Raw genomic sequence first — 59,828 nt, 5'->3', positions numbered from 1 at the left:
ATTTAGTTCGCAAATCAATGTCGCATCGTCTTAAACATACATTTTAAAATTAATTTCAAGAGATAAATAAAATATAAACCATATAATAAATTTTACTATAATGAGAAAGATTTGGTTAGAGTACAATTTTTGTTAAATGTTTGAATTTATTTAATTATTAGGCTATAGTTTGTATTTTTTTATCAAAGACTAAATTCACTAGGTCAAAAAGAATTGTATAGCCACCATTAGGCATAATAAAATAAATATAATTAACATAATAACTCTTTATTAGTAGTGTGTTTAAAATTATATGCATTAATTTTTATAAAAGAAAATGCATAAAAAATTAATTTAAAATAATATGGAAATATAATACATATCGTTTTAAAAATTAGTTTTCCTGAATATCTCACTAATATACTACTGCTTCTGATTTAATTTAATAAAATTATTTTTATCTCAAAAAAAAAACAGGACGGACATAGTAATTAAAATCATAAATTAGTAAAGTTTAAGGGCCTGTTTGGATCAATTCTAATATAGATTTCACTTCAATTCATTTCATTTCTAAATGAATTCTATATGAAAATTATTTGAAAAATGAATTTTTATATTTGATTTTTCGAATTTTAAATATAAAAATAATATTGAATAAAATAAAATAAATTGAATATTATATTTCAAGTATAAATAAAAATTTAAATTATAAAAATTTATTTGAACCAAACACATATCTTGTAGAAATTCAATTGAATTTCATAAAAATTATAAAATTTAGTTGAACCAAACAGACCCTAAGTAAATCTTACACTTTTCCACCATCCATTTCACTTTAAATGCGACGCATCTAATTTTGTCCACTAAAAAAGAAAACAAAAGAAAAGAAAAAAGCAAAAGAAAATCATAAAAGTTACAACAAGCTTCAAAAAGATAAATAGAAATATAAGAAATAATTTTACGAATCCCCAAAATATCCCTGATATATCCGTCTCATATCTCGCAATTTAATTCAAAGTTTTAATTTAATTTCATTTGCAATTAATAATAATATATATATACTCAGCTCCATCATTTCTCACAATCTGTGCGTCTGTGAGAAGAGAGCGTTTATCCGTTTCACGGAGATGGAGCCACAGAGAAGGCAAACCGAAGATCAAGCTCTCCCTGAACGGAAGGGGCAGAAGCGTAAACTGGAGGAGGAGATCGACGACGAGCAGCGAGAGATCTCAGTGGCGGATGCCGCCGCGGCGGTTCCTTTCGGTGACGCGAGGCAAGCGCTTTTATATGAGGTTGCTTCTCAAGTTAATATTCTCAACTCTACCTTCTCGTGGAACGACGCCGATCGTGCTGCTGCTAAACGCGCCACTCATGTCCTTGCTGAGTTTGCTAAAAACGGTAACATTAATTTTTATTAATTTTTTCGTATTATGAGAAATGAATTAAATATCACTTCATAGTGTTGTATTTGTAATTTTGCATGTTATGATTAAATATTGAGAAGTTTTGTGTTATTTTGTTGTAATTAGAGGAATTAGTGAGTGTAATTGTGGAAGGAGGTGCAGTTCCGGCTCTTGTTAGGCATCTTCAAGCACCGCCTGCATCGAGTGAAGGCGGTGATCGCAATTCGAAGCCGTTTGAGCATGAGGTCGAGAAAGGGAGTGCTTTCGCTCTTGGACTACTTGCTGTTAAGGTCATTTTCGCTAATTTTAACTTTTTTTAGTAAGAAACTTCTCATATAAGGTTGAAATACTAAGGTTGAATTATTTGGCTGAATAAAGAAAATTGTATAGTTACTATTACAGTGCGCCAAATAGTATTTAGTAGTATTATATTATTTGTTTCATTTTTGTAGCTTTGATTGAGTTAATGATAACTTTTACATTATGTCATGTAACTTAATGAGCATAAGCATACATATAAAATTTCAGTTTTAACATGTTTGTTATAATGCTGTCAACAGCCAGAGCATCAGCAACTCATTGTTGACATGGGAGCTTTGTCACATCTAGTGGACCTGCTGAAAAGGCATAAGGACGGTGCTTGTTCTCGGGCAGTTAATAGTGTAATTAGACGGGCGGCTGATGCTATTACCAATCTAGCTCATGAGAACAGCAACATTAAGATACGCGTTAGGTTTGCTCACTTTAGCTTTCATTTCACTTTGGTTTAAGTTTATTGCCTTGTTTTTATGCTTATGGCTATCGAACTTACAGGGTGGAAGGTGGAATTCCACCTCTGGTTGAGTTGCTTGAATTCGTCGATATAAAGGTCCAAAGAGCAGCTGCTGGGGCACTGCGAACCTTGGCTTTTAAAAATGATGAGAACAAAAAACAGGTTATAGATCTTGGTTTGGAAGTTGGATTCTATGAAATAATCTTCAACAGGGGTAGAATGATACAAACTCCTTATTTGTGCAGATTGTTGAATGTAACGCTCTTCCTACACTTATTCTAATGCTACGGTCAGAGGATGCTGCTATTCATTATGAAGCAGTAAGATATTTCAGATTGCCTTGTGGTGTTAGTTTATCTCTGGAATTTCATTTGTTACCTACAATTAACTTAAGTCTGCATGAAATACTATCTTGTTACTGCAGGTTGGTGTTATTGGAAATTTGGTGCACTCATCCAAACACATAAAGAAAGAAGTCCTTACTGCCGGGGCTTTGCAACCTGTTATTGGTCTGCTTAGGTGTGCTTCAGTTAGTTGTGCTTGGCACTCTTGAATGTCTTTCCATTTACTTTGGCAGAGAGTGAACACTGTACCTGCTATTTTGCGTAACTGTTATTTTTCATCTCTTTTCTTTTCTTTTCCCTCTGAATATTTTATTTTGGCAATTTCATATTTATTCTTGGAAACAGCTCCTGCTGCTCTGAGAGCCAAAGAGAAGCTGCTTTATTACTTGGTCAATTTGCCGCTACTGATTCAGATTGCAAGGTAGGCTCGAACTTGGATTTTACTGTGTTTCTCTCTCCTTGAATTGAGACGGTTTCTGTACTTCTATATTTAGTTGATTTAGAGAAGTGATATATTTTAGGTTCATATCGTGCAAAGGGGTGCGGTTCAACCTTTGATAGAGATGCTTCAGTCTACTGATGTACAACTAAGGGAAATGTCAGCATTTGCACTTGGGAGGTTGGCACAGGTCTCTATTTATTCTTCTTGGCTGCAAACTAACAAGTTAAAGTTCAAAAATCCTTTTCACATTTGGAATTATATATCCCTTTAAGTTTATTTAAATTATTCCCTCAGTCCCAAAATGATATGCCATTTGGACAAACACGGTTACTTAAGAAAGATATAGTTAAGTTGGTTAAAATTTGTTATTTTATCTATTTTTTCCAATTTTATCCTTTTACAGTTTTTTAGATATATAAATAATATATTACGGATTAATTTTTTTATTGGTGCATTTTGTATTGATATTAAAAATGGCATTTATTCTATAGTAAATTATGGAGCAATTAATTCATTTGGGAATAACTATGCATATTTAATAGGGGGTAAATTTAATTTTAAAATTGGTTATATAAAATAGAAGGTGGTGTATAATTTGGGACGCCAAAAATAGTAAGGTAACCTATCAATTTGGGTCGGAGGGAGTAGATGTTATTATCATTATTGAAAACTTAAACTATTAGCAAAAGTTAAATATTAATTTAATATTTTATGCTACTTAAAATTGCTAATAAGTATCAATAATCTTATTCCCAAGAAAGCTCTCCAAGTGGGCATACTGTGTACAATTTCATAATTCATGATTGAATAGGCCATATAATTATTGCCATTATTTGTTTTCGACAAACAGTCTGAATGAATTTAGTGGAGGCCTGTTAACCATATTTCTTCTTAGGAATATGTGATTTGCATACATTTCATAGCAGCAGATTGTTTTGAAATATTTTCGAGCAAGTTAAGTATTTGAATTTCAACATAATTTATGCTGGATAGTACTGTTTGATCTCAGGACTCCCACAACCAAGCGGGTATAGCTCACAATGGTGGTTTAGTGCCATTGCTGAAGCTTCTGGATTCAAAAAATGGATCTCTTCAACATAATGCAGCATTTGCTCTATATGGTCTTGCAGATAATGAGGTATCAAGTTTTGAAAGGACTCAAATCTGTATATGTTAATTGTGCTTCTTTTAAAGTTATGCAATCTTAATGTGCTCGCTCATTTTCGTATAGGATAACGTATCCGATTTTATTAGGGTGGGAGGTGTTCAGAAGCTGCAGGATGGAGAGTTTATTATTCAAGTATGCTTATTTTCATTATTGCTTTTGTTATCTATCATTGGTTTTACGTTTTGGGTACTGTGTATGTTAGCTTCATGTTGGAAGAGATACCAGTTCAATGCAGTTTTTTCTGGAGATACCATAATTAAAATGGATTTTGTAAACATAATTGCAGGCAACGAAAGATTGTGTAGCCAAGACTCTAAAAAGATTGGAGGAAAAGATCCATGGACGAGTGAGTTCTCCTGAATCTGAATGCTGTAGTGCTGTTACTCCCTTTCAATTTAAATCTTCAACTGTTGGTTTTGAAATTTTGAACTTTTTATACAGGTTTTACACCATTTATTGTATCTGATGCGGGTGACGGAGAAAACAGTCCAACGGCGTGTTGCTTCAGCTCTTGCACATCTTTGTTCGCCGGATGATCAGAGAACCATATTTATTGAAGATAATGGCATGTCATTTTCTTTGTAATTTTGAGAATTGTAATTTTAAACTTGAGAAGACTTAATTAGTTTGGAAATTATTTTTTAATTTTAGATTATTAGTGTTAATTAATATGCTGATAATTTTTCTAATGCAGGACTAGAGTTACTTCTTGGCCTTCTTGGGTCTTCAAGTTCAAAGCAACAACTTGATGCAGCTGTAGCACTGTACAAGTTGGTAAATAAAGCCACTACTCTTTCTCCAATGGACGCAGCTCCTCCTTCTCCAACTCCACAAGTGAGCTTCCTGACTAAACCTTCTGTTCACTTTGTCACGGTGTGTGACATATATTTGACTTGAGCGGTTTGGAAGTTGTAGTTCAAGAGATCCCTTTCATCTTTAAATATTTCGGAAACTTGTGCTTTTCTTGTTTGAAAAATTCACACGTCTTAAAGATGAAACATCAGAAACTCAGGGAAACAGATGAAACCTCAGAAACTCATGGAAACAGTTGGGATTTGGCATGTCTAAAATTATCACGTCGTCTTCATATTTGAGGTCATCGAGTATTATATGGTGACATGATACTGGGAATTTAATTTTTTGTTTGTATTTACTTTAGAAGTTAAAAATTCTTCCTATTTGATCCTCATCAAGCTGCGTGAGATCTATGCGTCCACCACATTCTACTCTAGAAATTTAACTTGAGCCTATTATGTTTCTTTTCTTAATGCTGAGAAAGATCCAGAAGTTTATGTGTATGATAACACGTCTCTCTCCATGCAGGTATATTTGGGAGAGCAGTATGTTAACAATGCAACTTTATCTGACGTTACATTTTTAGTTGAAGGTTGTGTATAAATTCTGAATAGTTTCATGTCAGGATTATTGGCATGTATCAATTTAATATGAGCAAATTGATTATTGCTGCAGGTAGACGTTTTTATGCCCATAGAATTTGCCTACTCGCTTCCTCAGATGCATTTCGTGCAATGTTTGATGGAGGTTACCGGGTGAGTGCTTGTCGTTTAATTGCCACTCTTTTTATGCCAAACACTCTCTTGTTATATATCAAAGATCTATAAAGTCTAAAATATCTTTTAACCAAAAGAAAGTTATGCTTTGGTTAATTATAAAACTGATTATCTTTATATTTAAATACGAGACTCATTGTTTTATATTTAAACACGAGACTCATTGTTAGTTGATTCTAGAATAGGAAGCAGTAGCAAATAAGGGTGGTTATATAATTCTTCTTTGAATGTCTCACAGGAGAAGGACGCAAGGGACATTGAGATTCCAAATATTAGATGGGAGGTCTTCGAGTTGATGATGAGGTTTGATGACTTGCAAAGTTTATATGTTCCGAGAAAAGCATTTCCAAATCTAATGAGTTGTGTTTTCTACAGATTCGTGTATACTGGATCAGTAGATGTTTCTTTAGATATTGCCCAAGATCTCCTAAGGGCAGCAGATCAGTACCTCTTAGAGGGGCTTAAACGACTTTGTGAATATACCATAGCACAGGTGAGCTATCATTGTTATGCATGCATGCATCTGCGTTTTGCATTTGAAAATGAGAAAATGAATGTGTAATCTGATTCTTATTCTATGCTTTGAAGGATATATCCTTGGAGAATGTTGCAGGCATGTACGAGCTTTCAGAAGCTTTCCATGCAATTTCTCTGAGGCACGCATGCATTTTGTTTATCTTGGAGAAGTTCGATAAGTTGAATGCAAAATCCAGGTAGATTCCCCTATTGGCATACAATATATATTTTTAGGCCAAACCTTTGCAACCAAATCGAAATTTTTGTTGCAATTGTATATCCATTTTCGAATTGGAACTTAATTTTGCTTACTTGACCTACCACATGTTGTCCTAATCTAACAGACTAACACCTTCAAAGACCACATAAGCCGACTGGACCAATAATGTGGCATGCTACGTAAGAAAAAACGAAGTCTATATTAAAAAACGGACATAATTACAACAATCCTTTCGATTTGGGACATAATTGCAAAAATTAAAAGTTGCGGTCGTAATTGATAAAAGAAGCAAAAATCTGACTTTAGAAAGTGGTTTGCCGTTTTTTGATGACTTCGGATGTGATTAAACATTTCTTATGTCGTGTTATTAATAATCCTGTGAGAAACATACAGAAAATGACAATTTTAAGAAAAAGAATCACCTGTTGCCTATCATAATTATTAAATTGCATGTCCTTGTGTCGCATAGTGCACTACTTCTAAGCGGCTCTATGTTGGATGCTTCACTATTGGTGGAAATTCATTTTAGTTGTGGCATTTGCAGGCACGCCAATTTAATTCAGCGTATTATACCCGAGATTCGGAATTACTTTGCCAAAGCACTTACCAAACCTAACCGGCGGCTGTAGAAGCCTGGTATTTGATTCTTGATGTCTAACTGGATAATGTTGTACAGAAAGTGGTAGATCTCCATATTGATGTTGAGCCATTTAAAAGGTCAAAATGGTTCATAATTGTCCCCTATACAAGATTGCCGTTGCATGTTATGTACCGTGGTGGTCGTGTATCTTGCAATTCTATGATAAGTCGGCTTTCAGCGAGTATATTAAGCGTAAGTGAAATCTCTTCTGCAAATATTAGAAGAGCTGGGGCAGAAATTCTGGTCCATAATCTAATCTATTATCCAAGACTTTTAGGTTGCTGAAGGTGTTTCAGCGGGAGAAGCATATCTGTTCATGTAAAGAGACTGGGAAATTATAAAAATTCTTACATTTTGATGGTTCCCTATCCTTGAACAGAACAAGATAGTGAAGGTTCATATTCATTTCTTTTTTTGTTTCAGATTGAACATGTTTGGGAACGGTTAAATTAATCCGGTAACTGAATTTTGCTCACCTACTTCAAACCATCAAGGTTACCTTTGCATAACTTTGATTTATTAAAGTAATTATAGCTAAACTTGCAACTATACGAAATTATTTCAAAACGGAAATAAAAGTTCAGGAAAGTGCCTGAGGACGGGCATTGAACCAGCATGAGGCCCAAAAACATGGCGTATTCAGAAAATTTATTAGGATATAAACCTTATGAGGCCAATTTTTTTATATTAGCGCAGTGAAGTTCAAAATCGAGATTCTCTTTTTATAATAAACTATGGCTCTACCACCAACAAATTATAATTCAAATGGTATAAATACTAGGTAATTTTGTCAAGATCGTGAGTTTTATCCCTTTCTAATTATAAAAAAATAGAACTTACGGCTTCATCTGTGCATATCTCCGCCATTAGTTTCAGTGAGAACATAGAGATACTAATAACAATAGTACTAAATTTATTAATGAGAAATTATTTTATTACGATTTAATCTTTAAAAAAATGTAATCTTTGGTTGACGAAGATTGATTTCCCCCAGCTAAAGTTTAGGATTACTGTCAAATTTCGAGACTATAATGGCCAATAGTTTAGTTCCAATTTTATTTTGTTAGAAAAGGTGTAGCAAGAGTTTGAGGCTACAGTTTTACCTTCCACAAAAAACCTACCCAGTTGGAGTGGAAATTAGTCTAAATGTGAAAGGTTCAAATGTGCCGTTTTATAGGTGGAATCCGCTCAGGACATCTTATGGTAATACAAAAAAAAGGTGTAGCTAGACTAGAGCTTGACTGGGACTATGATGCTCATCCGTGGGGACTATTGAAGTTAAAATTAAACGTAAAAGTAAAATTAAATATTGATTCAAAAAAAGTATAATAATCAAAAGAATTAACTCATTTTAAAGTCCTTAAACTTTACATTTTTAGTTTTATCTGATTATTGAACTTTCATTTAGTCTTATCTGGTCATTGAAATTTACGTTTTTAGTTCATCTAGTCTCCAAACTTCCATTTGGTTTTATTTGGTCCTTACACCTTGATTATTTTTGCTTTCTCGGGTCTCAAAAGGATGAAAGTTTAACTATCAAATAATCTAAAAAATATAAAGTTGAAGAGCCAAATAAGTTCAAATGGAGGTTTAAGGACCAGATAAACTAAAAATGTAAAATTTAGGGACTAGATAATATAAAATGAAAGTTTAAGGATCTGATAAAATAAAAACGTTAAGTTGAGGGACCTTAAAAATGAGTTAATCCAAATGAAAATACACCATCGCCTACTCTCTTCACTGTCCTTCATTTACAGTGGAATCATTTTCCCTCCATACAACACAACCAGTCTCTCTCGCACCTCCTCACTATATAACTTTCTCATTCCCGTTTCCCCTACTTCCTCTCATACTGTAAAAAGTAAAAACACAAACCTAAGCACAGAATCACAGAGCTGCACAGGTAATTTTTCATTCAAAATTTCTAGGGTTTCTTCTTTCTACAGAGTTCAATTTTTTTTAAAATTTTCCCTTTTCAAATGTTTAGATCTGTTAAATTTTATGTTGCTTTGTTGGTTTAATAAATTCAGCTTTCTGATTTTATTTTTTGCTTATCTCATATTTCATTTGCTATACATTTTTGTGTAATTTAATACACTTCATTAGGTATGTCAAAAGGTTTGCTATGGTTTTCTGAGCTATTTCAATTTTTTATTTAGCTGTTTAATTTTTTCTCAGAGCTAGAAGAATTAATCAGGATGTTGAAATTCCTATCGAAAGTGCGAATCGAATTCAATGCCCTAGACCCACGAACAGCGTCATGCATGGAATTCCTTGCCCAATGCAACGCCCGCAAGGCCAAAGAATCAAATCCCGCTTGCCAACTCATTGTCAAGCGTCGAACCGATGATCGTACCCCGCAAATCACTGTGACGTTCGTTAATGGTGTCGAGGAGGTTTTTGACGGCACTAGTGTCTCTGCACAGTCAATTAGGAGTATGATTTTGGAGAAAGGTCAGCATCTTGAAACTGAACAAATGTTTCGCGAAGCTGGTGAAAAATGGCCTGTTCTTATTCCTGAACATGAGCTTCAAATGCCTGCTCCCGGTACCAAAGTTAGTATTTCTTTCTAATTCCTTTTTTACTTTTTCTTTCTTTCTTTTATTCAACATTTATTGCATCAATGGAACTTCGCAAAACAGAGGAAAACATATATGAGTTATAAATGGAAGTCTCAAAATTAGAGTTTTCATGTGCATTATATACTTTAGTTACAATTTTATTAAAATGAAATCACGAAGCTGTTAGTTTTAACACACACTGAGTGAAAATGCCGATTAATCATCTGCCTTAATAATAATAGCTATAACATGTTCGGCAATGCTACCAAAAGAACATAAATAACTTCATCAGTAAATTATGTGAAAACGGGCATGTAACTTTAGTCTTGAACAGGGAATAGGTTTTTCATATTGTTCTAGTTAGCTTCACATATTTAAGCATTCTTATTCGTCTTGGCCTTTGCATTATTTGTATTGGGGATTTCCACGGCCTTGTTGTTTTTATTTAAATAGTCATTTTGATTATTATTTTTGTTCATTTGAAGCCTAAAGCATTATAAAAACAAATCAACTTTAAAGATTCATGTCAAACTAAATTTGGAAAAGAAATGAAAAACAATGAAAAGCATTTGCTGGAAATGCAAGAAATAGGTCAGTGAGTAAAAAGAAAACAAGAAGCTTACATATGTAGGACATTTTTAAAATGTTTATTCTATTTTTCTTTTAGTAAATGCCAGTGGAAACAAACTTCAGAGATGGGATTTTTTTAGGTCTGGAAAATAAGGATAGAATAGTTAGTTTTCCTAGAAATTATACCTAGATCTAAGACTCGATAAAGGCAAATACAAGAAAATGCAATTATTCAATAGTTGTCATGGGAGTTCAATTACGCTAAACTGATTCAATTAAGTAGATTCGACTTGTGTCAAAAAAGAAGTCGACTTGACCATATTAATGGATCCTTCTAATGAGCCTATATAATTGAGAAAACTATTCTTTTTTAGAATTGGTAAGAGTAAAAAACATTTGCATTTTAGCAACACCGAACCTGTTTTTGCTTTCATGTATTGAGGTATATATAGTTGTTTTTTCATGATATACTTCGTACCCCCCCACCATAATAGAGCAATGTGTTTATATCACACAACTTAATATTCAGTGGGACAACCTTGAAATATGTGTTCGTGCTACATATTAATTCCAAAACAGAAATAATTATTTAGTAATTAAGCACCGAAATTACCATCTGTATCAGTTGCATTGTTCTAAAACAGTTCTGTTAGCATACATACAGTGTTGAATTAATTAGTTCAATTCTTCACAAAGGCTGCTGCTCACTGATTGCATTCTTCTAGTCTCTTACATCTTATGCTATTATTTTAATTTGAATATTTTAACATGTCTTTATTTGCCTAATTCTCTATTATTCCTAATGGCTGTTTCTTTTCATCTCCTCTCATAGCCAAGGAAAGCAGATGAGAAGAAGCAATGACGACACTATTGCTGGAGATCACTGGTTTCACATCTGCAACAAAACTAAATTATATCGAATTGTGGTTCATAAATGAGATAGGTCTGTAATTTGAAATCGATCATGGTATTAGTGAATATTTAAAAGCCGTGTTCTAGTGTTGACCTTCTTGTGAAAATCCCCTAAATAAGTTGGGTGTATTTTTGAATGTACCAATTTTGAGACTCTCGTTGTCTTTCAGCCGGTTTGCTTGTGTTTGCCTGCTAATGTTTGTGTTGGCATTTTCTGTTTTCCGTAAAAGCTTGATAAGCTGAATCTTCTTAGTCTAGTCAGTAGAACAAGGTCAGGCTTGGCACTTTTTTCCTGGATCGGAACAAGATGTCTGGCCTGAGCTTTGTTCGTAATCTCGCAAGTTAGACAGTATGAACCCAAATTATGTCTTTAAATGTTGCAATTTGGTATCTATAATAATCTAATCTATTTTTCATGATTTTAGGCTGCTATAGGTGTTTCAGCAGGATAAGCATTTATGTTCATGTAAAAAGACTCCGGAATTATATGAAAATCTTACGTTTTGATGGTTCCCTATCCTTGAGCAGAACAAGATATCGAACGTTTTCGTTCACATTTTTTTGTTTCAGATTGAACATGCTTGCGAACGGTTAAATTTGTGGGTTTTCAAGCATTGTAAAACTCTTCAGTTTTTTTATTATAAAATAACGGTTCAATATATTTTTTATAATTTAAATTTGAAACAGAGATTGGAATTGTATAATTTGAATTATCAAAATAGCTTGGTTCAATTGGTTAATTTGGTTTAATTGATTTTTTTGCTCACCCCTACTTTAAACCATCAAGGTTGCCTTTTGCATATGCCTGATTCAATTTCTTGTTTGATCAATTCAATAACATAACTTTGATTGATTAAAGTAATTATAACTAAACTTGCAATTATAATCCAATCTAGAAATACAAGTTGTAGAAAGAGCCTCGACATTTTCCAAAAACAACTTTTTGATGCTAAATTAGGGAACAACTTTCTTGGATGCCTGATCCAAGTTTTGTATGCAGACGCATATTTGCCCCCGCAAGATGAAATAATTATACAACTCAACAGTTGTGCAACGTGATCCGTGCAACAAATTAATAAGGTATTTGCCATGTGTGAATATTTAATAATAAAAAAATAAGCAATAAATAAAGATTCCCTATCGCGAATATTTATTGACTTGTTGTAAAAATGACGTGGTACATTCGTTGTTTGGGATAAAGACTCCGAAGAGGTTAAAGAAAGGAGGCGTGTTTGAGCCTAGATAAGCTGACTTTTAGGGTTTAAAGAAGCTCTTAATTAGTTAAAAGGATGATTGAATATGACTATCGAGTCGAACGCTATGTATTTAATTCTGAATCTCACGATGATGCTTTGTTCGAAGACTGCTTAGCGTGATCAGAATAATTCTTAAATTTGTCTTTTGTTTTTATAAAAATATCTGCGAATCAGGAATACATGTGTTAACATTGTGTGTTCGCTTCTTGGTAGATCATTAGAAGCACTTGTCAAACTTTCCCGAATATTTTACAGATGTAGTTGTTTCGAATTATTTTTAATAAAATTAGTGGTTTATAAACAAAAATAGAAAGAGCCTGAGAATGGGGTTTACTGGACCAGCATGGGGCCCAAAAACATGGTTTCAGAAGGAGAACATATAGACAAAGACAATGATGATAATAATAATAATTTTAATCTTTAAATATGAGAATAAAATTAAAATATTAAATTTTTAAAAAAGGATCAAAATCAAAATACACCATCGCCTGCTCACTTCACTGTCTTTCATCATTTTCAGTGGAAATTCATTTTCCCTCCATACAACACTATTTTAAGTTTTTTTTTTCCACATCGTAAAAACGCAGACCTAAGCACAGAGTCACAGAGCTTCACAGGTAATTCTTTCCTTTTTTAAAATTTTTAGGGTTTGTTTTTTTATACAGAATTCGAGTTTTGTATTGTTTTTTTTTAATTTGTTTTTTCAAATGTTTAGATCTGTTACATTTTGCGTTCCTTAGTTCATTAGGTTTAAAATATTTCATTAGGTTTATCTGCTCTCTGATTTTAGTTTTGTTCGTTTCATTTTTCATTTGCTATATATTCTTGTGTTGATTTATGTTATAACTGGTATACTGTGATTATTTAGCTGTGTAAACGACGAAGCGATTCTAATTGGTAGTTCTAGCAAAAATTCAATGATTAGAATGACTTGAGAATTGCACAAGGTTAGGGTTTAATGTGTGTATAACTGTATATGTAGCTTACATAAGGCTTGCCTGTGGAGAGTTTTCACAGCTGTTTCGATGTTTTGTTGAGAATTTGTCAAAAATGCTCCGTTTTTGAAAATATTTGCAAAAAATACTCCGGGTTTGAAATTTTATAAAAGTACTTCGTTTTTTTAGAAACTGTTTTAGAAACGGTTTTTTAAAATGGTTGCAAGTTGTGTATTTAGAAACCGTTTAAAACCATTTGAAATTGTTTAAGAAACTGTTTCTAAAACGGTTTCAAATTGTGTTTTTTAGAAACTGTTTGAGTAAAAAAGTAAATATTTAGACGTGCTGAGGTAGGACTAAGAATTTGCAGTTTAGGGGTTATATTTTGCAAATATATTTTTTTAGGTATTTTTGTAAAGATCCATTTTTTTTCTTTCCCATTTGGTTTTGTTTGAGAAAAAGAATGATTAAGATGAATTGCAAGTGGTAATGTATGTGTAGCCCTTATTAACAGGTTCTTTCGCAATGGATGCTGCAACCCTGAAGTCACAACGGCCATTCTCTATTAAACTTTGGCCGCCTAGCCAAAACACAAGGCATATGCTTTTGGTGCGCATTACTGACAATCTCACTAGCAAGTCAATTTTCACTCAGAAGTACGGCAGTTTGAGCAAAGAGGAAGCTGAGGATAATGCAAAAAGAATTGAAGATGTTGCTTTTATTGCTGCCAACAAACATTATGAAAATGAGCCAGATGGTGACGGAGGTTCGGCTGTTCAGTTTTATGCAAAAGAATGCAGCAAGTTAATTTTGGAGATTCTCAAAAAAGGCCCTGCACCAAGGGAGGATGGAGAAGTCCTGGCATCTGAGGAAGTTCCTGCATCCTGTAACATTTTTGACATATCCAAAGGTCCACGAGCCTTTATTGAGGCAATTGAGGCTGAGGAAATACTCAGTCCATTAAAGGATCCTGGAAATTCATACACTAAGATATGTTTCAGCAATAGAAGCTTTGGTCTAGAAGCTGCTCGTGTTGCTGAGCCGATTTTAGTTTCTATCAAGGATCAGTTAAAGGAAGTTGACTTGTCAGATTTCATTGCCGGAAGACCAGAGGCTGAAGCTCTTGAAGTTATGAACATATTTTCTTCTGCCCTTGAAGGTAGCATTCTGAAATCCTTGGACCTGTCAAACAATGCTTTGGGTGAGAAGGGTGTGAGGGCCTTTGAGGCCCTCCTACGGTCACAAAGCTGCTTGGAGGAGCTTTATTTGATGAATGATGGTATTTCGGAGGAAGCCGCACGAGCAGTTTGTGAATTGATTCCTTCCACAGAGAAGCTTAGGATTCTTCATTTCCATAACAATATGACGGGTGATCAAGGGGCACTTGCCATTGCTGAGGTTCTAAAACGTTCTCCGTTGCTGGAAGATTTTAGATGCTCCTCAACAAGAGTAGGCGCAGAAGGAGGAATAGCCCTGTCGGAAGCGCTTGACAATTGTTCTCATTTGAAGAAACTTGACCTCCGAGACAACGTGTTTGGTGTAGAAGCTGGAGTTGCTCTGAGTAAATCTCTTTCTAAGCACGCAGGTCTCACCGAGGTTTATTTAAGTTATCTGAATTTGGAAGATGAGGGTACCATTGCCATAGCCAATGCTCTCAAGGAATCAGCCTGTGCACTTGAAGTGTTGGATATCGCTGGAAATGACATAACAGCTGAATCTGTCGCAGCATTGTCAGCTTGTGTAGCAGCAAAGCAGAATCTTACAAAGTTGAACTTGGCCGAAAATGAACTGAAGGATGAAGGTGCAATCCAGATTATCAAGGCCATGGAAGAAGGCCATATCAAACTGAAAGAAGTCGACATGAGTACCAATTCCATCGGAAGAGTTGGGGGTCGGTTGTTGGCACAAGTTGTGGTGCAGAAGCCAGAGTTCAAATTGCTGAATATCAACGAGAACATTCTCTCCGACGAAGGTATTGATGAGGTGAAGGAGATTTTCAAGAAATCCCCTGATATGCTGGGGCCGTTGGATGAGAATAATCCTGAAGGCTTTGATGATGAAGAATCTGGAGAGGGTGACGATAATGAGCACGACTTGGAATCAAAACTGAAGAACCTTGAAGTTAAAGGAGAAGAAGACTAGAGTTTCTTTCCATTGTTTCGGAGTAGCTTTCACTTTTTTTATTGCAGTAGCAACCACTGAAACATAATTGTATGCAGGAGCTATCCACAGCATTTTTGGCTTATTATTCAATTCTGCTAGAGCATGGACTGCGAAATTGAGCATAAAAGATTTACAGTCAGCATGACAGGTTTAATGAAAAAATTTCCTTATCTTGGAGCATTTTTTTTTCTCATTTTAGTCAGTGGGATAATGTAGTATTTAACTAAATAACTTCGATGCTTTTTCTTAAAAAGAAGCTATATAAATGTTTTTCTTAATTTGCTTATTGTTGCTCTCATGTATGTTTTAGGTGACTTTTTTTTCTCTCTAGTGTACAACCAAATCCCTACGTTTTCATATAGCGGGCATTCACTTTTCATTGCTGTAATTAGGCAAATTAAATTGAACAATCGAATAAAAATTTCAGTAATCAACTGAATTTTTGTTATGAATTTTTTTCAAGTTCTTAAAATTGCAGTTTAACATCTTGCAGAAGGCAAGATTTTAGTTTGATTTGCCTCATACTAAATGCACATGCCTAGTTGCAAGACTTTCTATTCCATATTATGCAAAAGTTTCAAAATGGATACTAAACATTTTTTTTGTTATAAAATGGATACGAAACTTAGGGCATGTGCCTGAAAGTCCTTTCGTAGTGCCCATTTTGTAACAGAAAATTATTCGATACCCATTTTGCAGTTTCCGGATAGTTCAATACCCTTCCAATTTTAATAGGCTAGGATTCTATATAAATCAGCACAATAAAAGAGCAAAAGATATCTATTGATTTCTAAGATGTCAAATACTACCAATAGAAGTTGTTAATAGCTTTGCATACCCCTGAGCATCTAAATCAGTCCATACAGGAAAGCCGGTCAAAATAAAACAGGGCGAATTTTATGAATTTCGATAATGATACACAGGCAGCTAGCTGATACGCACGAGGCGAGCTGCAAAAAATGCTATATCGGAATGTAGTGTGCATGATAATCCAGTAACCAGTTGAGGTAACTTCACAGGCCGCCAGCCACAACTTCATTGAAACCTTGCGCCAAACATCAGCAAAAAATTTAATAAGGTGGCAGGGGATCATAAATCTTTCTGTTGGTCGATAACATCACACCCAACGATTTCCTCTTCCGTTAGAGTTCTGGCCTTTAGAATCAGATGATGAACTCTGAAGAGGATGGCTAGATCTTTTCTTCTTATGAGCATTCCACATAAATATGTGCCCATTCCAATTGCTTCCTCTAACAGCTTGATTTTCAGATTTTTCTACACTCTGATATTTAAATGTTTCAGCTAAAACTCCATCAGGCTTAAATCGCTTTGTGTCGGAACCAATCGTATCTTCTTCGCTTGTTCCCTCGCTCGCAGCAGGCATTGTTTCATTCTTTATTTCCGAATCCTTTATTTCTGTTCCACCACTGTTATTATACGAATCGTTTCCATCCAGTGGAGGAAGTTCTTCTGGTCTTCTTCCCTTAGTTGAAAACTTCGATATGTCCTGTCCGCTTTCTACGGCTTTCATCCATTGTAAATCACTTAACGTATCAGCATAAGTGACCTCCTTTCTTCTGCGTTTTCCCAAAACTGCCGTATTATTTGGATCAAAACCTTTTTTTTCCTTATCAGGAGTTTTATAAGCCCATTCTGGTACCTCGCGTTCTTCCATGAGACGCGATTTATAATTCTCTTTCTTCCGTCTCTCTCTATCCATCTTTTCAAAGATCTCAAACTCTTCCTTTGACCGGGCAGCAAGGCGGTTAATTTCTCTCTCGCTTGGCACATCATTTCCAAGAGAACTTGATCCTTTGCGCATGATCTCCTCTAACAATTCTCTTCTGTCCTTAGCTGCAAATGCAATGACATTGCCTAAATTTAGTAATCAATTTTTCTGGTAAAGAGATAAATACTTACGCAGGGATTCAGTGTCATCTCATTATCCCAAGCATGCAGTAGATGAAAAGAGTATCATCAAGAACATCTTTACTATTTAACTATGAAACACGGAAAATTTGAAAAAGCTGCGTTTTTTATTTCGAAAATATTTTGGAAATCGAAACTCTTGGAAACTCATACGAACATTCAGGCAGTTTTGGTAATTAACAACAATTAAACACCCATATCCTATTAAAAATCCTAAAAAATTAACCACAAATAAAATAAATCTAATCAATTACCCACAAACTTAATCATTCAAATTATCCGCAATAACCTTTGCTTCCCAGTGACTGTTACAAGTCGTTTTCATTTCCTATTTCCATGCTACTTAGCTTTTTAAAAAGGCACCGAGTGATGAATATTTGTGACAGATAAACAAAATTAGCATACCTGTGGAAGTTGTGTTAAACAGTCCAGCCTGGATAACCTTTGCGTCAATGCCCTTCTTCTGTTTTGCACGCTCCAAAATTACCTCCTCTATTGATCCAACGCTAACCAACACGAATACCTTAACTTCCTTCTTTTGTCCAATACGATGTGCGCGATCCTCTGCTTGTTGGTCCATCTGAGGGTTCCAATCACTATCAAATATTATTACAGTATCAGCCGTTTGTAAATTCAAGCCAAGTCCTCCAGCACGCGTGCTCAATAGAAACATGAAATAAGGAGAGTCTGGAGCATTGAATTGCTTTAGTAACGTCCCTCTTTCCTCCGTTTTGGTCGAGCCATCGAGTCTCAGATACTTATAATCATGTAGTTGCAAGTAAATTTCGAGAATGTCCATTAGACGGGTCATTTGTGAGAAAAGCAGAACTCTATGATTTGTTGCTCGAAGTTTTGGGAGTAAACGATCAAGAAGTTCAAACTTTCCTGCTGCTCTAATGATTTCATCTCTCCGCCACATATTGTAGTCTCCGACAAAAAGGTATGGGTGGTTGCAACACTTTCTGAGCTGCATCGTCAGATTCTGTAGACTTTTTGATTTCCCAGAGCCTGCAAATTGTTGTTAAAATAGGAGTTTGAGCAAGTAAAATTCGATTTATCGGCAAGCACATAAAGCTTAAATGCTAGGTCAAATATGTATAAAATTTAAATAAAAGTGAAATGCAAATAATTGCCCAACATTTGAGCAACTTATAAGTTTAGGCAAATTTATCACTAACCTTGTAGTTTTTGCAATTCAATGCATAAAACAAGTCGGCGGTGAAATTATGCCGAGGTGGCACGCTGGAATTCTTCTAAACGACAACGTTTTACAGCACAATTTCACCGTCCATTTGTTTTATGCATTGAATTGATAAAATTACAAAGGTTGGCGTTAAATTTGCCAAAATCTAGAAGTCGCGATTAAAACGCTAAAAGAACTAAACGTGGAGCATTTATTTGCAATTAACCCTTTAAATAAAGCCAAATCAAACAAATTAAAATGTAAGCATCAAAAGCTAATTTCAGAAATAGCTGATATCGACTCACTCTAAATGTCACTCATTCAATGAATTTAAACTACTTATAAGTTATAATGCTTTGGCTGCAGGGACAACATAGTAAAAATGCTTCCGCTAGTTCAATAATTAAGCCGCGTCCACATTGCCGCGTAAACAATATAGTAAAACTTCATATTCTGATTATATGCATTTGGAATATAAGTTTTAAGTGATCTCAAAAAGAAGACGGACAAATAGCATGAAGGAGCAAAAGCAACAAACCTAATCCAACTCTGCCTATCTCTGTAACTTGTTGGTAATAAACTTTCTGCCATGCTGACATGTCACACTTCAGTATGACCTGAGATTTCCCAGGAAGGAATTTCTCCACCTCATTTTTTTTCCTTCTCAAAATAAATGGCCTGACAACCTGAGAATAAAACATGTAGATATAACTCCGCCTTAACTAAATTCACTAATCTTTTTTTCAAAAAGTCAGCAAAACACTACTTGATGCAAACGTCGAATTATCAGCATTTCTTCTTCACCACTAAGAGCAACCTTGTCTGCAAAAGGAGCATTGAACCAGTCCCCGAAGTTATCGACCGAATTGAAAATATTTGGAAGGAGAAAGTTGAGTAGCGACCAAAGTTCATGTAAGCTGTTCTGTATTGGAGTTCCAGTTAGTAGAAGTCTCCGTTCAATCTGGTAGCTTCTGCAACAAGTTAAAAATTCAGTAAGAAAGTCTTGCTCATATCAATGTGAAAACCTACTTTGGCCTAAGACCAGGCAAACCTGATTTATTGACATAAAGGGGGTTGAGTCTGGTTTTGATAAAGTACATACAATCATCCAAGACAATATACAGCTATAAGCAAAGATAGGACATAAAATAGCTCACAGCGAACCAAAGAAGGTGGACAAATTATTCAACCAATTACAGCTTTAAACTGCATAAATGCAAGAATCAAAGCATGCTTCTACAAGTGAAGAAATATACCCAGACTCGAGAATTTTTGAAAGTGCACAGTCATGATTTTTCAATCGATGCCCTTCATCAACAATCATGTAGCGCCACATAATCTTTTTCAGAAATTTTCTATCTCTCATGATTAGGTCATAGTGTGTGATAACCACATCAAAGTTGTTGTATTTTGACAACTGTTCTCTTAAAGCCTTTCTCTCCTCTTGACGTCCATCATAAAGAACTGCTTTAATCCTGGACAAGGAAGAAAAATTGTGAGAAATTGCACGGCTACACTGCATTTATTTGTGAACGAGACACAAACATCGCCCTGATAATGATAAAAAGTAATATCAAGAGATGCTTTCTACATACTCATCCTCAGAAATCCATGTTGAGAACTCATTAATCCAATTGGGTAGTACAGCCTTTGGAGCGACTATCAAGTGTGGTCCACGGATACCTTTTTTCTCCTTCAGATACGCTATCAACGAAATCGTTTGTATTGTTTTCCCCAACCCCATCTCATCAGCTAAAATTCCATTTAAATTGTTGTTGAACAAAGATAACATCCATTGAAGCCCTTCTAACTGATACGGTCTTAAAGTCCCACCTTGAAGCATGGCAGGCTGCTCAGTTACCTGTTTTACAATATTAATTTGATTATATACTCCCATATCCAGTAACCAACAAGATAAATGCAGTTTGAAAGTGCTTATTGCAACATATAAAAGAGTATTATTCAAAACATTGATAATTTGCTGAAGAACTTTGTTATTCTCCAACCATACTCAAAGATCCGAATTACATACTAGTCCACAAAATTGAGGAATGAGGACCCACATCACATATGCGAACATCAATCAGCACTCAACAAGTTGAATTTATTTCCTGTGTCATATAATTGCAAACTGCTGCTTATTTGGTAAATAAACAAGTTGATTGAAAAAATCATATAACTGACTGGTCAAGACATAGGCTTAGAGCAAATGACTGGAGGCAACTGTCAATAATGGGATTAACCCATAAAGCTTCAAAGTCCAATTTATTATTTCGAATTCCCATGATTGTTGTGTGCTAACAAGCAGCTTAATAATTGCATAAAGTACCAAATATTAAATCTTAAACCATAAAAATCAACTCCATAGGCCTAAACAGAAGGTTTGAAAATAAACAAATTAGAGAACAGAACTATAAAGTTCACCTTCTCCTCAATTGAATGAATGGCCGAGTTATATTGTCGCTGCCCTTTAAGTAAATCATTACTGTCATCATTACGATCAGAATCGATGATGTCTGCATCGTCCTCGGTGGGTGTATCCCCTAAGCTTTCTGATACAGCTTCCGGGATTTCTAAGGGTTCAATGCCATCTGAATACTTTGCATCTTTCTGACGCTGAACAGCAGCCCCCAAATTAACAAGAAGTTTATTTGTTTCTTCAAGAAGTGTTGTAAGTCGTTCATTCTTGCTCTCCTTCACCAATCTCAAATAATCTTCGTCATTGTCATTCCTCAGGGCTTGGATCCTCAGTTTTTCAGCCCGAGTAGCACGCTGTCTTTGCCTTCCATGCCAATGCTAAAAAATACATTGGAAAGTCTAGTTATTGTATACTATGCAAAAAACACCAAAAGAATCTATAAGAGCATATGTGCTTCTTATTGATTCATCAAAATTACTCATTGGTTTTGTTTGAGTTTATACTAAAGTTCAGATAGAGCATTCTCTCACAAAGACGCAGGTGTAACACAAAATCAAATATAAAGGACACAGAGAAAGGCAACAAAATATACCTGGATCCAATCATTCCTTTGCTTCCTTCGTTTAAGAGAAGCCTGAGCTTGCAGTTGGAACTCCCGGAGTGTATTAATTATCTCTGCAAAGAACTTTCTTTTCTTACTCTCTATACGGTTTCTTTCTTCTTCTTCTAACCTTGACAGCCTCTGCATCAATATTATTACTACATCAGCATCACACAATATATAAGATGTTGGCATCAAGTCCATAATCAACATCTACCAAGTTAACGATGTTATTGATCTATCTAGAATGCCAGATATGCATAGCAGAACCAATTAATTATATGAGCAGAAATCTACAGACACTATTTACAATCTAGAAGGCTCAGTTTCATTAACACAGCCTTTTAATAATGGGTAAAAGTTGGAAAGACATGTATGCATAACGAAAGAAATGAAGCAAAGGAGAAAGAACAGATAACCTCTGCATCCCGTTTTTTTCTGAACTGATCATCAGCTTCTGAGGCAAAAGCGTCTCCTACACCATATGAAGGACGGCGCAGTCTCATCATACCCCAATCAAACAACTGCTTATCAGGAGATGCACAATTTAGGCGAAGCCAATACTCTGAACTCACTTCTGTCCGCACTTTACTCTGCAACTCCGCTAGCTGCCAAAAACAAGTACTTGCCCAAAAGGACAGGACATATGTCATTCTCAACTCTTAATAAAGGGAGAAAAAGAGGGTATCTACTAAATATCAACCAAGAAGCTTCTTTCGCTGTGAACCTAGTAAAACGCTAAGGAAGAGTGAAATCATTTCTTACAATAAGCAAAAATGGCCATAGAACTTCTGAAAAGAGAAGAAAACAAGATTCTAATTTTAAAAATTCAAAACTGTTCCTCACCCAACCAAACAACAAGTAAACATCCATCAGTCAACAGTAAAAGAACCAAATGTATCATTAATTCAGATGACAGGGTTTAATCAAAAAGAAAATAATAGGCAATCACAAACTTGATGCACATATAACTCCAACAAAATGAAATTTACCTTCAGTCCATATAGCTCAAGTAAGCACTTCGTCTGAAGGTCCTCACCTCTGGTTGAAGGAAGTTCTGATAGAAAACACTAAAATCTAAGTAACCCTTTCCCAAGATTGCATATACCATAACCTAAATCACATTAAACAAGAACTAAAAAAAATCTCATTTAATCATCTATGGACATAAAACAAAAACAAAAAATTCTAAAAAGACAACAACCTTCGAGTTCATTTAAGCGATGCTTAGTATGGCCTTGATATCGTTTTTCCCTCGATTCACAAAGTAAAGAACCCGACATGCAACTACTCCTTTGCTTCGCCAACGCCTCCTCAAATTCACTCATTAAATCCCCTACAATGGGGATTCCACTTTCATCTCGCTACACCGATACAAAAACAAAAATCCAAATCAGGTAGAGAATAACTTATTGATTCAAAAATGTCAAAAAGATACAAGCTTTATACAGAACTAAAGCACATTATGCAACAGTCCATCTGCATAGCAAACTAATACACAATTACAAACCACAATAAAAATCCAATCAAAGCATACTCTCAATTAACAAGAACTCATAACCTAACCACAAAATTCCATAACAAACCCACAAAACCAAGAAACTAAAACAACAATTCCACAAAAGAGTATCACAATCACACCTCAAAACCCTCGAAAAACGTAAAAGTACGAAAAGGGTAGATAAAAAAAGACGTACCAATCCATTAGAACCGTTATGAGGGGCAATTTGGGGATCAGAATAGATGGAGAAGACGGAGTTAAATAACTGAGGAGGGAGCGGGAGGTCACGAGAGACCAAACTAAGCGCTGAGATTAAAGACTGAGTGTTTTGAATGTCAACAGCCTCTGAAGAAGGCGGCTGATGATGATGGTCTTGCTGCTGAGCCACCATGGCGGGAATGATTCGGTTATTTTAGATGTTTATAACGGTTTAATTTGGGGTTTGAATAGGAAGAGAGTAAGAATTATAAGAATTAAATTGGCGCTCTCTCTAATTTTTTTCTTCGGCGTTTTGGGTTTAGGTTTGAGTTTGAGAGAGAGAAATATATGAGAGCTGAGCCGGTCGGTTTTATTGTCTGGCTTTTTTAATTAAACACGTCTCTATTTATATGTATTGACAATAACACCCTTGTTCTTTTTTTTCTTGTATTGTTACGGAAATATGAGTCATATGACACGTCATCTCTGGGTGCCAACATGTCAGCCTAATGTTACCAGCGCAGTAATCTGAATATGCCATGTTTCATATGAAACAAGTCACCTGCCTCTTGTGAATGACATGGCAAAAAATACGTCAAATAAAAATATTTAATCAATTACTCTTAAATATGTCTCATTTTATCTTTTTATTTTTTTGAGTTATATTATATATGTATAATATTTATAAAACTTTTAAATATTAATTTTATTTATAATTAATTTTTTTATAAGCTTGAATTTGATTATAAATAAATAATTTTATTTATTAATTGTCATACATATGTAAAGGAAATTAACATATATAATATTTTATGATATTGAATTTTGATAAATAAATTATTTTAATTTTATTATTTACAGTTTTTCTCACATTTTTCTATCCTTTGTTTTTTTTTCAAATATTATTTTCCAGTGTTTATTTCTTGTCACCAAATGTATGTATGTGGCACTAAACACATCATCAATATGGCCTGCACATGGACTATTTTAATAGAGTATACATGTGGCATAGGGGTGGATCTAGGGTCCGACCCTCCTCACCAGGAAAAAAAATATAAAAATAAAAAAATTAAGATATTTTTCTTATAGAGGCGGTTATAACTGCCCCTAATAGTTTAAGGCGGTTTTATTTTCATGTAGAGGTGGTTAAAACCGCCCCGAAAAGTATTTGTTACAGCATTTACCATTGTTTAATATTTTTAAATATGCGAACGTAAAAATTTCGATCATTCTGAGTTTGTGTCATGGTTCCGCCCGTGCATATGATGGATCATTTCGGCCAAGTATTATATGCCAAGTGTCCATATACCAATAGCAACATATCCATATGTCTGCGTGGCTAATAACTGTAGCACACAGTTGACATGTTCCAATATCTAGGTGTCACCCTTTCTCCTCGTCCATACAACAGAATGCCATGTCACAAGCTGCATATGACACGCCATTCCTAGCCAAGTGGGATATTCAGCTCGCTGCTGCTGACATGTACTAATAACATCATCAAGTGTCCACGTCAATTAAGAAATACCCCGTCATCTTAGTTTTGTTAAAAGGCTTAAATGCTCCAAAAATCACGAACTATCGCGTGTTCTTAGTATTTAACACGAACTTTTAATTTTGTCATAAAAATAAATGAAATATCAAATTTTTGCAATAATAACATCGGCACCATTTTGGACGTAAAACGGCATTGTTTTAAAAAAAACATAAACATGGTCTTATACGCAAAAATTAGATACTTCATGTACTTTTATGTCAAAACTAAAAGTTCATGTTAAATGTCCAAAACACGCGACAGTTGGTGATTTTTGGTGCATCTAAACCTCGTTAAAATGAAGGGAAAACATATTGTTAAGTTCTTGAATTATTTTGTTTTTTTAGTCTATGCAACTTAATTGTTTCAATAGTTATAAAAGAAATTAAAACATGTATTTACACTTGAACCCCGTAATTTCTCAAAATAATCAATTGCCATATTACATTAGAAATTCAAGATTAGTCAAAATTATATTACGGCTGATAATAACAACAATATTGGCATAGGAAATTTTTAAATAACACAACATGATATGGTACGATTTTAAAAAAAATAAAAATATCCTACCAATTTTAAATAATCCTTGTGAAATTTATACTTTCAAAATTTAATTTCAGTTATGTCTACAAAGAAATTCCTTGGAAAATCCGCAAACTTCTAGCTCAACCTAAGCTAAATAATGTATTACCAAATATTCTAAGACCATCTTCCTGTGCTAACCTTAAGATCTTCGCAAGGCTCCATTTATCGGTTCTTGGAAATATTGAAGTGATATGAATATTGCTTCCTGTAATCAACACACATTTAGATTATAATCTCTCTGTTGCAGATTCATATGAAATAGTAAATTGACTAATTAAAATATGACCTCAGTTCGAATTGTTCGACTTCCTTGATGAGGGCAGGTGTTCAAGTATGAATCAAAAACCTCTCGAACATTTGTACCCTTCAAGAAGAAGAAGAAGAAGAAGAAACATCAAATTAAATAAGAATTTAGATTATGCAGATTCATGCATAAAAGAGAACATGTTACAAGCAAACGGATTCAGCAAGATGATACCTTTAATTTACTGTCTTCTTCAATACACTCTTCCAGTCCCGCAAGCCCCCCAAAAGCAATCATCAAATGCCTAAGAAGATATACACATCGGAACAATAAAGTTGAACAATTAGGCACTTGCATAAATGTAATATTTGCTACTTCGCACCAAATAAAATTAGTTTAGATTAGAGCAAATGGATTTTGACTCCTAAAGGCTAGACAGACAAGGAACGCCAAAAAAAAGCCACAATAAAGATGCACTATCGGCCTAAGCTTGGAACATGGGGACCAGTGAAGCTCCTTGCCAGAGTAAACGAGTCACTGCCTATAGTAAGTTACATTTTGAGCCTACCATGGAACAATTTGAGCCTACCACGGAATAAATTAGTTACATTTTGAGCCTACCACGGAACAAAAAAATTACATTTTGAGCCTACCACAGAACAAAAAATATACCTGAAACTCGGCAAGGAGAGCTCTGATGAGTTAATAATCTGACCATGCTCTGAGGTACCAATTACATGATCATAGCCACCCTACTTTCAACACAATCAAATCTCATGAAGTTCTTGTGTAAATTATAAAGAGAACTAAATATGAAACTTAAAAAGGGAATTACTGAAAAATAAGATCAAAATATCAATACCTGGTATGGGGAATCATTAAGCATTGAACTAATACTAGAAGCATATCGCACTCTGTATCCCCAATACATTCCAGCTTCCTCTCTGGGCTTTGACAATGAGACAACCTGGCGTGGTAAATCTAGATAAATGGAATTGAAAATCATGAATGGTAATGAATTTTTCTGCATGCATAATGCTTCAATAAAAATGATTTAAGAACATGAAAATGCATCAAAGGACATACGCACCCAGGAAAAATAGAAAAGGGGGAAAAAATTTGGCCTGAAGGGGAAGTTTTAAAATTGAACAGGGAGACTATATACTTTAAGTTTAACTATTTAGCTTATATTTTGAGAAAATCAGTTGTCTCCAATAATATCAGGGAAAAAAATTACACTCGCTGAAAGATTGGCAGACAAATCAGGCAAGGTTCAAAATATTATAACAAAGACAAGGTATACAAAATTCTTACCAGCATCCAAATTGCGATCAGCGCCCATTGCCACAGTTACTCTTATGCCAGGTTCAAGTACTTGATCAATAAGAACATTCTGCATGAATTAGCTTCAAAATGTAAAATTATACATTCAATACAAACTTGAGGCCAATCTAGACTTCTAAGTTAAAATCATCAACCGAAGTTCAAAAAAATTGCCGCCAAGCATATATAAGTAGCGGTTATGATATTTGGGAAATAAGGAAAAAAGAAATAAGCATTCTGATAAAATTAGGCTGTTGATGCCATGCTAAAAAGAATTATGAAGTTAAATTCAAGTCTGAGAATTACTGTCATAGATTATAAAGTTCATACTTGAGAGGCATCTACAAAAAACGGCTAACTCGGAATTCAAATCAGCTTAAAAGTTAGGGGGTCAAAAGAAAAGAGGCATCTTTGATTGAAAAGTGAGGAAACTATGCTTATGGAAGGAATTGCTGCAAGATATTATTCAACTCTAACTATCTTTCCATGAGTAAAAATCAGCAGACAAAAGAATACCAAATTAGTAAATAGTTTTTCAACTACCTATAACCTATGCCACACATGAAATAAAAGAGACATCAAAACATATAGTGGAAAATAAAGGAGGTAAAACCTAAATTAGTAACAAAGTGAATTAGATTGTTACCTTACTCAGACCCACATCAACTAGTGTTCCTACAGAGTTTGGAGCTTTTTCATTTAGTGTGACACCTGCAAGTTTTTAATAAAAGTCATCAAATGATTGACCAAAAAGGAAGGACAAACAAAAAACAAATACAGCATAATCAATGCTAGAAAAAAGAACTGCAAATGTGCACTAGAATCGACAATGTTCCGTCATTCAGTAATAACAACAGTTCTAACCAGTGACCGGAAAAAAATGTGCCAAAGTTTCAAACTTTTGAGAAAGGCTTACCTTCGCGATATGGAACCCACTCATGCTTACGCACATGGTGTGGAGCATCAAGTGGAGGCAATAGACCCTGTGAAAAAACACTACAGAGTGAGATTATAATAACAATATATCACAACACGAACAATCGACAAAACAAACAAATTAAGTAAAAAAAGAGGTAATAAACCAACTGGTCAGCTCACCACAAATCTCAAGCTATTAAGCCTAGGAAAGAGAGCTTTTCTTAGATACTGTGGCGTCTCAAGATACCGCAATATCCTTATGAGAAATGCAGCACCACTTTCATTTTCATCCGAGTTGTTAACTGTAGGATCCTCTTTCACCGAGCTACTCCCATTATCAAACACCACTATCTAATCACACACAAACACCACTAGCAAATTAAAATTGTTACACTAAGCAAGGATTCAGCTGCAATTAGCTTTTCGCAAAACTAAATTTTATTTCAATCAAAATAGCTTCTAAAATTACAAAACTAGGTCTAATTCAGAGTTCAACAAAACAAACAATGTGTAACTCCAATTAAATTCATTAATTAATGAAAAACAGCAACAAAAAGCTAAACACAGCTACCTCATCAATACGAAAAATTGTGGCGGCACGCGCAATTTGTCCGGCCAGCTGAAAAAAATAAGAAAACATTAAAATTATTAGCTGAAACAAAAATGTTGAGAATAAAAAAAACAGATTAATTAAAATATTGTCGAGATGAATAGAATGAAGAAGAGCAATACTCGAGTAGCTAGCTCGAGAGATTGAGTGTTGTCGATGATTGAACCAGGTAAAGCTACGCTTACTGTAGGCTTTTCCTTCCCTTCTATTTCATTAGGTTTTTCCTTCTTCTTTTTCTTCTTTATTTTCTTACCGGAATCACCGTCGCCGTTGACGGCGTCTGGTGTTTGGTGGCGGTTTGGTTCTGTATCAGGTTCAGGTTCTGATTCTGCTCTCTTCTTCTTCTTCCCCATTTGTTTGTTGGCTGGTTTTATTAACGTTCAGGGAAGGGTTTTATTTATCACTTCACTTGATAAACGGCTTTAGTAATGGCGATTTTTTTATTTGACCCGTAAACTTTAGTCACTGTCCAGGTAGCATGGACACTTGATTCAATTGACGTTCGGAAACATTTCGGATATTTGATATTTTAGACATAAAAAACCTTAAAATAACACGTCGTGTCCAAGTGTCCTATTTCCCCGTGTTCGTATCCATGGCCATGCTATCCAGGTCACTGTTATTTTATTTTTTGGGTCTTTTCCTTTTTAGAATATTTATGAAGTCTCACTTTCGAGCGTCAGTGGTTCTACTGGTTTAAGTCCGATTTAAAAATTAAAAATTTGACTATGAACCATTAACTCCTAACGTAATTAAGTTTTATTTTCATAAAAAAATATAAGCGAAATCCATGTCCGTCAAACATTTTTAATTCAAGTAATTAAGATACATTGAACATTAAATCAAACTACCTCAGGGGAAACAAGAGTTTCACCTATATTTCGGTAATGTATCGATTTATAATTAATGTGTATATTTATCAACTTTTAAAAATGTGATTAAACTATAAAAATGTATAAAATAAATAAATTTATGTGTAATAACTCTAAATGAAAAAACATCCTCGGTCATAAGCTTTTTGCAATTTCTGTCTCGAACTATTATGCTTTTGCATTCACAAAAATCCATATAAACCCTAATCCCCAACATTTGTATTATTACCTAAAATATTTCCTGTAGTATCATTCAATCTATAATTCCCCTCCATCCTGCATTCATTTCAAGCTTTCAATCAAGCCTCCACCGCAGTCTTTAGGCAGCATCCAAATTCCCGACGAGAAAAACAAACCTCTTTGAAACACATCTCAGCGATGATGCTTCCTTTTCATGGGCTCCAGCAAGCAGAAAACTAATACCGACGACAATGGGAAACTTAAAAGAAGTTCAAAAGCAAAAGGATAATTATAATTTGTACACTAAATACTCATAATTTATATTAGGATACAACTTTACAAGAAGATATTCTTGATTTTATGCCAAAATCCAAGAAAATTATGGAGGTGTTATCCTTTGTCCGCATTGTTCTAGCCTCACTCAGTAAAAAATTAGCAATCTTCTCTGTAGGATTATCCCCGTCTGTCGAGTACCTCTCCCTCGTCTGTTGTACACCAACAAATCCAGTTGTTACTAAATTGTCATGAAAATAGAAATCGAACAAAGGGTCATCACATAAACTTGTGAGTTGGGGTCAATTAACTCACAGTTAGCCATTTTAATCAATTGGGGACAATACTCTCTAACTTTAGGTCAAATAACCCTCTAATTGGGTCACTGCGGCCCTTCAACGCGCTCATTTTGTACAATTTGGGGGTTATTTGACCTAAATTTAGAGAATATTTTCCGTAATTGATTGAAATGACGAAGTGTGATGCACAAGTTCAGGGCACATGATGACACTTTTCTCAATAGAAATCTCATTTAACAAGAAAATATATGAATTTTTCTTTAAAAAAAGAGAGAAAACCACCTGAAGTACAAGTTGAACTGCCTTCTTAGCACCAATAACATCCCAAAAGCCATCACTGCCAGTGTTTCATTGTCCAAATCAATACTCTCAACAGAACTACTTATAAAACCGACTCGAAAACAGAAAAACACATTCAAAGGATGTAATTTTGACAATCCAAAGACAATGATCAGGGCCCATCACAAATATAAGCCACAAGATATAGAACAGCCAGTAAAAAGTGAAAATGCCACTTACTGCTGAAGCAAGGGCATTAGTATATAAATTTGAGGGGAAAAAATCACCTTGCCAAAAGTGCAAAGGCATTACTTGTGCGATCTATATGCACAGCTTTACTTATGTAGGGATCTGAACTGAAACGAGCATCTTGCTGTTTCAAAAATTTGTCTCCAAGCATCCGAGCAAGGTTCAATCCTAAATCAAGAGAGGAAAGGAAAAAAATGATTTATTAAATGAATAACATAGATCAAAAGTCTGTCAGAATAATCAGTTATGAATCAATAAACTTTTTTCTTACCACAAAGACGCGTCTCTCCATCTTTCAGAGGTTGTCCCAATTCGTTTATTCGCTGTCGTTCAGTATCGCTAACTACTCTGTGGTCTTCCGTCATCTTAATTTGCTTCCCATCAACACTGAAAATCACATCCAGCTATAAATATCATTTTTAAGACCTAGTTATGAATTATGACGGAAGATTTTTCATTTCAGACGAAGCAATACCATAGTAGCTAATAGAAATACTAGTAGTTTTAGCCATATTTTTAAAGCATCAATTGTTATTTAATATTGCATACGGCATAGCTTACAACTAACAGCCGATCTTTACTTTCTATAAAACTAATAATGCTGCACACTTTCATAGCTATAACAATGTGGAAGGGCATCATTTTGAGCATCCTCCTTTTTGTTTCCTTTGTATCCATACTATTTAAAGAGGGGGCTCTTAAAGTTAGATGCTTTACTAGAAAACATAGTAGCATATCGTCAACAACGATATTCGTATGAAAAACTAGCTGCCTCAGTGTTTATAAACTAGTGTATGTCGAAAGTCATGTTATATTATAGTTACCCAAACAACATGATGAAATGGAATTTGAGAGTAAAGCATACTTCATAACACAAGCTGAATCCCCAAGATTGGCACATTGAGCAAAGAAATTTTTGTCATCATCAGCCCAAACCAGAAGCACAGTTGCTGTACAACCCTGCAGGTGATAAGAAGTATCAAAATGAGCAAGGGCCAGATGTTACATAGATATAGTGGTGATCTGAAGTGTTTGTCAGATCGAAGAAATAGAAGAAAAAGAGTCGATGGAGTACCTCATAGTAGTAATTCAATGAAGCTTCTGTTTGAGAAAATGCAACTCTGAGAACTTCTGAAGCATCACATTGTGATAAAACCCTCTCCCTTGTTAGTGAATCCGACAAAATCTTTGCAACCTTCTCAGGAAGCATTCTGGAGCAAGTAAAAAGGTCAGACATTACTACTAAACCATGCATCAAGGCATAAGGAGGTAATTAGCATTGATGAGGATAATTGAAACTGGGCCTTCATTTGAAAAGGAAAACACTGATGCATAAGCATTCAATGCACAACATCAATCATAGCTAAGTAAAACTTCATGAATTCATATACAAATAGGGAAGTGTCTCTGACTGCAGAAGGAACAGTATATAAGAATATTGCAGGGTATCATGCACAAAAGGCAATTGCTGTTCTTTGGGAGCCTTACAAGACAGGAAAAAAATGCAAAATGCTTCAAATTTTGCATTTTTTGTCAAAGAAATAACAGATTTCATTCGATAAACGTGAGATGTTAAGGCTGAAGTAGGAATACTAACTTGCTGGCAGTATTAGCAGCTGCTGCTCCACCATGCCCATCACAAATTCCAAACATTCCAAACTGCACGATTGGGATTTAAGTTGCTTAGCGTTTCCAAGAAAGCACAATACATCCTTGCTAGGCAAACTAATGAATCATCATACCTGTTCAATGCCCGGAAGGGGCCAGTGATAATAGCACACATCTTCCATAGGAAGTTTCTTTCCTCCTCGACGCATAGCCATGGGATCTGATGCCATGCCTACACAAAAAGGCATCTCATTCTCAGCTTTAAATGTGATGTGAACCTGCCAGAAAGAAAAATAGAGAATGGTAAACACACCACTATGCACAACAGTGAAACACTAAAGATTTTTTGAAAGAGGGAAAGAAACGTATAGCTCCTAAAGCAGCAGCCAACTATGTTTCAAATATTTTCTCTAAGTGGAAAAAGGTTATATACAGATATCTTAAAAAATAACAATCCTGCAAGGAATAGGCTAATACATTTTACCAGATAAAAAGCCATCAAAATATAAACACATATATTCACAGTATATTAAACACGGAAGATTGACTTACACGTATGTTTGAGGTTGTTCCGAGAGTTATTATGTCTCCATTTGACAAATCAGCCGGATTACCCCAGTGCCTACTTCCAGAATCATGATGATTAATTGGTCGTGAATTGAGGTGCGTTCCATTTAGACTACCCATGTCAACAAGCTCCCATCTTTTCTTCTAAAATGATAAAATAGCTTTTTTTAGCTAATGCATGATAAACAGAAAGACTGATAAACAAAAATAAAGTGGTATAGAACCTACATCCACATTCCAGTTGATCATTGCATGCTTCCCCGACACTTCTGAGTCCTTCAACAACATATCACTTGATACCCTTCCAAGGATAAATGGAACTCCTGAAGCACTTGTGGACCATTTAGAACATCGGAGGCCACGAGAAGGACCAGAGATGACCTCCAGAGAGAGGCAGCTTCCTGCACTTCTAACAGAAACATAGGATAACATGTTTTTCACTTTAAACAAACAAAAGTACCAGAATTAGCTTCTTCCACACAAGTGAAAGACAAGAAATTACTTTGATCGGCAATAATGCAGGGCGCAAAATCCTGAATGCTATCATTTTCCCGATGAGGACTCTGATCTGTCTGTCCAGTATGTTGCTGAACTTCAGCTAGGTGTTCTGTCAGAAATGTGCGCTTGAGGGTTTGACCAACCGAAATATCCTCAGTGGGTTCCGAAGTTACATCTAAAATCAAGCTATCTCCTGGGACAAAATAAAATTTTAAAAATGAAACAAAAGCAAGCAAAAAAAAAAAATCTTCCCCTGACCACTAAATGAAAAAATAAGGCATACTTGGACACAGAAGGAATTCAAGATATAAATTAACACCTTGGTTCAACTGGGGCGATGCAGATGGAAGCCTCTGTTTATGAATAAGCCCATGGGATCGAGGCAACCGCAGCGGCCCTTCATTTTGATAACACGCTCCCTCTAGGTCATAATTCCTTGCTAAATCATTGTTTTCCACGTCATCTGAAACAAGCGGTCGCTCTAATTCACCAACCTAAATAGTGAAATGTATGAGGCACAAAAAATAGAACACTCGTTTGGCAGAAACACAAGCATATATCTACTTATCATGTAGCTAACAGCACTTAAAGAATAAACCTATAGTCCATTCCTAACATTAAGCTTAACACATGAGAAAATTCCTGTAAATATTCAGACTCCTAGCAATATATTAATCAAAGGAGCTGCCATCAATTAAAAAAACTAGTCTAATAGCAATTTATAATAAATTAAATTAAGCATAATACCAAATCCTAGATGCACATTAATCATCACCTAATTAGCACCTGAGATGCAATTAAGCAAAATTAGAAGCATGAGAACTCTGAAGATCATCAATTAAAATTTAAAACTGAATTTTGCAGTTAATATATCAGAATCAATCATCAAACCTGCAATTCTTTACCTCTAATGTCATTAAATTAATGAAGATCAATCACAATCAGAGTTAAAATTTCAAAATTAACGCGATAAATAATTAGTTAGCTGAATGCAATCACTTCGGCTTGTTTTTAATTCAAATTCAAAGCAATGGCAAACATCGCATTACATCGGAAAAATAAAAAATTAAGGGAAAAAAAAAAGATCAAAACAATTTAATGCTAAATTAATTAGAGAAGACGAATGGATAATTAAATAAAATTAGTAATCAAAGGCATACCTTAAGAGGACGAGAAGGAGAAGAATTAAAAAAGAGACGCCATGGTTTACAGGCGAAAAAAATAAAGAGGATAAACAAAAGAAGCATAAGTACACCGCCGATAATGCTTTCTACCACCGCCAGCATCATCGCCGCCACCACCGCCACCGCCACCGTCGCTCTCTCTCTCCGATTTAGTCGCTTTGAAATGGTCGCATTTCTCTCAATTCTATTCTATCTTTCCTTTTATTTTTTTCAATTATTTCATTGATTTTGCCTAATTTAAACATTAATTTCCCCTTATATCATATCACATGTTGCATACCAACATTTTATTTTTTATAGTATAGTTTTTCATTATATATTATAGTTCAGTTTATGAAAAAAATAAAAATACAATTTTGTGCCTTTAATGATCCTTTTTGAAGATAGGATCCAAAAAAAATTAAAAAAATTAATTGTGTATTTTTCTGTTTATGGAAGAGTATATAGTCATTGTTAGAAATATTTAGCAATGATTGTACTTTGGACTGCTTATATGAAAAGCATGTATGCTATGATTAGATATGATTATTCATTTATTTGATTTTATAAACAATTATAATCTAAACTTCTTCTATTAGTATGATTTTAGAATGAATAATTACTCAATAATAACGAATAAATCATTTTAAGATCAAAATATTTATAAAATTGGTTATTATTAATAGAGTTTTTTTAGCTATCAAATAGATAACCCAGTTACATTCATATTAGATGATTGATATTTATTTTTAAAGTGTCGAGAAACTATGCTAAAAATATTTATCACTCTAATGATATGATCACCATAAAAAATAGCAATTGTTAAATAATAATTCTTCCATCAATAGCTAAAGTCCTTGTGTTTTTATAAAGAAACAATTTCAAACTGTAACCAAAATAAGAGTGGTTTTCTCATATAAACGTTGCGCCATTTCTATAACAAGTCAGTGATCATTTGCAATAAAAAAATTGTAATTATTATTATTTTTTATCATTTAATTTTTTTAGGGTTAAAACTTTATTAGTTTGTTGTACGATTGACATAAGGCAACAACTGTATTGTGTAATTTTTTCCAAAATAAAATTATCATGTCATTAGTGGTTATTTTATTTTTATAAATTATTTTATTTATTGAACTCTATCAATGATATGATGAATTTCTATAAAATGGTAATTAGATAAAATAGGTTAAAATAAAATAACGATAGAGAAGACATTAAATGTATTCTAGTTTAAATAAAAAAACTATAATTTCATCAAGTAGGCTTGGACTTACTGGGCTAATGGGCTTCGAGTCATACGGGATAAGTGGGTGAGATCGGTTGGTGCTATGAAAAGTCCACGACTAAGATCCCTTGGGCTAGGGTATTAGTAGATTAATGGACTCAAAATGTTTTCGGGCTGGATTTCTATTCCAGCAGGAGCAAGTCTATAATGTTTGCAATTTCTGGGCCTATTGGGCTGGTCTCTGCAGCTCATGAACCGGTTAGGAATGGAATAAAAGCAAGAAGGATTTACATCCTACATATTTTTTATTTTATTAAAAAAATATTTTCATAAAAATATATAATTTTTAATTTTTATATACATAAACATGCTTTTATTTTTATTTTTACTAAAACTCTAGCAAAAGAACTACTAATATTCTACTCCAAAACTGCTAAAAACGTATTTTTGAAAAGAAAATGAAAAAGACATGTTTTTATAAAAGAATATCTGATATATAATATGAAAGTACTCTCACAAAAATATCTATTTTTGTAAAAAAAATCTTGAAACAATAACATTCATGATTTGGTTAAAATAAACAGGTTTTAGATATTTAGTATAAAAGCATATAAAACTAAATCAAATCGAAAAATAAAACTAGAAAAATTTGATTCAGTTAATCTTTTATTTTCAAGTTTTTTAATTCGATTGATTAATGATGATAAATTTTAATTAAGTTTTCGTGCAAACTGAACTAAAAAATGAAACCCGCACAATTTGTTCAATTAGACTTTAAATATTTTACATCTTTTATAAATTTGGTTAGGTTTGATTTTGATTCAATTATTAATTCAATTTGATTGGGTCGAACAGACACGCCTATAATTTAACACTCAATAAAATCCTAAAGGACATTAAATTGGCAGATTGGCCTAAATATATTAGACAAATCTCAAATGCAAATCACAAGCTTAACGCTTAAACAATTTATAAATTATTTAGCCATTAAGTTAAGCAGGCAACCGATTTAATAATAATATGAATTTTTTTTAGATTGGAATAGTAGGAACTTTTAGCTAACTAGGCAATGGATTAAGTCTACATAAGTCACTAATTTCCAGCTCACAAAATTTAGGGTCCCTCTAATTCTTAAACTTTTCTATATGCAGTTCTTACATTCTTATCAAACCAAATTAGTCCAAATTAGGCATGCAAAAGCAATGTAAAAAAAGTGACTACAACAACAATTCAAATACAAAGAGAATTCTTATGTCATACCAAAGTTTTTGTGCATAAATTCCGATCTTCTTCAGCCATTGCTCCTAAACTGAAAAGAAAATATTTTTAACAGAGAGAGACAGAATAATCATACGTATCTGTAAGAGAAAATGAAGTGAAAGATTGAAATGTTCAAATCTCAGCTTAGCCGTTTTAAACAAGAATTAAGTATTGGTTGGTTAATTTTATTAAAGAAGCTAGATTTGTTTGGATTCTTATATCCATATATGTAATAAAAACGTAATTTTATTTTAATAAGTAGTTTTATAATAGTATATTTTTGAATTCAGATTTACTTAGTCAGATGTCTGTGATCTCTGTGATATTTTTATGTGATTATTTATTACGAGCTATATGTACAATCTTTAAAGGATATGAAGTCTATTTGTGAAGTTTAAATCAAACTTTATAGTTTGAATGAATGATATCCTTAATATGTAGCTACACAATTGATCTTAAGTACTAGCTATTCTATGGTTTGATTATGCTATAAAATTTATTTTATTTACATAAGAATGTATTTTATAATTAGTTGATATGATATGATTAATTCTATAATTCTTTTCAGAAAATACACTAAACACAATTCTATGCATAAGACTTTATAGAATTTGTAATAAAATAATATTTTTATGAAATTAGGCTCATATTTGGTCTGTAATATATGATGTTGAGGCTGTAAGAAAGATTTCAAGATTTTAAAACTGAGATTGCAGCCCGATAAGCCCAATTGTTGATTAAACGGAAAATTAGTGAGCCCATTTAAGTTTCTAACATGACCAAATAAGTGCCCATCTTATGACCATTTAGTTCAACACTTTCAAAGTACACGTGCCAATAAAACTTTTTATTTAACTTTTTTTATATTCCTTATTCTTTTTATATTTATAAAAAGTTAATTTTTAGAAAAAATAACAAAATGCTAAATAAAACACATATTCTAAATTTTAAGTACAATACAAAATGCTAAATTAAGTGACAAAATTGTAATGTTGTAACTGATTTTTCAATGCAACAAACATAAATTATTTCTTAATAATATAGCTATAAATTTAATATTTAAATATCATTAATATTATTTTTATGTTATTTATTAAATATCTGTAATATTATTTTTAATAGTAATTATCTATTTATAAATAGTTTTTTTTTGTAAAAATCAATTAATTTGAATAGTAATTTTTTTATCATCTGATTTATATTAAACAATACAAATAAATTATTACAGTTATAGTTAAATAATTACATAAATATTTTTAAATAAATTTAATTAATTTAAAATAAATTTTTTGGTATGGTTATACAAAAGGCCTAATGTTTAAAAAACCCTGACCTTTTATCCATTTTTCAATCCTACCCTGACGTTGCAAATCAGTCAATTTTACTCTATTTTGTATTTTTTTTTCATTTCAATTGTACCCTAAAGCATAAAATTGACCTTTTAATATTAAGCAAATTTTTTTTAAATTGATCATTTTTACATTAGATTAACTTTTTATATTAAATTGACCATTTTTGAAAAATTATTTTGAATTTTTGTCAAATAAATAAATGTCAATTTTATGTTTTAGGGTACAATTGGAATGGAAAAATGCAAAATGGGATAAAATTGACAAATTTCAACGTCGGGTAGGATTAAAAAGGGATGAAACATCGGGATTTTCTAAGGCATTAAGCCTATACAAAATTGTTAATAATGACAATTTAATAATATTTAGATGCATGTAGGATATAGCATATATTATATTTGGAGCTAAATTTGACACCAAAGCATATGATTTATCATTGCAAAGGAGATGTGTATATTATTTTAAATGCTAAATTTTATAATTGTCACTACTAGAAAACACTGTTTTTGCGACGGATTTTAGCGACGGATTTTAACAGTAAAACAGCGACGGAATTAGAGACGGATCCAGAAAGTGTCGCGAATTTGGTTAAATTTATGGCGGGGTTGCTCCCGCCAAAGTAGCGACGGATTATCCGTCGCTAATCCGTCGCTATTTTGGCGGGTGTTTGGAGGGAATATGTGGCGCCCTTTTTTAGCCCAAAATTAGCGACGGATTAATAAATTCCGTCGCTAATTTGGAGTTAAATGAAACTCACTGTTTCATTTAACTATTTGGCGACGGATTCTACTCGTCCGTCGCAAAATTAGCGACGGATGACTAGAATCCGTCGCCAAGGAGTTAAATGAAACGGTGAGTTTCATTTAACTCCAAATTAGCGACGGAATTTATTAATCCGTCGCTAATTTTGGGGTTAAATGAAACGAGCAGCAGCTTCCCCTTCATTCTCCCTTTTATTTCTGAAACAAAAAACCGCCGCCCCTCTCTGCAACTCTCCACCACTCCGTCCGGCGACCCCTATTTGCTGCCAACACCGCCGCCTTTCTTCCTCTTTTCGATTAATAGGTTGGTTAATGCTAGGTTTTGTGTTGTTTTTGGTGTGTATTTAATTTTTTTTGTTTTCCAGAAAAACCGCTGCCGTCTCCTCCTTTGCTGCCGTCGCCGCCACTGTTTCCGCCTCCACTGCTGCCGTCGCCGCCACTGTTGCCGCCTGTACCATTGTCGCCGATCTCAATTTGTAAAGGTTAGTTATTGTTAAACTATATTAATTAGTTGGTTAATTAGATTGTTTGATTTATATCCATTAGATTAAAGTAGGTTAAATTAGGGTATTAGTTAGGTGATTTTAATTTAGGTTATGTAATTTTTTATTATTAGATTACTTCTTAGGTTAATTATTTTTGTAAATTGTTGATTAATTGTTTGAATTTAGGTTAATAGTTTATATTTAGGTATAATTGCTAGTGTATTAATTAGGTGATTTTTAATAGTTTATATTTAGGTACAATCCGTCGCTAATTATCGTGATAAATGAAATTAGTAATTGTTATTAATTTTATTAGTTTAGTTAATTAGTTTAATAAATAGGTTTATTATTGAAAAAATAGATTAGTTTAGGTTTAATTAGATTCGTTATGCTTAATTTTCAGTTTTAGGGTTAGTGTAATGATTTTAATTTTCTGTTTTAGATTAATTTTTTGTTAATTTAATGTAAACTATTGTAATACCCCAAAATAATTAATTAGCTAATTGGACCACGTGTCCAGTTTTGAGTCGCAGAAGTGACAATATCGGAAAGTTTTCCGATAAATAAGTTTTAGCAGGTCGGTTTTAGAAAGGATTATTACGGAGAAAACTTATATTATATTTCAATTCTAAAGTTAGAATTGGAATTAAATGGAAAAATGGCGAGAAAAGTTCAAAAATAGGTATAGGGACCAAACCGGTAATTTAGCCACTTTGTGTCGAAAATAGAAATATTGGATTTTGACGGAAAAGTGTTATTATCGGGCTTTGTATTATTTATAGGATATAAATAATACGTATAAGTCGTAATAAAAGAGTTTAACGATTTAGCTATGGACTAAATCGTACGATTGAAAAGTTTAAAAGATAAATGATAAGAAACAAAAAGAACAAGGACCAAAGTGAACCTTTAACCAAGAAATATAAGAAACCAAATTCAAAGAAGAAGATCAGAGAAGGATCGAGAGAAAACAGAAGCCATCGCCGATTTCCGTCGTTTCGTCGCCGTTTCTCCGTTCGACGTCCGATTCGAGCGATTCAATCGGCGATTTCTTCAGAACCGAAAGCTCTATCACCTCCGGCCATCAAATTAAGGTAAGAGGTCGGGTTTTGGCATGAAAACGATGGTTTTGTGGGCTGTTTTCATGAGATTAGGATTTTGAATTGAATTTGACGTTTTTGGGTTTATTATGGCGTTTTTGAAGAAACCGAGATATGGGTATTGAGTGTGAGTATGCTTAGCACGTCGGGGTTGTGGCGAAACCCCGGAAAATCTGATTTCCGGGGCTGTGCACGTGGTACACGACCGTGTACCACGGGTGCACGAACGTGTACTGATGTACACGAACGTGCACCTAGCGAGGTACACGATCGTGTACTGAAGTACACGAACGTGTACTTCTCATGGTACACGAACGTGTACAATGAGTACACGAACGTGTACCCCTGAGGTGCACGAACATGTATTCAGTTGCACGATCGTGCACCCGTCAAAATGCACAATGTACACCCTAACTCGCCCCCACGCGTATACAAACTATAATTGACCTAAGTGTTTGACGTTTAGGGTAATTGGACGTGGAAAGACGGATTTCGGACTTTGAGAATCATTAATCTCGAGATTAGCTCGACGTTTTAGGTAAATTATAAAATGGAGAACGTCAAGGACGTTAAGCGATTCTCAATTATGAGAAATAGTATTCGCTAAGTCGTTTATACGACTAGAGATATTGAATACGTAAATAAGTATAAAACGAAACTAAATCATAAAACTTAAAAGTATTATACGTATAGGAATATGAGAATCACGTCTAACTATTAACGATTTATCAGACGTGTCAGCAAGTAGTGGAGTCAATAGAGGCGGACTAGCGAGAGCGTATTATCAGATCGATCATATCATTTCTGGGATTGCGGTCACTGTGAGTTGTACTTTTACTTTCATGTATTAAAACTATTTTATATATATACTGTTTACACGCATCGCATTATATATAATTGATTGAATGTTATACGTTTATTAATTTCTATATATGAGAACTAGTATGCGATCCGAAGAAACTAGCTACCTATTGGGTGTCAATAGGCTGTGTGATCACCAGTATCGAGTCAATTTAGTATGTTTGCATTGAGAAATGACTTGACACCGCTGGGAGCTGTTGATGAATATGAAACTTACGATTGGGTATATGATTTCGATACGCAGAGTGAACTCGGCTACGGTGTAGCCTGGAAGTCCCTGTATCGAGTGGCTGGGCCACCAGCGAGTTGGACTCGCAATTGATTCTTACGATTGGGTTGAATGATATATGATTATTTGAGAGATGTGTCGCATGCTAGGATATTAGTTTCGTACGGATCAAATACATGGTTATATGTTTTATATTAACATTTTTTTGAGATGCGATGCTATGTTTTTATATTAATACTGTTAGTAAATGTCAACTCACTCAGTATTTCCCCAAATACTGACCCCTCACCTTTGATGTCTTTCAGGTGCTTAGCTTGTGGACTTAGCTAGAGACCAATTTTGAAGTCCAGAAGTCAGCTGTATATGTTAGTTTCTGACTTCTGTGAGTGCTGCAGTAGTGGTCCTGTGTCAACAGAATAGTAGCCTAGTCAGCAGTTTATTTTGATTGTATATATCAACTGCTGTATTTGTCTATATGCTTTTTGATAGACTACGTACGTTGTATGTGATCCACGGCCCCAGATGCCAGTGGGATGTTTGAAACACTAACTGATGTATATAGTACCGCGAGGCCAGTTCGTACAGGGTACGGTAACTAGAGCCCGCGAGGTTTTGAAACAGTTAGTGTACATATTCGGTTATATGTTATATATATGTATATATTTGCTTCCGTTGTTTGTTGTTATTTGTTTATATTATATTTGCGAAAAATAAATTGTGATTTTAGGCTTGCTACGGGTTCCGGAGCTACCACTCCCGTTCCCTAGCGCCGGTTGCGGCTCAATAAATTTTGGGTCGTGACAACTATATTAGTTTTGTGGTTATTTTTTATATTTTAGGTTAAATTAGATTACTTTATTGTTAATTTTCAGTTTTAGGGTTAATTTAATGATTTCAATTTTCTGTTTTAGGTTTAAATTAGATTAATTTTCTGATTTTGGTTAATTTTTTGTTAAATTAATGTAAATTCTATTAGTTTTTAGGTTAATTTTCTATTTTAGGTTAAATTAATTTATATTAATTTTATGTTTTGTAATTTATATTCAAATTAGGTTAAATTATTTCGGTTTTAGACCGCCTCCTCCACTCGCTGTCGTCGCCTCCCTCCCGCTACCACTGCTTTCATCCCGCTGCCATAGTGAGGTTTTCATTATTTACTTTAATTTTGTTTAATTAAGTATTATAATTTATATATTTTGGTTAGTTAATGTGTTAATTTAATATTAATTGTTAGATTTAGGTAATTATATTATAAAAGTATGTATATTAATTAAATTGGTAATTTAAGTTAATAATTCAATTGTAGTTTAATTAAAATATAAATTGGTTAATTGTGTGATTAATTTATTTAATATTATAATTAATTATAATGTTATAATTGGTGTTGGTATTGTTGGTTGTGATTGATCAATTAGTAATTATTTTTGAAAATGTATTGTGATTTGCTTGCAGGACTTCCCTGAAAAATGGGTGATGCTCATTTTTAGGGGAAGTGCTGCCGAATTTTTATTAGATTTTTTATTATTATAATAATACGTGTTTTTTAAATGTGATAGGTTTGTATTCTCTGACACTCGCTGCGCATAGTGGTTCCGACTTATCTGGGCTTTTCATCTTCTCTTTGCGGTTCTGCCCTTCAACAAGTAGGTTTTATTGCTTATTTTGATTTATTTTAGTTGGAATAGATTTTATTTACAACATTCAACCTATAAATAAATCTCGATTTTATTCCCACCGAATAAAATCGCAAACCTAGCCTTAGAGTTCCCATCCCGTGTGTTCAAGAGATTGAACGTCACGGGATTGTACAGTTTGTACAGTTTGCAAAACTGGTCCTCCCGTAACTCGGTCACGAAAACCATATATATATGTCTAGTAGCGGTAGAAAAATATTTGGTTGTTTTCCAGCGTTTGTTCTCCGGGCGGATGTATAGTATATGTTTTGTAACGCTTATTCCTCGCGGAATATATAATAAGCGTTACAGCGCATATACTAAATATCGCACTGAAGGAGAACGACGCCGGAAGGCTGCCGAATATTTTTCTCCGTTGCTAGGCATATATCGTGGCCGAGTTAAGGGGAGCCAGTTTTGCGAATGGGATAGGTCCACACCTTTAAAGCAGTCAATTACATTGACTTTGCTATTCTCGAGCGAAAACCCTCCTAATTATCCGTGCTACAGAAATGGATACAGACCGAAGTTGGATGTATAGGCGGCTTCAGGGCGGGTTGCTGTACCCTGGTTTTGAGGAGCGCGTCCAAGAGTTTGTAAATTTCGCTTTACGCCATCCAGCGTGTATGAGCGGGCCCGATATTAAATGCCCTTGCCCTAGGGTGGGATGTAAAAATACGAGTTACCGAGATGTCGAAACAGTGAAGCTCCACATTTTGCAGAAAGGGTTTGTTAAAGATTATCAAGTTTGGGTTTTTCATGGGGAGGGAAATGTTTTAAATCCCCGTCCTGTTACACAACTGTCGGAGTATGACGTTGACATGGAATATGAGGGGGGTGACGAGTTCAGCTCAGTTCAAAGAATGGTTATTGATGCTGCGGGTCCAGAAGTAGTGTTCACGGAGGAGGAGCCGAATAATGAAGCTAAACATTTTTATGATATGATGCGTGCGGCCGAAGAACCTGTATGCCCCGGTAATAGCAAACATTCTCCCTTGTCTGCAGCTGCTAAAATGTTGGACATCAAATGTCGACATAGTGGGTCAGTAGCTTTAGTAGATGATGTGACCGAATTTATACAAGAGCTGCTCCCAGAGGACAACAAGATGCCAAAGAACTTTGCTGAAATAAAGAAGATAGTCAGAGGTCTTGGGTTGCCGGTTGAAGTTATCGATTGTTGTTTCCGCAATTGCATGATTTATTGGGGTCAGACGCGGAGTTAACGCGATGCAAAATTTGCGATCACGAACGGTGGAAACCGCCCCCTAAAGGAAATTCTGTGAAAAGACGAGTTAACGTCCCTTATAGGAAAATGTTTTATTTTCCTATAACTCCGAGACTGCAGAGGTTGTACGCTTCTAAAGCCACCGCCAAGCATATGACGTGGCACGCAGAACACGAAATGGTTTTCTGCGAGCAGCAGGTACGCCGGGCCAAGCAGCAGGGTGCAGCGAGGCAGCTCTTCTAGGACGTCGCAGCAGGCAGACGAGGAGGTCGAGCGCCGTGTGCAGGCCGGCATTCAGGAGGGTCTGCGACTGGCTCGGGAACAGCAGGCTGCGAACATGGCCCAGATGATACGCGAGGAGATTGCCAGGATGATTCCTAACCTTCCGGCAGAGTATCGGCCACAGCGCCCACCTACCCCACCAGACGATGACGACACACCAGCTTTGTAGTGTCGTGTTAGTTTATTTTATTACAAACATGTAATACAGTTTTTTTAATATTCTGACGTTTATATGTATACTCTTATATTTATTTATATATATATATATATATATATATATATATATATATATATATATATATATATATATATATATATATATATATATTTATTTGTCAGTTTTAATTGATTGTAATTCATAATTGAATTGTTTTACTGTATTTAAAACGACAGGGAAAACGGCAAAAAAATAGCATAAAACGGCAGAAAAATGCAGAAAAAAAATGAAATTAGCGACGGAATTTGGTATTTGCGACGGATTTTTCCGTCGCCAATTCATCAGCTTTTGGAGACAAAAGCTGATGAGTTGGCGACGGATGTTGTGGCTTTTGCGACGGACGTTGCGACGGACGTTGTGGCTTTTGCGACGGACGTTTCCGTCGCAAAATTAGCCACGGACACGTTTTTGGTCGCAAATTTTGTTTGCGACCAAAAATGTTGCGACGGATACGATCCGTCGCAAATCCGTCGCAAAGGCTGTTTTGCGACGGAAATGAGGGCTTTAGCGACGGAATTTTCCGTCGCTAAAGCCCTGTTTTCTTGTAGTGTGTGAGAACGATTTAACACATCAATGAAAATATTCCAAGTAATCACGAATTTCAAACATTTATATATGCATGAGGACAATGCCATCTATGCATAGGTAGACTTATCATCCTTCCAGACACGTTCTTTATTGGTCGAATTGGACAATAACTTTAATTTCAAGTACTAACTCGTAATGAGTTTGAATTTTATGAACGGATTTGAGCTTTTATTTTTGTACAGATTTTTATATAAATAAAAAAAATCAAACTCAACCTCACGTTAATATAGTAGAAATATGAGGCTCAATTGGGATTAGACGCTTGAACTTGAATTAAAAATTATAAAATCATATTGGACTATATATGAATCATTCGGTTATATATTATTCAAATTTAATTTTAATTTAGATTATGTATTTTTTCAAATTTAGTTTACCAATGAACTTATGAAGATTCAAGAGTTTTTTCATATCTAGATACCAATTTAATTAAAATAAAAATTGAATAAACACGAACTCAATGCTTGATATATACAATAAAATAGAATAATAAAGAAGTAATTATATATTTATTTATTTTTGTAGATAAATTTGTCAATTTTTGCTATATTACTTATGTGTCATTTATATGGATAAGGAATTACAAATCAGCACACTGTAGTTTATGAAATAAACTCTTCTAATTTATCATATTCTGAAACTTAATCAGCAAGTTTTCATTAACATTCATTTAACTTTCATAAAGTTTTTATAAACTTAATTAATCCATTAAATATTTATATTCCCTTTGCTTACATACTCAACTTTGGGAATTGATAGTACTAATACTATTATTCCTCAATAGGATGATCACTCAAAATGTCACTTTAGATAAAGAAATCAATTTTTAATTTACAAGACATGCACTTACGGATACCTAAATTAAATTCTAGATGGAGAAACTTTCAACATCAGCCATCAAAATCGTATAGATTTCATGTTTCCAAATATATTTTTAAAATCAAAATTATTTGGAAACCCTCTAACCTATTTTAGAAACTTTTGTTATTTTCTATATATATTTTTCAAGAAAGTTTAATCGTAAGGATAAAAAGTTAGTTAGTTTATTTGATTTATTTATTTCCTATTTAAATAAATATTTTATCTACTTGTTGATGCTATTTTATATTTCCTAAGAGTTCTTTATTTTTTCTCATATTTTTATATTGTTCTTTGCAAAAAATAGTTAAGGAATTAATATTTTATATATTATAATTATTAATTAAAGATATTGGTGTAATTTTATATTAATCAGAATATCATTTTTTCTATATGTTTAACAAATTTTGTTTTTATTCTACGTACGTATATTCCATTTTAATTTCCACTTATTTGCTTATTAGATAAGTAGTATCGAATACCAATTAAAGAGGCTCGCGAGTTTAATCAAACCTCCTATATTCAAACTAATGATTTTTTTATTTTTTTTATTATATTGGTCTTTTGTTCCTCTTAACTTAGTATGTTATAATATTTGGTCGAACTACGTTTTTAAAGTAACAAAATTAAATATAACACACTCAAATTTAATATAACTCGAGCTATTATCAGCCAGTTGAGAGTCCATGTGTGCAAATTACGTAACCTTCAACAATAACGTTAACTAGTTGACATTTATAAAGTACGTTGTATTGCTAAACGCTTTGCTAACATAAACTCCGTTCACAGTTAGATTTTATCTTTTGCAAAAGATCTATTCCATTTGAATAGGAATTAATCTAAATATAAACAATTTAAAATTATCGTTATAGTACTATTGAAATTCATTTTTGACACCTCATGCATATTTACCAAAACAAATGTTTAGTAGCTGTCCTCTTAAAGTATTTTAACGGGCTCGACAATTATCACTTTATCAACCATAATTACCTTTTAAGTTAAAAGAAGAACAAATTATAATCGATGATAAAAAGAATCATAATCAATAATTACCTTCTCATCAGCAATAAGAATGGCCATTAGGTACATGCCAAGTTTGCATGGATATATTACGTAGGGTTAGGGTTTACCATTATTAAATTGCAGAAGTACATTTTTAAAAAAAATATGAGAAATTAATGACACAATAATTCACATTTAAGTGTGTAAATTAATTTAAAAGGGAAAAGTATGACTAAAAATGGTCAAAAAGAATGCTTGTGTAAGCCATGAACTGGATTCTGTTGTCTTTCCTTACAAAGTATGAATTTAAAAAAGTATTATATGATGGTGAAATATCAATCAAAAGGGCCAACTTTTAGGGTTTCACTTACTAAGGCCAAATTGGAAGATGACGTATTCTTAATTAAAGATCCTTTTTAATTACTTAATACATAATCAAACAAAAGTTGATGGATTCTGATGCAAAATTTTCATTATTTCTCTAGTGGGTTTGTGTAGGGTTAAACAAAAATGAAAGGAACACACTTGTCCTAGTCATTAATTAAAAATATAATTTGATAATCAATTTATTACGTTTTAAAATGTAATAATCAAACTGTAAAATTTAAAAAGTACAATGATCCCAAATATAATTATCCATGTTATTTGTGAAGATAGTACTTATTTAATGACAACGGAATAATTCAATTAATTAAATTTTGTATACGTGCATAATATAGTCAAATATTATTTATTATGTCCATAAATGATAAATTGGACAAAATCTATATATTAAAAAATAAATGATAATTTTGATGCTGCTTTCTCTCAACGTTGGCACATGCAAATATAAAATTAAATTGTTCGAGTGATAAAAGAAGCTTTTTTTTATGTACTATGAAAGATTTGATAAGAATGATCGTTAGAATTGCCAAAGGTTACCTATTTATATTTCTTTATTTTGAGTAATAGGCTCATACGTACTTTAGGAATTAGGACCACATTCTGTCTCAATTATTCTTAATTGATTAATTAAATTATATTATTATCTATATATCGAATGTCAACTTATAATTCAAAGGCTTTCCAACTTAATTGTTTTCCCCATATTTTCATATAGTACAGGCAAATTAATAACATCTTAAATTTAGAATTTAAGATATTTAAAAAAAGTTTGATCATCAAAAAATATGATTTATTCTTTTGACTTTTTTATTTATATTTTAATCTTTTAAACTCGATAGTTTTATTTTATAATTTTTTATTGTACGCATTTTCTTTTAATTTGGAGTTTTCTACTTAGAAAATCTTCAAATATGTATGTCATATCTGTCATAGTCTCCTTTTAATACTTTTTAAAATATTAAATGCTTATTCACGTTATGTACGAATTTGAAAAATGAATACAATTAAAACTGAAAATTAAGAAATTAGAAAAAATTGACGATTTTAAAAATTTAAATTAAAAAATTCAAAAAATAGAATATTTGCAAATTATTAGGCCAGAAAAGAATTATGTTTTTTTTTTTTTGAGAATCAATAGATAACGCTTTATTAATGATTAGAAACGGTTACAAGTTCATTAACCGGATACGGCAAACGACCATCAAAGACGCAATTCCTACCGAAAAAAATACCCCATTTGGCTAATGCATGAGCCATTTGGTTACAAGAACGGTTTGCATACTGAAAACTCACTTCACGACCTTCAGCTTCAGCCACACAGTCTTCCACCACAACCTGGATATAGTCAGCAGCATCACTAGGTTTGCTAAGCCTATTTGCAACATTCAACGCATCCATTTCACACACAACCCTACCGAAGGTCAGCTCCTTTGACAAGCAAAGTCCAAAATGGACAGCTTTAATTTCGGCTACCTCTGCATTAACACAACCAGGTAATACGGACACACCACTGCGTAACACCGCACCTTCTGAATCCCTACAAACAGCACTCAGCACAGCTAACTTCCTATCCACCGAAATCGCTGCATCAGAATTGATTTTTAGTACTGACACCGGTGGGGGAATCCAATCATGAACTTCTCTGGTACTCTCCGACTGTGTATGCTTCACACTATTTCCAGTTTCCAACATAGAGGGGATGCCTCTAAATAATAATGCCAACGGGAGTCTGTTATTCTCAAAGACGATGTTATTACGATCATTCCAGATCGTCCATAAAGACATGATAAACAGCTGCAACTCATCACCCTTCAGCGAATTGCACATGATCAGAATCCATTCTACCAACGATTCACACTGATACCTATCAACTCTCAGGCTAAGTGGCGAACAGAGCCATATACCTCTCACCACCTCACAGTCCTTTAGACAGTGAATATCCGTTTCCACCTCGCCAAGGCATCGAGGGCATAAATCTGACAACGGAATCTGTTTCTTTACCAAGTTCGCATTGCAAGCCAGCGTGTTGTGAGAGATCCGCCACAAGAAATGTTTTACTTTTGGAGGAATAGAGACTTTCCAAATGTGTTTCCATATATCTGAATTATCAACCCCTCTTGAAGAGCCCGCTTCATCCCTTCTACCCATTTTAGCCGCAATATAGTAAGCAGACTTAACATTAAAGCACCCCGTTTTAGTATGAGGCCAAAACAATTTGTCCGGCGGCAGTCGATAGCTTATAGGAATCTGCAAAATATTATGAGCATCATCCTCTGAGAAAGCTTGCCTCACCCTATTCACATCCCAACTCCTACTTCCAGCGTCAATGAACGAACTAACTCGACACTCATCAGAAACATTCACAGCTCCAATCGGTTTCATAAAGCAAGAATTAGTAATCCATTTGTCATTTTTAACCAACACAGAATGGCCATTTCCTATACGCCAGGCGAGCCCCTCCATCAGCACCTTCCTTCCTTCAACAAAACTCTGCCAAACAAAACTTGCTCTCCGAGAAACCGGCGAATGGAGCACATCCACATTAGGATAATACTTGGCTTTAAAAACTTTCCCACATAACGAATCAGGAAATTGAAACAAACGCCATACTTGCTTAGCTAACATAGCTAGGTTGAAATCTCGAAGATTTCTGAAACCCAATCCCCCGTGTTTTTTAGCTTTACAGATCTTGTTCCAGCTCACCCACGAAATCTTCCTTTTATCCTCCACACCACTCCAATAAAATCTCGCAGTAGAACTTTGCAAATCATTGCAAACCGAAATTGGTAAAGCAAAACAACTCATCATGTACGTAGGAATAGATTGAATAACCGACTTAATTAACACTTCACGCCCCGCTTTTGATAAAAAGGACTCTTTCCATCCATCCATTCTTTTATGAATTCTATCGCGCAAGAACGCAAATATAGGCTTTTTCGATCTCCCAATCATCGTAGGCATTCCCAAATACCTTTGAAAATGCCCTACTTCACGCACCTCCAAAATATTGCCTATTTCAGCACGCACCCCTTGTTGGGTACCCGAGCTAAAGAACATTTCAGATTTTTCGAAATTAACTACCTGACCCGAGGCCCTTTCGAACAACCTGATAACATCCTTAATGTATTTGCATTCTTGCACCGTAGCCTTGGCAAAAAGAATACTATCATCCGCGAAAAATAGATGATTAATATTCGGACCTCCTCTACACACCTTCTGTCACGACCCAAATTATTGAGCCGAGACCGGCGCTAGGGAATGGGAGTGGTAGCTCCGAAACCCGTAGCAAGCCTAAAACCACTCTAACTTTTTCGCGGAAACGCAAACACAACTATCCTATAAACATGTAATAAGAAGACACGTTTACAATCATAACGTACATCATATATATCACACCATCGATACAACCATAGTGGGCATCTCACTTCCGTAACTTATACGTACTAGCCCGTCTATCGATCAATACAAAACTGACAACCAAAAGACATCACATCAAACAAACATTAAATACGTACACAACCTATAAGACCTAACTATACTAGGCTAAGACTCGTCACACGTATACTACTGCAGCACCAAGGGGACTTGTACCCAGCACACCAAAAATGGTCTGTCTGATCCGACTCTATACACCTGAAAAACATCAATGTGAGGGGTCAGTATTTGGGGAAATACTGAGTGAGATAACACATTACTAAGGTATTATAGAAAATAACATCGCATTTAAAACAAAACACATATATACAAACATATTATACTTCAAGCATTTGATCCGATCGAAACCCTAATATCTTAGTATGCATAATGAACATTATCACAACATCTAACGATCGATCGATATGAGTCCGGGATAGTTCAACCAGCCGACTCGCAGATACAGGCCCCGGGATAGTTCAACCAGATAGGCTCTGTATCGCATGCACAAACAAGTATGATAGACGACCCATGAAATCTCTATCTATGACTTACCCGGACGCTGGTGATCACACAGCCTATTGACACCCAATAGGTAGCTTGTTTCCCCCGGATCATATACTAGTTTTCACAATCTATATATATTCGATAATACGATGCACAAATTCATTTCTATCGATAAAATACTATAGCATGCGATGTAGTTTAATATTATTCTTATAATATAAAAACTATCTATTGCGTAATAATACTCAAAGTAAAGTATAACTCACAACGATCGCTATTCCTTATATCCAAACGTAAGCTCCACACGTCATTCACTCTTTTAACTATTCCAGCTCGTCGATCTCGTACCTCGTCGATGTATTCACTTCCTATTCAAATCATACGTACGTTTAATTCATAAACGTAGGCTTAATATCAAAACTCTAAGTTATAAACTTAGGTTAATATAATCGTAGTTTTCAGGACAATGCGCAGGTGCTGCCTGCGCACTGACACTGTTTAGAAAAACGACGATCTCTCCCAATTGAACCGTTGGATCGAGCTGAAATTTGACAGAGGCGTTCCTAAGAGGCAAATCTATAAACTGACCGTAGGATTTCTCAATCTGGCAACATATAGGTAGTGTGCGAACGCACACAATGAGTGTGCGAACGCACACCCCAAAATTCAAGGAGTGTGCGATCGCACACTCAATGTGTGCGAACGCACACCCTTGACAGCCCCCGGAAAAGTCATTTTCCGGGCGCTGCGCCGCTTTCCGGCACTCCCGACATGCTTCCGCTTCATTTTAACATATAACCCAATCCAATTCATATCAAAAACGACTATAGAAACGCGATTACGATTCGTTTAATTCGTTAAAACGAAATAACCCTAAATTACCAATTCTCACAATAAAAACGTCAAGCTTACCTCGATTTGATGCTCGTGGTAGATAGGGAATTGAATTCTTAATCCAACGGCGCGAGAATCACTCGATTCGGACGAGAAACGGCGAAACCGCGGCGGATCGAAATCGTTCGTCAAAAACCATTTCTCTGTTTCTCATTCTCTCGATCCTTCTTCTCTTCTTAACATATATACATATTTGGCTAAAGGTTCACTTTGATCCCTCATTTCTTTTACTCAAACCATTTCTCTATTAAACTTTCTAATTTAACCAAACGGTTAATTATTCACTTAAACTCGAATATCTACGTATTATTTATATCCAAATAAATAATACTACTCCAAATATAACTATTCTCGTCGATAATCTTCCGATTGCTATTCTCGAGGCTAAATTGGCTAATATGCACTTTGGTCCTTGAACTCTTCAAAATTGACAATTTAGCCCAAAATGAATCCGCGTCCAAATTTTAAAAGGTCTCCGATTGACCTGAAACTTTTACCACCAATACTATAAAACATTTCGCGGACCTTGGCGAAATAATTCCATTTTCGGACTTAACTGGTTAAATTACCACTTTAGTCCCTGAACTCTAGTTTGTAACTTTTCTTGATATTTTTCCTTATTTTCTTATTCTAATCCTCAAACATATACGTCTTACTCCATATTATCTTTTTCTTTAATATCCCATATCTTTATCTTTGCAACTCCGGTCCTTCTCTGCCGGACACGTTGCACTAAACGGCACCTGAACTTACGGGGTATTACATTCTTCCCCCCTTATAAAAATTCGTCCTCGAATTTTCATACTACCTTTTAATTTATCTTAAATTGTTAACATCTTTAGCTCCAAAATGTATAATCGTATCGTCATTCCATCATTGACGATTTTCTAATATCACGCAATATTCACATCATCTTATCATAAGGGTAATCTTCTATCTTCAAAGCATAACTATAAGTTGATTCCTATACTCGACTATCCTATTTTTATACTTATATCATACAGTATGAACGTCCTAGTTCACCGTCCAATCATTTTCATTCCGCTATTCACGCACATCTATTATTTACTTCTTCTCTTATATCGTCATTTATGATCTTTGACATCCCGTCAAAGAGATACTTACTTTCTAACTTACCACTAATCGGATACATATCACTGTCCAACGTATTCACGGTCTTAGCTATATTCTAGCGCGTTGTTTCGAAACTAAGTTCATATCCTAGAAGCATAATGTCTATGTTTTCGCAACTATACGTATTCATTCGCTTCTTGGTCTTGATCGCAGCTTGCTCGCGAGCACTTCACTTCCGTCACAGAGTTCTGGTCTAGGTATACTTACATGAAAACAAAACTCTTTCAAAACTCTTTCGATAAAACGATTCATCTTGAACTTTAAATCAAATTTCATTTTCATTTTAACAAAATTGTGCACTAGGGTGATGACGTCTCTCATCCCCAAAGAGTTGCCACATCTCACCTTTTCGTCTGAACATAATGCATATGATGCATGTCCTATTGATGTATGTACAGATATATGTAGTGATGCACTTCTATCAATGTCGTGGCACTTATCGATGACTACTGCGGGTCTAGGCACAATTATGTTTTCAAAATCGTTTACACAAACAACTTTCAAAAAGTTCTAAACTTCGAGTTTTGTAAGTTCTCTAGACCTTTAAACTCTGTACACGGTAGGTTCTTCCACTTCTGTAACTTCATACTTCTTCTTCATGCACATCTCGACATTTCAATAATTCGATTTCGATACCATCTATACGTCATATACGTATTTCGCAAAGAAACAAACAAAGGTTTCACAATCCATCGATCATACTTGTCATAATGAAACAAACAAGAATTTCACAATCCATCGATCATACTTATCATAGTGAAACAAACAAGAATTTCACAATCCATCGATCATACTTATCATAATGAAACAAACAAGAATTCTCAATCAATCAAAAATTCACAATCAATCAGCTCGATCTTAAAACAAATAATACAAACGACTTGGATCAGACATGGCTCAATTCTATAGCTGCAGTAGTTCCTAGCTTAGTCTAATGACCTAATACCTAGGAACAAACAAACACCAATCACAGACTCGCAGTGGTATCATGGACCAACTGCACTCAAATCACATATTAGCAGAGGTAACTGGACCAACTGCTCTGATACCAACTTTGTCACGACCCAAATTATTGAGCCGAGACCGGCGCTAGGGAATGGGAGTGGTAGCTCCGAAACCCGTAGCAAGCCTAAAACCACTCTAACTTTTTCGCGGAAACGCAAACACAACTATCCTATAAACATGTAATAAGAAGACACGTTTACAATCATAACGTACATCATATATATCACACCATCGATACAACCATAGTGGGCATCTCACTTCCGTAACTTATACGTACTAGCCCGTCTATCGATCAATACAAAACTGACAACCAAAAGACATCACATCAAACAAACATTAAATACGTACACAACCTATAAGACCTAACTATACTAGGCTAAGACTCGTCACACGTATACTACTGCAGCACCAAGGGGACTTGTACCCAGCACACCAAAAATGGTCTGTCTGATCCGACTCTATACACCTGAAAAACATCAATGTGAGGGGTCAGTATTTGGGGAAATACTGAGTGAGATAACACATTACTAAGGTATTATAGAAAATAACATCGCATTTAAAACAAAACACATATATACAAACATATTATACTTCAAGCATTTGATCCGATCGAAACCCTAATATCTTAGTATGCATAATGAACATTATCACAACATCTAACGATCGATCGATATGAGTCCGGGATAGTTCAACCAGCCGACTCGCAGATACAGGCCCCGGGATAGTTCAACCAGATAGGCTCTGTATCGCATGCACAAACAAGTATGATAGACGACCCATGAAATCTCTATCTATGACTTACCCGGACGCTGGTGATCACACAGCCTATTGACACCCAATAGGTAGCTTGTTTCCCCCGGATCATATACTAGTTTTCACAATCTATATATATTCGATAATACGATGCACAAATTCATTTCTATCGATAAAATACTATAGCATGCGATGTAGTTTAATATTATTCTTATAATATAAAAACTATCTATTGCGTAATAATACTCAAAGTAAAGTATAACTCACAACGATCGCTATTCCTTATATCCAAACGTAAGCTCCACACGTCATTCACTCTTTTAACTATTCCAGCTCGTCGATCTCGTACCTCGTCGATGTATTCACTTCCTATTCAAATCATACGTACGTTTAATTCATAAACGTAGGCTTAATATCAAAACTCTAAGTTATAAACTTAGGTTAATATAATCGTAGTTTTCAGGACAATGCGCAGGTGCTGCCTGCGCACTGACACTGTTTAGAAAAACGACGATCTCTCCCAATTGAACCGTTGGATCGAGCTGAAATTTGACAGAGGCGTTCCTAAGAGGCAAATCTATAAACTGACCGTAGGATTTCTCAATCTGGCAACATATAGGTAGTGTGCGAACGCACACAATGAGTGTGCGAACGCACACCCCAAAATTCAAGGAGTGTGCGATCGCACACTCAATGTGTGCGAACGCACACCCTTGACAGCCCCCGGAAAAGTCATTTTCCGGGCGCTGCGCCGCTTTCCGGCACTCCCGACATGCTTCCGCTTCATTTTAACATATAACCCAATCCAATTCATATCAAAAACGACTATAGAAACGCGATTACGATTCGTTTAATTCGTTAAAACGAAATAACCCTAAATTACCAATTCTCACAATAAAAACGTCAAGCTTACCTCGATTTGATGCTCGTGGTAGATAGGGAATTGAATTCTTAATCCAACGGCGCGAGAATCACTCGATTCGGACGAGAAACGGCGAAACCGCGGCGGATCGAAATCGTTCGTCAAAAACCATTTCTCTGTTTCTCATTCTCTCGATCCTTCTTCTCTTCTTAACATATATACATATTTGGCTAAAGGTTCACTTTGATCCCTCATTTCTTTTACTCAAACCATTTCTCTATTAAACTTTCTAATTTAACCAAACGGTTAATTATTCACTTAAACTCGAATATCTACGTATTATTTATATCCAAATAAATAATACTACTCCAAATATAACTATTCTCGTCGATAATCTTCCGATTGCTATTCTCGAGGCTAAATTGGCTAATATGCACTTTGGTCCTTGAACTCTTCAAAATTGACAATTTAGCCCAAAATGAATCCGCGTCCAAATTTTAAAAGGTCTCCGATTGACCTGAAACTTTTACCACCAATACTATAAAACATTTCGCGGACCTTGGCGAAATAATTCCATTTTCGGACTTAACTGGTTAAATTACCACTTTAGTCCCTGAACTCTAGTTTGTAACTTTTCTTGATATTTTTCCTTATTTTCTTATTCTAATCCTCAAACATATACGTCTTACTCCATATTATCTTTTTCTTTAATATCCCATATCTTTATCTTTGCAACTCCGGTCCTTCTCTGCCGGACACGTTGCACTAAACGGCACCTGAACTTACGGGGTATTACACCTTCCCTCCCGTCAACATTCCACTCCCCTCGCCTTTCCGAAGCAAAGCTGAAAAACCCTCCATACAGAACAAAAACAAATACGGCGACAGAGGGTCCCCCTGACGCAATCCACGCTGAGGCCGAATAAATCCATTCGGTTGTCCGTTTATCATGACCGAAAAGGATACAGATTCAACACACGCCATAATTAAACGGATAAAATGGTCCGGAAACCTCATCTTTCTCATCACTCCTTCAACAAATGACCACTCTACTCTATCGTAAGCCTTGCTCATGTCGAGCTTAACCGCAACCGACCCTCTTTTGCTCCTCGACCTCTTTGACATGGAATGGAACATTTCAAATGCAACCAAGGCATTATCCGTGATAAGTCTTCCAGGAACAAAAGCGCTCTGCGACTCATGGATAACGGAGGACAACACGTGCTTCAATCTGTTTGCCAAAGTCTTTGAAATCAGTTTGTAAATGACATTACACAGACTAATAGGCCGAAAATCTTTCATAGACGATGGCTTAGCAACCTTTGGAATTAAAACAATATTTGTATGATTCATGTTATTCGGCATAACACCATTCACGAAGAATTTTTTAACACAAGAGGCCACATCTGAACCCACAACATTCCAATACTTGCTATAAAACAAAGCCGACATACCATCCGGACCCGGCGCCTTCGTCGGACCCATTTGCTTAAGCGCCTGAACAATCTCTTCCGAAGTAAATGGACTGATTAGCTCAGCTGCCTGGACTTCAGAGATATTCGAATCAATACAGTCATACACTTCCTCTTGATCCGTAGGGATAGACGAAACGAAAATCTTCTGGAAATAGTTAATAGCCACTCTCTTCACACCCTCTCCACTCTTCCATACATCCATCTCATCTTTAATTCGATAAATCGAATTATTTTTCTTTCTATTTGATGCTTTTTGGTGGAAGAATTTGGTATTTTTATCACCGCTCTGAAGCCAGTCCGCTCTTGATCGCTGTTTCCATATCATCTCCTCCCTTAGAAGCAGCTCGTTAATCTCCGCCTGAAGATCAATGACCACTCCATTATGAGCCTCCTCACTGTCACTAACCTGTAATGCTTTAAGAGCTGCCATTTTCGTTTTTAACTGCTTCCGGATACTGCCAATGTTTATGTAAGCCCAATCTTTTAAGCAATTCCCACAATCTTTAAGTTTAGCCATAATATCAACATTGCCACGGTCCCCGTACCCCCACGCTTGCACAACACAATCATCGAATCCGTCTTGACGCAGCCACATTGGTTCGAATCGAAAAGGTTTCGAGACCATTCTTTGGTTTTCCACCTTAGTACATAAAATGATAGGGCAATGGTCTGATTGTTGCCGAGCAAGATGAGAAACCTGCCAGTCCAAGAACAATTCCTGCCATTTAGAGTTAGCCAGAAACCGATCCAATCTTATTTGAATAAGTTGATCCCCCGCTCTCCTATTTGTCCAGGTGAAAGAATGACCTTCAAACCCCATATCCGCCACCCCACAGTCATCAACAGTTGAACGAAACTCATCCATCTCTCGCTGGTCTCTAATCACTCCCCCTTGTTTCTCATAATTGTACAGAAATAAGTTAAAATCACCAAACACCACCGTAGGACAACTCCTATCTTCACATAATCGTTTTAAAAGAGAACAAGTAAGATGTTTGTTTTGACCTTCAGGCCAACCATACACGCCCACTCCTTTCCATCTGTAATCCCTCATAACATCTAGAACCGAAAACACAATATGGTTCTCAGAAAAGTCATCAACTGTAACATCAAGATTTTTGCTCCAGAATAACGCCAGACCACCCCTCCTCCCATAAGAATCAACAATAAAAGAATCGTACGAACCAAAACTTCTACAAATGTAGCCGAACTCACCCCGGGTAAGCTTGGTTTCCATTAAAAAGAAAATATTTGGGGAATTAGATTGAATAAAAAATTTGAGCGCCCGAACTGTCCAAGGATTCCCCAAACCTTGGAGGTTCCAACTGAAAATTTTCATTGCTTCCGGCGAGACTGCCTCGCAGTCTCCGCCGATATCTCGATGTTTCCAAACTGATCAGATAACCCATCTCTGACTTTCTTAGAGAAAAGATTAGCTGAAACCTGACTCTCCTGGATCATAGCGTGATTTCGTTTGGAAGAAACCACTATACCCTCTCCACTTTTATTCACCTTCGCCCCTTCTCGCATGGATTTATTTCTGTTCCAGGTTTTCTTCTTACCACTACTCCCTTGTTCAATAATTTTAGATGAACTACCACCAGTTGGTTGCCCCTCCGTTAGGAGTTCCACACTTCCCTGACATATGTTAACCTCCACAAAACCGTCCATCTCACCCACCGAACTATCGCCTACTGCATGCAACTCCTGGACAACAGTGCCATGCAATACGTCCTCCCCTCCCACATCATCAGTAACATTATTCGCTGCTCCACCCTGATCACAAACTTCGACCTC

At 34.8% G+C, this 59,828-nt stretch overlaps 6 protein-coding genes across 9 annotated transcripts; 3 read left to right on the top strand and 3 right to left on the bottom strand.

Annotated features, from left to right (window-relative positions):
* The first annotated feature begins 1,027 nt into the window (after positions 1-1,027).
* Positions 1,028-7,464, top strand: LOC126668896 (ARM REPEAT PROTEIN INTERACTING WITH ABF2). The gene is made up of 19 exons (XM_050362119.2): positions 1,028-1,377; positions 1,509-1,672; positions 1,943-2,115; positions 2,196-2,316; positions 2,400-2,474; positions 2,579-2,673; positions 2,844-2,919; positions 3,020-3,127; positions 3,950-4,078; positions 4,172-4,240; positions 4,395-4,454; positions 4,550-4,673; positions 4,803-4,942; positions 5,432-5,495; positions 5,579-5,658; positions 5,918-5,982; positions 6,055-6,172; positions 6,268-6,392; positions 6,960-7,464. Exons 1-19 carry the CDS (start codon positions 1,107-1,109, stop codon positions 7,042-7,044), a joined length of 2,142 nt encoding a protein of 713 aa, XP_050218076.1. The 5' UTR covers positions 1,028-1,106; the 3' UTR covers positions 7,045-7,464.
* A 1,315-nt stretch (positions 7,465-8,779) lies between these two features.
* On the top strand, positions 8,780-11,294 carry LOC126670659 (uncharacterized). Its single transcript, XM_050364435.1, has 3 exons — positions 8,780-8,958; positions 9,234-9,610; positions 11,019-11,294. The coding sequence occupies exons 2-3, from the start codon at positions 9,254-9,256 to the stop codon at positions 11,046-11,048; spliced, it is 387 nt and encodes a 128-aa protein (XP_050220392.1). The 5' UTR covers positions 8,780-8,958; positions 9,234-9,253; the 3' UTR covers positions 11,049-11,294.
* Positions 11,295-12,801: 1,507 nt separating this feature from the next.
* Positions 12,802-15,632, top strand: LOC126669463 (RAN GTPase-activating protein 2). Of its 2 annotated transcripts, none has more exons than XM_050362935.2 (2): positions 12,802-12,971; positions 13,804-15,632. In XM_050362935.2, exon 2 carries the CDS (start codon positions 13,815-13,817, stop codon positions 15,429-15,431), a length of 1,617 nt encoding a protein of 538 aa, XP_050218892.1. In that variant the 5' UTR covers positions 12,802-12,971; positions 13,804-13,814; the 3' UTR covers positions 15,432-15,632. The 2 variants fall into 2 exon arrangements, with proteins under 2 accessions (XP_050218892.1, XP_050218893.1); XM_050362936.2 differs by having other exon boundaries at positions 13,791-15,632.
* Positions 15,633-16,214: 582 nt separating this feature from the next.
* Positions 16,215-23,628, bottom strand: LOC126668805 (probable ATP-dependent DNA helicase CHR12). Its single transcript, XM_050361992.2, has 12 exons — positions 23,282-23,628; positions 22,789-22,948; positions 22,577-22,641; positions 22,004-22,192; positions 21,576-21,725; positions 20,989-21,360; positions 20,160-20,425; positions 19,821-20,039; positions 19,331-19,535; positions 19,103-19,250; positions 17,787-18,389; positions 16,215-17,306 (listed from the first exon to the last, which is right to left on the bottom strand). Exons 1-12 carry the CDS (start codon positions 23,474-23,476, stop codon positions 16,570-16,572), a joined length of 3,309 nt encoding a protein of 1,102 aa, XP_050217949.1. The 5' UTR covers positions 23,477-23,628; the 3' UTR covers positions 16,215-16,569.
* Positions 23,629-24,445: 817 nt separating this feature from the next.
* On the bottom strand, positions 24,446-28,937 carry LOC126670561 (uncharacterized). Of its 3 annotated transcripts, none has more exons than XM_050364316.2 (12): positions 28,620-28,937; positions 28,459-28,506; positions 28,068-28,238; positions 27,886-27,952; positions 27,616-27,680; positions 26,961-27,039; positions 26,509-26,627; positions 26,319-26,398; positions 25,881-25,950; positions 25,689-25,766; positions 25,541-25,607; positions 24,446-24,758 (listed from the first exon to the last, which is right to left on the bottom strand). In XM_050364316.2, exons 1-11 carry the CDS (start codon positions 28,848-28,850, stop codon positions 25,542-25,544), a joined length of 1,074 nt encoding a protein of 357 aa, XP_050220273.1. In that variant the 5' UTR covers positions 28,851-28,937; the 3' UTR covers positions 24,446-24,758; position 25,541. The 3 variants fall into 3 exon arrangements, with proteins under 3 accessions (XP_050220273.1, XP_050220274.1, XP_050220272.1); XM_050364317.1 differs by having other exon boundaries at positions 24,753-24,771; XM_050364315.2 differs by lacking the exon at positions 24,446-24,758 and having other exon boundaries at positions 25,391-25,607; positions 28,620-28,936.
* Positions 28,938-29,809: 872 nt separating this feature from the next.
* On the bottom strand, positions 29,810-34,792 carry LOC126670143 (protein phosphatase 2C 70). The gene is made up of 13 exons (XM_050363812.2): positions 34,483-34,792; positions 33,642-33,816; positions 33,327-33,515; positions 33,053-33,225; positions 32,810-32,968; positions 32,392-32,535; positions 32,247-32,308; positions 31,725-31,860; positions 31,515-31,609; positions 30,921-31,036; positions 30,688-30,817; positions 30,404-30,458; positions 29,810-30,034 (listed from the first exon to the last, which is right to left on the bottom strand). The coding sequence occupies exons 1-13, from the start codon at positions 34,609-34,611 to the stop codon at positions 29,873-29,875; spliced, it is 1,725 nt and encodes a 574-aa protein (XP_050219769.1). The 5' UTR covers positions 34,612-34,792; the 3' UTR covers positions 29,810-29,872.
* Positions 34,793-59,828: the final 25,036 nt, after the last annotated feature.

The sequence above is a fragment of the Mercurialis annua genome, linkage group LG2 (genome assembly GCF_937616625.2).
Source record: "Mercurialis annua linkage group LG2, ddMerAnnu1.2, whole genome shotgun sequence".
NCBI classification, from domain to species: domain Eukaryota; kingdom Viridiplantae; phylum Streptophyta; class Magnoliopsida; order Malpighiales; family Euphorbiaceae; genus Mercurialis; species Mercurialis annua.
Note: the sequence above shows the minus strand (reverse complement) of the source record. Positions and strands in the feature narration are given on the sequence as shown.

Coding starts and splice junctions, on each gene's coding strand:
- LOC126668896 (XM_050362119.2), top strand. CDS start 1,107: ATGGAGCCACAGAGAAGGCAAACCGAAGATCAAGCTCTCCCTGAACGG. Junction 4,079..4,171: donor ATGGTCTTGCAGATAATGAG/GTATCAAGTTTT, acceptor ATTTTCGTATAG/GATAACGTATCCGATTTTAT. Junction 5,983..6,054: donor GTCTTCGAGTTGATGATGAG/GTTTGATGACTT, acceptor TGTTTTCTACAG/ATTCGTGTATACTGGATCAG.
- LOC126670659 (XM_050364435.1), top strand. CDS start 9,254: ATGTTGAAATTCCTATCGAAAGTGCGAATCGAATTCAATGCCCTAGAC. Junction 9,611..11,018: donor TGCCTGCTCCCGGTACCAAA/GTTAGTATTTCT, acceptor CTCCTCTCATAG/CCAAGGAAAGCAGATGAGAA.
- LOC126669463 (XM_050362935.2), top strand. CDS start 13,815: ATGGATGCTGCAACCCTGAAGTCACAACGGCCATTCTCTATTAAACTT.
- LOC126668805 (XM_050361992.2), bottom strand. CDS start 23,476: ATGGTGGCTCAGCAGCAAGACCATCATCATCAGCCGCCTTCTTCAGAG. Junction 22,949..23,281: donor ATAACGGTTCTAATGGATTG/GTACGTCTTTTT, acceptor GTATCGGTGTAG/CGAGATGAAAGTGGAATCCC. Junction 22,642..22,788: donor TCGCTTAAATGAACTCGAAG/GTTGTTGTCTTT, acceptor GTTTTCTATCAG/AACTTCCTTCAACCAGAGGT.
- LOC126670561 (XM_050364316.2), bottom strand. CDS start 28,850: ATGGGGAAGAAGAAGAAGAGAGCAGAATCAGAACCTGAACCTGATACA. Junction 27,681..27,885: donor GTGGGTTCCATATCGCGAAG/GTAAGCCTTTCT, acceptor AAAAACTTGCAG/GTGTCACACTAAATGAAAAA. Junction 26,399..26,508: donor TTAATGATTCCCCATACCAG/GTATTGATATTT, acceptor TGTTGAAAGTAG/GGTGGCTATGATCATGTAAT.
- LOC126670143 (XM_050363812.2), bottom strand. CDS start 34,611: ATGATGCTGGCGGTGGTAGAAAGCATTATCGGCGGTGTACTTATGCTT. Junction 32,309..32,391: donor CCCTTCCGGGCATTGAACAG/GTATGATGATTC, acceptor CCAATCGTGCAG/TTTGGAATGTTTGGAATTTG. Junction 30,035..30,403: donor CAGTTCAACTTGTACTTCAG/GTGGTTTTCTCT, acceptor GGTGTACAACAG/ACGAGGGAGAGGTACTCGAC.